The sequence below is a fragment of the Quercus lobata genome, chromosome 2 (genome assembly GCF_001633185.2).
Source record: "Quercus lobata isolate SW786 chromosome 2, ValleyOak3.0 Primary Assembly, whole genome shotgun sequence".
NCBI classification, from domain to species: Eukaryota; Viridiplantae; Streptophyta; class Magnoliopsida; order Fagales; family Fagaceae; genus Quercus; species Quercus lobata.
In genome coordinates this window covers 45,826,373-45,898,461 of record NC_044905.1, presented here as the reverse complement: position 1 = coordinate 45,898,461, position 72,089 = coordinate 45,826,373, and the positions used below count along the sequence as shown (strand labels likewise).

Sequence of the window (72,089 nt, the reverse complement as noted above, 5' to 3'; positions counted from 1 at the left end):
AGGTTGTCTAGTTGGCATTCCCGTAACCTCAGTATCTCTCTTTCTTCCCAAATTCAAGTTGCATCTTATCTTGCATCTCTTTATCTTCATTGTTTCAACTTTTGTGAAAATATTTGCATGTTGCTATAAGAGACCGCATTAATTTAGGGGTTCTCTCAAAAAAGAGATTTAGGTGCTTTTAAGGGCACCTCTCCTTTGGGTAGTGGTGTGGAGTCGCCACTTATTTTTTTATACAAAAAAAGAAAAAATAAATATAGATTATATGATCAAAATATTTCAATTGTCATTAATTGAATAAAGACAAGTACAATTTTGGTAAATTAAACCTTACAAGGCTTTGGGTCCTAGTTACAATCTATGCAAAAGAATACAAAGCTTTTGGTCCTAGTTACAATATTCCAAAATTAAAAAGACAAAACACTAATCTACCTATCCAAAAATCCTAAGCTTGGGGGCTAGGTTATGGAATGGGAAAATGTTAGGCATCCATTCCGCCCAGACAGAGTCTAGTCTTCTAGACTCTAAAGACCAATATACCCTTTTTAGCATGATGTTGAATGATATGTTCAACATACATGACAAAAAATAATTTAAATAAATTTGCCTTATGAATGATGTCCTCTCTTTAAGAAAATTCCAATCTCTTTTGTGAATAAAAAAATTAAGACTTGGTTTGTAAAAAAGTCAGATCTGTTTTTATGTAAAAGAAAGAATGAGATTTTTGTTAAAAAGAATTAGATTTGTCTTGTGTAAAGTTAAAAAAAAAAATGATTTTATCAAAAAAATCAGATTTGCTTTTATGTAAAAGAAAGAATGAGATATTTTTAAAAAGATTCAGATCTGTCTTATGTAAAGTTAAAAAAAAATGATTTTATCAAAAAATTAGATCTATTTTTACGTAAAAGAAATAATAAGATTTTGTTAAAAAGAATCAGATCTATTTTTATGTAAAGTTTAAAAAAAAAAATTTACCAATAAAATAATTTTTATTTTTTTTTTTTTATGTATAAAAAGTTTTTTAAAAAAAAAAATTGAAGGAGGATTCACATTCATGAGATAAATTCATTCTAAATGCATCACATATTTAAAAACTACAACCTAACTTTCTGTCCTTTCATTAAATTTCAAAATTTGCAATTTTGTAACAAAGAAAACTTTTTTGAAAAAAAATCAGATCTGTATTTAATGAAAATATAGATCAGTTTTGGAGTTGAAAAAAGTCAGATTTGTATTGAATGAAAATACAGATCAGTTTTGAATTTAAAAAAATCAGATTTGAAAAATACAAATTAGTTTTGAATTAAAAAATCATATCTGAAAATACAGATCAGTTTTTGGTTTAGAAAAATCAGATCTAAAATGATCAGATCAATTTTTGGTTTAGAAAAATCAAATATTAAAGATTAGATCAGTTTTTTTTTTTTTTTTTTTAAGAAATCTTTGATAGACATTAGCAGACTTTAAAATTTAAGAAAGAAAACCACAATAAACAATCATCTAAGAACATGTTAAGCAAAAGTTCAAGCAAAACATGGTAATTATACATTAGGAGCAAGAAATAATAAAACATGTTAAACATATTCATGCATCATTAACAAAACTAATGGAGAAGAAAAGAAAAAAAATAGAATACCTCTTGCATGAGCACGCTCTTCTAGTTGAAAGAATATTTTAGGATTCAAAGAAATTTATTCAACTCTTTGAAGCCTAAAATACTTTACTTACAAAAAAGAAATTCCTAAGGTAAAATCTCCAGAAAGCTTTTAACACAAGGGGATTTGAAAAATCATAAGAGAAGAGCCAGAAAGAAGGGGGGGGGGGGGTTAGAAAGTGTGCTGAATTTTGAGAGGCATCCTCTATTTATAGAGGTTGGAATGCTTCGAAAAATTAGCTGAATAATCAGATACAAATGGGGACGCATCCTTATCTCTAAAAAATCGAAAAGGGTAAGGTTCATCTCAATCCAGGAGTCCTTGGGCTGAGCCACAACCAAGAGTGCCGAATGGCCCTCTTGGGTGCCGAACCCACGCTTGAATTTTGGTCTAATTTGGACTCCTTTTTTGAGGATTTTTGAGCCAAGAATTGCACTTAGACGCATTTTTAATTCGTATTCTAAAAATTAATCCCCTTTTTTGGATATTCAGGTCTTTAAAGTGATAATTATCTTGTAGATAAACACTCCAAAAAAGTCTTGATTATCCACAATTTCTTTGTTATCTGATTATCCACTTTGTTCCCATGCAAGCAAGTCTATTTTTGACACTAACTAACAACCAATCACAAAATTATTTAATTAATTTTAACTGTCTAACCAATCAGAATTAATTTAAGTTAATCATGCGTGGTTGCTTTCACCCAAACAAAATGCATGGAGATCATGCAAACTTGATCATGTGATATCTTTCAATTCGACGGTTCGATTTGGAAACCGGACACACTGTCATGACTGTTAGAACCTCAAGATCATTTTTATAATATGCAATGAATGAATTAATGCATGTAATGTAGCTTTAAATTTTGGGTATATGAATGGTCACTCTAGTCATCTTCCTTGATAAAATTATTGGTGCGAAATCAAGTGTCTACAGTTGCACTTTTAGGCTTCATCTTCTGAAGAGGAGGAAGAGGAAGAAGAGAATCCTCCTCCTAGCCATGCTAGCAGCTCTTCTAGTTCCTTCATGGAGACATATCCTCATTTTCCTGCATTGCAATATGAAGTGATGAATCCTGATGGGTCGTACAGTTCTATTACTTTAGATAGGCCAAAGCACACCCCAAATGTCCCTTGGGGTGACCAAGTGTGTTCTTGAATCCTTTAGTTTCTTGTCCTCATTTTTTGCTCTTTAAGCTGTTCATGAACCAGTGGATTTGTATTTCAGGTCGGGACTAATCTTGTAGAGGAAAGCATGCGGATGATTGGAGGTTTGCAACTAGTAGCGTGCACTCAATCTTCTCAATATGTGCTCAATGAAGTGAACTGGGTATAAGATGATGCTTTTTGAGTGTTTTTGCTTGAACTTCCATGATAATGGATCTAACACTTGTCTTTATTAATTCTTTAGAATGCTTGAATGTCATTGGTTGATGCTAACACAAGATCTTTGGAGGAGAGGATCAGAAATCTTGAACTTCAGAACTGGTAGCAAGAATCTCGGTTTTATGCAAGTCAAGAAGGAGACACTGAGGGTGGCTCCTCTAGAGGTGGGTCGAGGAGATCTTCGCATAGGCAAACCCAGAGTCCCAATGATGCCTAACTTGTATTTTAATTTTCCTACAAGAACAAGAGAAAGTGTTTCTTAGACAAATTTATATTAATCTCAGCTTTTAGCTCTTTGCCCTTTGAATTGTTTCTAATCTTGTTAAAACTTTAGATGACAAGTTTAGAATTCACCTGATGAAGTATTGTAGTAACAATTTAAACTCATCTTCCTAATTCTGATGGGATTTGCACTTACTTGAATGAAGCATGGCTGAATGTCCCTAGTTTGAAAACTTTATGCTTAATAACCCTTCATTTTTTAAAATAATTTTTCTCTTTTTTTTTTTTTTGAAAAGGAATGAGTGATTTTTACTTGTTCCAGAAAGAGGGGATAAGGCATGGCCGAATGCCCCTAGTTTAAGAGATGAATGCATGACTTTGAAAAATCTTGATTTGATCAATTTTCTTGCCTTCTCCTTTTTGAAAATAGTGATGCAGGTGATTGATTTTTTAAAAAAATAAATGGACAAGGCATGTTTAAATGCCCTAGTTTGACAATTCATGCAAATTTTTGAGAACTTTATTGCACAATCAATTTTTTTAAGTGAAAAACAGAGTCATAACAGATCTGAAAAGTGCTCAAAAACACAAAATAGGGTAAACATGCCTTATCCGGGCTGGGTGCCAGTCGGCACTCTAAGGCTGGGTGCCAATCGGCACTCTTAGAGTGCTGACTGGCACACCCAATTTTGGGCCTTTTCCTTGTGCTTTTCCAACACATTTCTTGTGATTTTGGGTTTTTTGAAAAATATTTTCACCATTTGTGACCATAAATCACTATCCTAGTCAGCTACAAACTCTTGAAACTTATTTAAACTTGATTAAGGACTGAGGTAGCTTATTTTAGCATATATCCTGCAAACAAATCTTTGCATCAAAGTTATCAAGAAACAATAATCACAAGCAAGAGTTATCCATGGCTAACAATCAAAATTTTTCTCATTCAACCATTCATGATATCAATAGATAGGTTCATAGCTTTGATTTTAGCACCAAGACCAATTTCACAGCTTATAAGCTAGAGGGAATCAAGACCTTGAGGAATGTCAAGATCAAGTGGGATTTCCTACGTGCTACTGTGAAGTTATGGGATACTGAAGATCATGTATTCCAATTTAAAACTGCTAAACTTTGTCCCACAATTGAAGAATTTTTAGCTATTTTGGGTTATGATCCTAGCAAGAAATCCGTAGCAGTTTCTTGTGATCCCAGACATAGGGAGATTTATCTGATGCCCTAAGACTTCCTACTTCAATTACCAGTAGCATGATTGAAGGACATATGGTGAATCTTCGTGCAATTCTTTCAAAATTGATTAACAAATGCACTCATGGAGTGATTAACAACATGCAAGAGAATTTTGGCTTAACTCTTTGCTTCGTAGGAAAACTTTTGCTTTACTCTAGAAGGCCCAATTTTGCAGATGCTCAAGCTATAGGCATTGTGAGTCAAATTAAAGATGGTCATAACCTTGCTTCTTTGATCTTGGCAGAAACTCTTTTAGGGCTGAACCCTGTATTTCATGGTGGAGAGTCACAAAAATTTCTTGGGAGTCCCTTGACTTTGCAGATATGGTTGATGGAAAGACTGGACATGATTGCCGCACCTACTGTTGCTGATTATCGTCTTGGTAATTTCCTCAGTAAGACTGTCCTTAAAATTGAGTGTCAAACTGAAAGCGATTGGGTGAAATTTTTGAACAAGAAATCTAGTGTCTCAATTCAATGGAATTGTTATTGGTGGAAGTGCCCATCTCCTTTGTTGCGATCCCTGGGATCAAATCACATCTTCATAGTTGAATTAAGGAGGGCAACTTTCTATAAGGTAGATAAACTCTTGAGGCAATTCCAATATGAGCAAGGAATGCCTGGTGGAAAAGGAAGAAAACCTTTCACTCCTGTGGACACAAATCCAACTTCTATAAGGAACATGTTGTTGGGCTTAGAGATGGCTGACTGAGTGGATCAATCTTTTGTAAAGGTTCACTTTCAAAGGATGACCACAAACTATTCTAACTGGCTGGTGAACAAGATTATGGATAAGGAGGCTGACATGGTTGCTATGAGAAAACAATTTTTTAGAGACAATCGAGAAAGTCATGACGCTAACAACTATGAGTTTAAAAGAAGGGACAATGATGACAAAGTACCTAACACAGATGGGATCAACGAACAACCAAAGGAGAAAAGACTAAGGACAAAATGATCTTCTTATTTTTGGCTTTGAACATGTTTATTTTAAAAGTTGATGTGAAACTCTTAGGTTTAGGAATAATTTAGGACTTTAAGGTTAAGGGTTCTATTTAGGGTTTAGGTTTTTAGGGTTTGGTTTTTTTTAAGGCTTGGTTTAGGGTTTGGGTTTTGATTTTTGTGTAATGGCATGACTTAATGGAATGGTTGAATTTTGAAAACAATTTTTTTATATTTTTTTTGCTTAATGGGTAAATGGTGGGTTTAGGGAAGTTGTGACCAGACCAATATATGGTTGCCTACATACCTCCTTGTCAGAAAGATCAGGTCATCACGTAGTTCATTTTTGTTTGCCTTAATTTTTGTCTAGGCCGCTCTTTCGGGTTTTCAACTTAGCAGGCTCTCTCCTCTCTCCTTTTTCACTCTCCTTTTGCATAGATCGCCCTTTCGGGTTTTCAATCTACCCTTTTCTTTGTTCTTTGTTCTTCTTTTTTTTTTCGAACCTAGGTAGGGAAATAACATAATTTACAACCACTTTAGATGTGATGTTTTTAGACTACCACCTTAGACGTGGTATTTCTTCAATTGATCCATGTTGGTTGGCTCAGTAAAAGGGTTTGCATCTAAGTCCATCAACCTTACTGCTCCCCCAAAGTATATATGCTTGATAATATAGGGACTTGCCCAATTTTGCTAGAACTTCCCGTTTGTTTCTTGAATCGGGGCTTGAATTTCTTACAGCACTAGATCTCCTAACTTCAGATCTCTAGTTCTTGCCTTCTTGTCAAAAGCTTTCCTCAACCTCCTTTGGTAACCTTGAATGTGGAGTCTCTTCTCATCCATCATGCATAATTGGTTAAAACTATTTTGTAGCCAATCTACTTCAGGGATTTCACTCTCTAGTACTGTTCTCAATAAATGGACACCCATTTCAATGGGAAGGACTGCTTCCATCCCATACACCAAGGAATAAGGTGTGGCTCCTATGAAAGATTGAATTGATGTCTTATACCCCCAAAGTGCGTAGGGTAATTATAGATGCCAATCCTTGTAGTTCTTTGTACTCTTCTATAGAATTCGCTCTATGTTTTTGTTACCAGCCTCAACTGCTCCATTAGTTTGAGGATGGTAGGGTGAGGATCTATAGTGCTGAATATTGAACTGTCAAAGTAGCTTCTTTGTTTCCCCCTTGAAATGTTGCCTATCGTCTGAGATAATTTCATGCGATACCCCATATTTACAAATGATATTAGTCTAAATAAACTGAGCAACTTTGTTCAAGTTCAAAACCTTATGTGAGGCAGCTTCCACCTATTTAGTGAAATAATCAATAGCAACAAGTATGAATTCATAGCCATTGGATGTTGTTGGGTGAATCTTCCCAATAATATCTATTCCCTATGTAGAGAATGGCCAGGGTGAAGTCATGGTATGCAACGGCATAGGTGGCATGTGCTTCAAATCTCCATGGACTTGGCATTGATGGCACTTCCGAACATGAGCCACACAGTCAGCTTCCATAGTAGTCCAATAATAACCTTGTCTCATTATCTTCTATAACAGCATGTGTGCATTCATCTGTGGCCCATAACTTGACTCATGAACCTCTTCAATTATTTACTGTGCTTCCTTGGTGGTCACACAAAGGAGATGAATTCCGTCATATGATCTTTTGTAAAGCCTCTCCCCACAAATAATATAATTAATGGACAACCTTCTGATGGTCAATTGGTTATTCTTGTCTACAGACTTTGGGTATGTCCCATCCTTAAGGTACTGTAAAATGTCTGAATACCATTCACCTTCTCTATTCATTCCCTCATCTTCTTCTATTGACATGCAATAAGATGGCTCCTCTTTTTGTTCCACCACTATTGGTCTAGCTTTGTTAGGTTCGAAAGATTTAGATTTGAATATTTAGAATCACATTTGTATTGTGTTGGCAAACCTAGAGCAAAACATGTCTAGTCTAAGTTTTAGGCAATGCTTAAAAGTGGGTGTTTTAAGTTTCAAGTCCAGCTAAGTTCAGAAAAAGAAGAGTGTAATTTTGCCTTGCTCGACCAATTGAGAATTAGGCTCAATCGATCAAGAATCGTAGGCATAGTTTTCTTTTGCAGATTTTTAAACTGGCCCAAGCCCATGAAAATGTTTAAGTTTTCATCTAAACTTCTCCACATATGAAAGGGAAACCATAGCCACGTATTGAAGCTACTGAAGAAGACTTGTGTGTTACTCTTTGTGAGATCTGAGAGGTTTTGTACCTTCTAACTATACAAGAATCTACTGGAGCAAAAACTACAATCAAGCATTTGGTAGAACATAGTTGCTGCATCAAGATCATTACTAATGGTGATCTAAAACCTTTGAGTGGGATCTCAAAGTCATAAGCAAGGTGTCTTGTGTTGTTGTAAATCCAAGAAGAGAAAGAGTCCGTGGATTCGGAGCTTGCACGTGGTCATGTTAGTAAGTTACTACTGGAGGTAGCAATAGATTTAGGGTTAAATCTGATTGTAAAAAATTCAATTCTCTTATAGTGGATTTGTTTTACCTTGAGGATAGCTAGATTAAATCCTTTCCAGGTTTTTACCTTGAAACAGTTTGTTTTATTGGTTTTCCTGGGTCATCATATCATGTGTTATTTATTTTTCCGCATCTTTGCATGATATGATTTATTTGTGTTTAACCTAGATCTGAATAATTAATCTAAGTAATCACTTGGTTGATATATTAGGTTAAAAAATCTGGTTTAAGGGGTCTAAACGAACAAACAAGCTTCATCTTCCTTAGGTCCATCCATCATGGATGCCATTGTTGCTAAAGCATCTGCAATTTGATTCTGCATTCTTGGCACATATTGGTACTGGATCTTACTGAATTTCAAGGTCCACTTTTGGAGACATTCATGATAAGGCATTAGCCTTTCTTCCTTGATCTTCCATCTATTCTGAATCTGAGAAATTATCAAGGCTGAATCACCATAAACTTCCAACTCTTTTACTCCAAGACCTAGGGCTGCTTGCAACCCCATAATGCAAGCTTCATATTCAGTGGCTTTATTAGTGGCAAGGAAGTTAAGCCTACCAGAGAATGGGATGTGTTCTGCGATTTAAATAATGCTCGTAAGTGCAGGATTGTCGCAAAGTAATAACTCAAAAAGTTTGAGGTCGAATCCACAGGAAAAAGGAAATTGATTAGCAAACCACAAGAGAATAAAACTAAAATAATAAATTTTAACTGAAGAGATTTTTGATAGTTTAGTAAAGGTAATTTATATTGAGAGAAAATATCAATATATTAAGGTGCTAAGGTTTAGGGATCCACACACAACACATCTATTGGTAGTCTTAACAATATTTATTTTACAACTCAACTAAAATTCATAGGAAGGATGATCTTAGTCGGATGATTTAATAATAAAAACTCAAGAATTAATTGTCTAAGGTAGTTTCATGCAATTGAATGATTTTAGGCAAAACAAAACTAGTGAATTAGTTCACAGGGAATACTAAGCATTTAACGTGCCCAGAGTCTACGATAGATCAAAGGACTGTACAAAACTAAACACTTTTCTAGATGAGTAAAACAATCAAAAACATAAAAACATAAGCGTTAAAACCAATAAATAATTGTTAAGAACATGCCAATAAACAGTTGGGTTTCACCCCTTGCCTTAGCAAGGTTTCTAGCAAGCCATAACACAAATAGAACTCTAAAAACTGTAAAGAAACTTTAAGAAAACCTAAATTATGTTCTACAGCAGCCCCCTTCTGAATTTTTCCCTAAAGAGCCTTTAAATAGGTCAAGGAACCCTATTACAAGTTGAATTCCCATTTAGAGAAAATCCCAGGCTTTTATGCTTCGCTTAACCGATGTTTTTGGCCCATTTAACTTCCGAATTCGGACTTTTTGTAAACTATAAAGTTGTATCCCTTTAAGTTATCTTGCCATCCCAACTTGAATCATCTCAACTGGATATCTAAGCATAAGTTATGCTCCAAATACTAACTGGTGTACAAGCTGCAATCCTAATCCGAATTGGACTTGGATTAGGTGCAAATTTCCTTTGATTCCTTGCTCCAATTGGACTAGAATTTAATTGGGTTGGCCTTATTTGACTTCATCATGGCCCTTGTAAAATTAAAGTCCGTTAGGTTTCTTCTTTGCACAAATCCACTTATTTAATTTCATTATCCTACAAAAGACAAATTCATGCATTAAAATTCAATTAAGCACAAAATTGATTATTTAGCATTATTCCAAAATCAACTATAAAATGCATGAATTAACTAAAAATAAGTATAATAATGCTTTTCTAATAACGATATAAATATACAAAATTAAGCTATTATTAATGTGTGTCCCTTTCAGAGAAATTAAGAGAACTCCAATGCCACTTCCATTTTAATTAGTTGCTCCATTAAAATACATCTTCCATGATTCTACCTCAATCCCCATGATGTACTCATCCGAAAAGTCTCCTTGGTTTTCTTCAGCTTCTTCAGATGAATAGTGGGCTAAGTGATTAGCAATTGCTTTCCCCTTCACAGACTTCTGAGTTTTCTCAAACAAAAAGAGATCTACATCTTTATGAGATGCCGATCTAAATTTTTCTCAAATCTAAATTTTCCTCACATCAAAACTGATTTGTATCTTTCTTAAGATACAAATCTGATTTTTCTTAAAACATATGCAGATTTTTGAAATAAAGAAAAGATCATGAATTGTTATTTTGTTGCTTGTTTTGTTTGAGTCATGTAACATGAAATTATGTTGTGAATGAGATCCTCTTCATAAAAAATGTTTTTTTCAAATATAGAAATAGATCTGATTTTTCTGTTACATAAAAAATCTTTTTTTTTTTTTTATCATCATCAAAATAGATCTGATCTTTTACAAAACTCAAAACCATTTTTTTTTTATCTCTTAAAAAACATATCTGAATTTTTTAACAAACCAAAAGACTTTGTGATTTATTAATAAAAACAGATCTGAATTTTTATCTCTAAAAACCATTTTTTTTTTCCTTTTATCTCATAAAGCAGATTTGATATTTTGACAAATCAAAATCATTTTTTTTTAACAATAAAAGCAATCTGATTTTTTTTTTTTTTTAACAAAAAGAAGAGATTCATCCATACATAAATTTGTGTGAATTAATTTTTCATTCACATGTTCAACATATCATGCATGACATGCATAGCATAGTACAGTGGTCACAAAAGTCTAGAAGACCAGACTTTGTTTGGGCGGAATGGGTGCCTAACACCTTCCCATTCCGTAACCTAACCTCCGGATTTAGGTTTTTGGTTTAGTAGATCTAGCCTTATCTTCATTTGTTTTGTGTTGAATGTAACTAGGACAAAAAGGCATGTAAATATTTGGTAGATTGTAACTAGGACCCAAAGCTATGTAACTTTTTAATTTTCTTTCAGATATGTAATTTTATTCAATCAATGAATGGAACTATTCAGTCATGTATTTTATAATTAGTATTTTTTCTTATTTTTTTGTATTAAAAAAAAAAAAAGTGACGACTCCATACCACTTACCCAAAAAGAAAGGTGCCCCCAAAGGTACCCGAATCTCTTTTTTTAAGGGACACGTCTCTCACAGGTAGTCTGACTCATTCCCTCCCATTCTCACATCCTCATCTTCAAGATTCTTTAGTGTTATGTTTCTGAAACTATGGATCATCAATTTTCTATCTAGAGTGGCCAATCTAGCATCTATGTTGTCTTCTTCCTCAGTGTATGGAGAAAGTGAGATAAAGTTTTGAATTATGGAACGACCCCAACTTAGGAATTTCTCTACCATGGTTGTCATAACGATGACCTGACCTTGAGCTACCATTAGTAATGCAGCTCCAATCTAATGGTCGTCTGTAGGGGTAATCATCATAGTCTATATTATCGACTTCTTCAACCTTTTCTCCTATAGCTTCCAACTCAATTCTAGCTCATCTTCACTTTCAGTGCCGTTCTCCATGTCTAAAGGTTTAGCTTCAGCATCATCCTCTATATCCCCATCATAGTAGTCTACGTCATTATTAGAGTGATCTTCATAAAAAGACCCTTCATTTTCATCTTCTCTATCAGTAGGGGGTTCACCCAAATCATTGTCACTATATTGGCTATCATAGCTTTCACTACAGTTGCTTTCGCTATCACTATTTGTATCATCCTCATCATTTCCACTGCTACTATTGCTACTGTCACTACTACTATCACTCTTTCTATTGCTACCTTCATCATCATCACTAAAGGCTTCTCCCCCTTCTTTGTCACTTGTCGTTGCTTCATACGGGCTCTTCAATGCATGTTGGCAAGCTTCCCAGTACTCTTCTTCTTCTATATTGCATATGGCATCTCCCAAAAGTGAAGTTATTGCATTAGGGTCCATGTAATCAGCCCAATCAGTAAGGACCCAATTTGGGTCTTCCTTCTTCAACTCTGGAAGCTTGTTGTTGCAATCAAATAATAGCTCAAATCAAGGCACCATTGTTCTTTACTCAAGATCGAATCTCAATTCAGGGAATCCCTAATAGCATTGACTATCTCCATCTTTGACAAACTTTCCATTCAATGTGGGAGTATAGGGCTTTAAGGGTTCCGAGGGACAAAGAAGTCCCTTTGCTTTGGCCTTGACACGAGCCATTATTCTCACCTCCATCTCTAGCAAGTCATCATGAGTAGGCTTATAACCTAGCCCAAAAGGTGGTGTGGCAGTGGGAATTATTTGGACGTAAGGAGTTGCCTTCTTCATAGTCTTCCCCAAGTTCATCCCTGGAAGGTAATTCATTCTCCTCATCATTGCCACCATGTTATTGCTGTTGTATGGAGCAAAATCCTTGGGGATCTTCTCCATTTCTTCTTCTCTTCTTTCAAAACTAGGATTCTCAATTTCAAAGCCATCCAAGGTCAATGGCTCCTTCTCATAATCAATACCAAAAATAGGCTTCGGTATGGTCAAAGTATCATTGTATAAGGTAACTATAGCTCCTTCATGTGCAAACCGAACCTTTTGGTATAGGAATGAAGGTATGGCCTCTGTGTCATGAATCCATGGTTGCCCAAGGAGCATGTTAAAGCATGATGCTATGTTCAGGACTTGAAATTACACCTTCTTGATCATTGGCCCAATAGTGAGCTCTAGTGTCATGGTTCCCAAGACCTCCCTTCTACTATTATTGTAGGCCCTTACATGCAGATTAGTCAGCACAAAATCTTCAACATTTAAGGCACTTCCATCATCAATTAGAACCATTGGAATCCTCTTACCTTTGGCATCTACAGTATGTGCAATGGGTCATTGTGGTGTTTCCCTTTCTTCGTCAAATCTTTGTCAGAGTAGGAAATAGTGAGTTCCCTATTTATAGACCCAATCAGAGCATTCAGACCTTGAGAGGTAGTGGTTGTAGGGACTTGGATTTGATCGAGAAGGTCTACCAAATTCTAGCAGTGCTTGTATGAGGCCATAAGTAAACCCCATAAAGATATACTGGTTTGTGTCTTCTATTGTTGCTTGAGGACCTCATCCTTTTTGGTGGGTGTTTGTTAGGTGGCATTGTTCAAGGCTTCTATTAGGTTGTCTGTCTCCAAATGTGGGGGTTTAAAGTGTCTCCCCCCTTGTGATGTGGGAAATTTTTGTTGGGTCATTTAGATCGGTGTCTTGGGGTTTGAAGTGTCTCCCCCCATATGTGGATGTTGGGTCATTTGATTGGGGTTCGAAGTGTCTCCCCCTGTATGTAGTTGCTTGGTTACTTGATTGGGATTTAAAGTGTCTCCCCCCATTTATGGATGTTGGGTAATTTGTGGTTTCTGTTACATCTTCACTCCATATATCATTCCCTGTAGTGGACATCATTCCCATCAACTCTTCCCATGTCATCATAAAGCACTCGGATAAGTCACAAATCAATTCAGACAAGTCCTCTTCACCTTCCTCTTCAGTTATCAAGCAATTAATTCTTGGTCCTCTCCCAAAATTGTGATTGGGCAAGGGATTATTAGTGACGCTTGGCCTTGTAAGCGATGCAATCACCTTAGTGTCTATCAGATCTTGAATTCCATGATGAAGGCCAAAACACTTGTTAGTATCATGGCCAGGGCTTTGGTGGTAGGCATATCTCTTAGTCACATCAAATCTTGCAGGCAATAGGTTTGGGATCGGTCTTGGATCTAAGAGCTTTATTAGCCCTTTTGCTTTTAGTTTTTCAAAAACTTGGCTCACAGGCATATACAACTCATGAAACTCCCTCCTAGGCCTTAGGGGTGGACCTTGTGATATTTGCACGAGGGAAATAGGAGCAATAAGTTGGTGAGGATCATTTTTATATGTATTAGAAACTTCTATAGTTTTAGAACTAGATCCTAAATTCTTTTTAAACCTTGGTGGGTCCTTATTATTTATAGTGCCATTATTTATTGCATCCTCAATTTGGGTTCCAACAGCAATTAATGCTTTAAAATTAGGAAAATACTAAGCAAACAAATATTTATGGTATACAGGTAATAAGTTTTTTACAACCATGGTTAACTGTTCTTCTTTACTTGGCCTATTCATTATCTGTGCTGCCTTGGATCTCCACTTGGTAATAAAGGTAGAGAAGGATTCTTTTGGCTCTTGCTTCGTGGTCTCCAAATCTCTCCTTGTCACATCCACCTCTATGTTGTACTTGTATTGATTGTGAAACTGGTGGCAAATGTCCTCCTAACTCCTTGCTCTAACATCATCTAGGTTGAGGAACCAACTAAGAGCGGCTCCAGTTAGGGTGTTTTGAAACATTTGGGCAAGTAATTCTTCAGATGCTCCTAGGGGTTGCATGGCCCTCATTTACATCTTCAGATGGGACTTTAGGCAGCCAGTCCCATCAAACTTGTCCAAGGTTGGCATCTTGAACTTGGTAGGCAATCTCACATCAGGGAAGAGTGAGAGTGATTGGTAGTCCATGAGGTCTTCCATCTTATGAGCTCTCTTGATCATCTCTTCCATCTTGTTTATCCTCTCGTTAATCTTCTTCTCGCTCCCCATGGTTGGAGGATTATGGTCAGTCTTGTTCTCCTTTTAACCACTCTTCAAGTTCTGAAATTGTTGCACCATAAGGTTCATGTCCTCCCTCAATTGGATTTGACTAGCTACCATGGTGTTTAGTAGCTTTTGAATGTTCATGGATTCTTCGGTATTTGGTTGTTCTCTCCCTTCCTCCATAAAAATAGAGTCTTCAGATTTCTTGTGGCTTGGACTGTCTTGTAGGTTGAATACGGGATTGTGATGTTGCAGCAGTGGAGTGTCTTCTATGCTCACAGGCTTTAGTACCGTGATGGGAGTGATGGACTTGGAACTACTAGCTTGAGTGTCGGTCTTGGGTTCTCTCTAAAGTCTTCCCTCTTATCTTGACCAAATTCTCCCCTAAGAAAAGGCTTGGTTGGGTCAATCAAAGTTAGGTCCCCATCTTCATCAATCAACCAACCAAACAAACACACGCAACATGCAATGCAATTTTAACATGGACTGGCCTAAGGGTAGGTTCTAAGTCATTACATTGTAGGGTGGGTTTGTTGTTTCATTGTTTCCCATAGCTTGGACGTTACACCTTCCAACTTGTAATGTAATGAACATTACGTTGGTCTCTATCCTTTATAGTCAACAAGAAGTGATCCAGTGACTTTGGACTATGAGTTAGTGAGTTCGCCACTGGGTGAGTTAGTGAGTTCGCCACTGGGTACCTGAATCTAATGAAGACCAGTGATCCATGGTTACTACCACCATATTGTTGAGATGGGTGCATACATATTTGTTGTTTTGATGACACACACTATGACAGTCCAGGAAAGCTTTTAACAATCAACATGGCAACACAAAAAAAAAAAATCATAGAAACATCTCAAGGCATAAATAAACAAACAAACAACAATATCATGCAAAATCATGCAAAAGACAAGGGTATATAGTTGGTCACTTAAAGTCTAACATGAAACTTAGCCCTCGACATCCCCAATGGAGTTGCCACTGTGTGAGACCGAGAAATTGGGTGCTCTCAAAAAGAGATTTGGATGCTTTTAAGCACCTTTCTTTTTGGGTAAGTGGTGTGGAGTCACCACTTATTTTTTATACAAAAAAATAAGAAAAAAAATTACAAATTACATGATCAAAATACTTCATTGTCATTGATTAAATAAAGAAAAGTACAATTTTGGTAAATTAACCTTACAAGCCTTTGGGTTCTAGTTACAATCTATGCAAAAGAATACAAAACTTTGGTCCTAATTACAATCTACCAAAATTAAAAGACAAAACACTAATCTACCTATCCAAAAATCCTAAGCTTAGGAGCTAGGTTACGGAATGGGAAGGTGTTAGGCACCCATTCTGCCCAGACAAAGTCTGGTCTTCTAGACTCTAATGACCAATATAATCTTTTTACATGATGTTGAATGATATGTTGAACACACATGACACACACTTGACAAAATTAATTTAAATAAATTTGCCTTATGGATGTGTCCTCTTTTAAAAAAAAATTTTCAAATCTGTTTTGTGAATTAAAAAATTGGATTTGTAAAAAAAATAAAATTTGTTTTTTATGTAAAAGAAATAATAAGATTTTTATTAAAAAGTATCAGATTTGTTTTGTAAAGAAAAAAATTGGATTTGTAAAGAAAATCGGATTTGTTTTATGTAAAAAAAAAAAAATAAAAAAAATAAGGAGAGAGAGGATCCACTTTCATGATATAAATTTATTATACATGCATCATATATTAAAAATAAATAAATAAAAAGACTCTTAATTCAACCTAACTTTCAATTCCTTCTTTTGAACTTCAAACTCTTCAATTATGTAACAAAGAAAACTTTTTCTAAAAAAATCAGATATGTATTTAATGAAAATACAAATCAGTTTTTGTGTTAAAAAAATTAGATTTGAAAAATACAGATCAGTTCTGCACTAAAAAAAATCAAATCTAAGAGATACAAATTAGTTTTTGAGTCTTTAAAAAAAAAATCAAATCTGAAAAGTACAAATCAGTTTTTGTGTTTAGAGAAAATCATATCAAAAAAATACAGATTAGTTTTTGTGTTTAGAGAAAATCATATCTGAAAAATACAGATCAGTTTTTGTGTTTAGAGAAAATCAGATCTAAAAATACAAATCAGGTTTTTTAGTTTTCATAAAAGAATTTTGTTAGCCATTGCAGATTTTGAAACTTAAGAAAAATAGTTACAATAAACAATCACCTAATCCTATGTTAAAGAAAAATCTAGCAATGTATTTAAGCATGGTAACCATATCAAGAATAGAACATAATAAAAATATGCTAAACATATTCATGCATCATACTAATTAATGGAAAAAAGAAAAGAAAGAAAATAGAATACCTCTTGCATGAGCGTGCTCTTCAAATGAATGAATATTTTAGAAATCAAAGAAGCTTGTTCACCTTTTTGAGGTCTAAAATACCTTACTTACAAAAAAGAAGTTCCTAAAGCAAAAGTCTCCAGAATGTATTTAACGTAAGGGGAATTGAAAAGTTAGAAGAGAAGAGCCTCTAATTTTGATTTGTTTCCTCTATTTGTACAGGTTATGATGCTTAAAAAATGAGATTAGATATGAATTGGAATGCATCCTTATCTCTAAAAAATCGTAAAAGATAGGCCTTATCTTAATTAGGGAGTCCCTGGGCCGTGCCAACAATTTAGGCCAATCGGCACTTTTCATGTGCCGATTGGCACTCCAAGAGTGTCGAATGGCCCTCTTGGGTGCCAAGTCCGCGTTTGAGTTTTGATCCAATTTGGACTCCTTTTTTTTAGGATTTTTTAGCCAAGAATTGTACTTAGATGCATTTTTAATCCGTATTCTAATAATTAATCTCTTTTTCTAGATATTTAGGTCTTTAAAGTGATAATTATCTTGTAGATAAATATTCCAAAAAGTCTTGATTATCCACAACTTCTTTGTTATATGATTATCCACTTTTTTCCCATGCAAGCAAGTCTATTTTTTACATTGACCAAAAACCAATCACAAAGTTATTTAATTAAAATGCATGCAGACCGTGCAAACTTGATCATGTGATATCTTTCAATCCAACGATTTGATTTGGAAATCGGACACACCGTTACGACCATTAAAATCTCAAGATCATTTTTATGATATGCAATGAATGAATTAATGCATGTAATGCAACTCTAAATGTCAAGTATATGAATGGTCACTCTAAATGCAACTCTAAAATCGAGTGTCTATAGGTAGCAACTAAAACAAACCTTTTGTTACCTGTGGCCCGTGGGAATGGCCCTACAATGTCTAACCCACAGTACAAAGGGCCAAGGGCTAGTGATTGGGTTCAAGTTCCCACCTGGCTGGTGTATATTTGAGGCATGTTTTTGACACTGATCGTACTTCTTGACATACTTGACTGCATTGCTTTGCATGTTAGGCCACCAAAATCCCTAAGTCATTGCTCAATGGGATAATGATCTTCCCCCAGAGTGACCACCATAAACCCCTTCATGCAACTTAGCAAGGAGATCAGTGACATCATTAGGGTGAAGACATCGCAAATATGGACCCCCAATCGATCGTCAGTCCAAAACCGAAAGGACGATCTCTGCACCTTCTCGGCCTCTTTAACTTTGGTCGGTAAAGATCGATTAGCTAGAAAAGAGATAACGGCGTCCATCCAACTCGGATTGAACGCCAAAACTACTACTACAATTGGGCGATGCTCTATGCTTGGACGCTCCAATAACTCCATAGAAATCATTTGTGGAAGACATTCATCTAACGATGAGGCCAAAGTGTCCAAAGAATTGGCGTGACTATTCTGACCCTTTGGGACTCTAGCCACACTCACTTTTCAGAAACATGCTTGTAAAGTCCTAACCAACTTCAAACACTGTGACATACGGGGTCCCTCGCTTCAAAACTTCCCTCTACTTGGCTTACTACTAGCCTTGAATTTGAGAATATCTCTACCTCCTTGGCACCCAACTTTTAGGCTGCTCAAGTTCAGCAATAAGCGCTTCATATTTGGCTTCATTGTTTGAAGCATGGAAGCCCAACCTTAGTGATTCCTCTAGACTTAACCCCTCAGGGGGTATCATAACAATCCCAACTCTCGTTCCTCTAACGTTTGACACCCCATCCACAAACACTCGACATGGTTGAATAGAGGCTTGGCATACCCCTACTATGATCCCAGTGTTGGTGTGAATTTTACCACAAAATCTACTAACACCTGACCATTAATGGAGTTCTTAGGTTTATACTGTATATCAAATATCTCGAGTCTTGTTCCCCACATAGCTATCCTCCCGGGATTGTAGGGAGTATTCAATCAACACCCAAACCGTGTGGGCTTGCAAAATAGTAGGTCAATTTTCTAGTCATGTGAAACAACGCCAATGCCATCTTCTCCAATGGTAGATACCGAGTCTCTAAATCCACTAACATCTTGCTAATGTAGTATACCGACCTCTGAATTCTGTATTGATGTCATAATAACACAACAATTACAGCATGATCGGAGACCGCCAAGTACATATACAAATCTTCCTCGGGCTCAGGCCTGGATAAAATGGGAGGGCTGGCCAAATAGCACTTCAAAACTTGGAATGCCTCATCACATTCCTCAGTCCACTAAAAGCCCTTCCATTTTTTCAATAGCTGAAAGAAAAGCTTGTACCTATCTGTCGATCTCGAAATGAACCAATTTAGGGCTGCAACCATCCTCGTGAGCCTCTGCACTTCCTTGGGGTTACTCGGAGGATTAAGCTACTGAATTGCCTTGATCTAGTCAGGGTTAACCTTGATACCCCACCTTTACAAGTTGCTCTAGATGATCTTTCAACACCTGGCATTGCTCGGTAGTATGGACCTTCTCCTTGTGATATGTGAAGTGCAAACTCTAATTTCTTTTAGCTAGGTCCTCGCCCATCTTCTCCAGCCACCAAAAATATTGCTCGTTCTTAATGCATTCAAGGATCTTGTGGATGGGTTCTTTGAAGGCTACATTGACCCCTTCGGGTCGTGGTACTGTATTTGACACCCTTGATTCCCTTCTGGTCCTCTACTGGAATCCCTCAGGCCAAAGATCTCTATTGTATTAGGAAAAGGCTGGAGCTTTGCCCTTACTCTGCTATCTATTGTCCTCTAGCCTTTTATGTTCCTCAATCCTCCTCATTAACTAGTGCATGTTCTCGGGGGAACGCATGGTCAGAGAATCCCTTAATTTCAACTCCTAAGGTAGTCCAGGCCTAAACGTACTCACTGCCACTTGCTCATTTCCTCCTCCTATTTCATTGTACAACTCCCAATACCTATTCGTATACGACCGAGGAGTCTCTCCACTTCCCATCTTCATGGATAACAACGCGTCGATCGATTAAGGGACCCTACTACAAATGATAAATTAGGCCCTGAATGCTTGAATCAACTCCTCAAAATTGTGTATGGAACCTTTCCTTAAACCGTTGAACCATCTAATTGTCATGGGCTCGAGACTAAACGAAAACACCTTGCACATCAACCCGTCATTCCGGGAATACAAAGACATCATCTGAATATAATGGCTGATGTGTTCCACCGGGTCGGTTTTGCCATCATAACAAATGAATGGCGGGCGATTGAAACACCTCGACATCTCCATACACTTTATCTCGTAAGAAAAGGTGATCAGGTAGCTCTCCGAAGTGCTCGGCTCATGGCGTCCAATGCTGCATTGGGGTGCCACACCTATCCCTATTCTATGTGTCAGGACGACATCCCATAGTTTCGTTGGACCTATCTCTCAACTATCGTGAACCGCTCCAATAAGACAATCCAGCAATGCTGCTTCCAGTATAGTTAGGATCATCAAACGACCCCTTACAATCCCTCCTATGACATAGGCCCCTGATCTCTATTTTCAATTCCTTAATCTACTTCCGTAGGTTTTAGAGCTCCTGGTCCCATTCATTACAATATGACCACTCAAGAACGTAAGATACTAATCTTTCCCTTTGTGAAGATCCTTCATCCGAATCAAGTCTTATCTCATGCCCATCTTAAATGTGATCCTGTTCTCTTTTCCGTTCCTTTTCCAACCTCTTCTAGCCCCAAGACAAGGCCCTTAAATGATTGCCTCCAGGGCTAACCGATCCTTTTCCTGCGTGTGGACCTTCCATTATGGACGATATCAGGCTAGCTCGAAGTCTTATGCTAAGTGGGATCCCCATAGACGGCGCCAATTATGGTACCCAAACTCGATGGTTCTTACTAGGTAGGGATTGGGCTCCCAATTTATTTTTTTTATGGGTATGACTGACGTCCTACTATGGAAAACCTCAAATGCTGCCTTGACAACCCAACAGTATAACACCAGAACCTTTCGTTTGTGTCACTCTCTCTTCCCTGGTATTTTCCCCCTCTCACCTTTACTTTTGTTTCTCACACCCTAATTTTTGCTAACCAACCCTTTCTCTTCTATCCTACCTTCGCTTTTATAGTCTTTCCTTAGCAAGGACTCAAATGATTACCTTTCCATCGTTTTCTACGTGGTCCCCACCTTTGTCTAGAATCCCTAGTAAATTGGTCCATTCTGCAGATTCCCTCATAGCACTAGTAACATTTAGGGGTCGGTTCAAGTATTGACTATTGCCCTTTCAATTAACCCTGACCCATTCAGTGTTACTGGGCAAGGCCCAGCCTGATAACAATGGACCACTACCGAGTACCGACCCGATGTCCACACACCATGCATTGATGCATAGGTGCTGTGGTAGAGTGAGATAAGTCATGCATTCACATAAACATGCATTTGGTTTTGGATATGATGGATATGATGTATATTAGATGTGTAATATAGATTTGCTGTATGTGAACATGTTGTTTTGATCTTACCATGTCTATGTTTCTGCCTTAGTTTGATATATACATGTTTCTGCCTTGGATTTAATGGATGCTCTGTGTGATAAATATATATGTTAGGGTTTGGGATGAAATGTCATGTTGATTGCTAGATGTATGTTAGCATGTGTGTGAGTCTAGAATGACAATGTTGAATAAGCCTTTAACAAGATTAAGACGTAAGACACAATGAATGGAACCGACCCATGGGTCGGGCGGTCTTGGGTGCCTAACACCTTTCCAAGCCGTACCTAAACTTCGAACTCATACTTTGGTAGTAAGATCAATTCTTCCACGAAGGCCGCTATATATATGGTTCCTAAACCTAATCTAGGTGGCAACTCCATTTGTTTTCTCCACCTTAATTCACTCGACCAAGGCGTACTCCCTCCCCCTCTTGGGTTACGCCTATAACGTGGCATTTAAAAAATGCCAAATAATTTTTTTATAATATTTTAATGTCCATGTCAGCGTAATGTCAACAAGCAGGATACACTGTCTACCACGTAGGATGTTTCTATTAATGGGTTGATGGCAAGGACCAAAACAAAAACAATTTTCTAATTTTAGGGACTAAGGTAGGCGCGAAATCAATTTAGGGACCAAAATGAGAATCGGCCCAAAATGTGAGGATAAAAAGTGTATTTTCGCCATATATATATGCATCTATTGTTGTATATTTAGTTATTTACTCTTTCATCAACTAAAAAGATTTTCAATTCATTTTTCCTAAATGGGTCTTAAACCTTGATCAAACGCAATATGAGTATGTTGTCTCAAAGAATGGTTGATGGTTTTGAACTCCCATTTCATTTTTGACAAAGGACCCATAAGACTTGAACAAGATTAGGGCTTATTTAGGAGAAATCACTAAAAGCCCTAATTTTGCCAATGAACCTTTACTTTTCTTGTTATTTAAATTCCTAGCACTTTATTTTCCTTGTCATTTAAATTCCAAGCAACTTTATTTACTTTCCTTTACTTTATTGCACTTTATTTCTTGTCTTTTTAATTTATGGCACTTGTTTACTATTGTTGCTCTTTACTTTTTTCTCTCATAAATAGGGGTGTGCAATAAACCCACCAACCCATCAAAACCGACCCGGCCCAACCCAACCCACTGGGTTGGGTCAGTTTATAGGGCTTGGTGGGTTGGGTTGGGTTGGGTTACAAAAAATTTTTTGATGGCGGGTCAGGTTGGGTTCGGGTCATAAAATTCCAAACCTGCCAAACCTAACCCGACCCACCCATATATTTAATATATATTTAAAATATATTATATAATTAATAAATTTTTTAAAATAATCAGCTCTTCCTATCATATATTAAAGTCAATTAGTTCACACAAACTCTGGAACCTTTTCTCTTAATGTGCTACCTCCTACTCCCCTCTCCCACTTCACTCCCTTTTGAACCCTAACCCTCTCTCCCTCTGCTGAGCCACTATCGTCCATCAGCTATCATCACCGCCTCAGTGGTGGTTCTATCTTTCTGGTGGTAGCTCTCTCTTCTAGTGTTAGGTAAAGTTTCTCAATATTTTCTCTCTCTCGCTCTATTTCTCTTTCTCTCACTACTCTCTCTCTCTCTCTCTTTCTCTCTCTATTTATCTCTCTTACCATGTTGGGAAATTTAGACCCCAGTTAATAGAATTAACAAGTTTTAAACCCAAGTTGTTAATTAGATTTATTATGAATAAACTTTGTTAAAATAAACTAACATCAATATCATATCAAATTCATGCAGTGGAAAAGTAAATAAGACAAGATATGATGACCTAGGAAAACCAATTAAACAAACTAATTTCACAGTAAAAAACCTGGGGGGAAACCTTCCCGAAAAGCAATTCACTATAGTAAAGAGAAGTTTTAGATCTAGTACAAAACCTTTGTCCCTAGACTCTACAATCCCCGTAGATGAACTTACAGTGAAAACCTTCTACCACTTCAAAACCTTTGAACTCTTCAATATATGAATGCCACCCTTTTTGCATGGATCCTAGTATGTAACTAACCAATGATGCACGGCTCCTAGTATGTGACTAACACACTAACTTGAAGAAGATGTTGGTTGCAAAATTCTTCACCTCATCAACAATGAAGATCAAGAAGCACTTGGTCACAAAACCCTACAATGTACAAAGGACACAGTAGCTTCTTTCAGAGAGAATAAGGCACTCGGTCACTTTTTGCATGTGTTCTCCTTGTATTCTCATGTGTGACGGCCTTTAAAATAAGCCTTATATATGTCTGAGGTTGTGAGAAAAGAAACCTTACACAAATACATAAGCATGGGTCGAAAATCAGATCTAAAAATCTGAATTTTGTATCTGTTACGAGCTATCGAGCTAGCTATCAAGATTTAATGAATCAGCACTTCTTCACTTGCGAGCTATCAAGAGCTATCATGAGCTAATAAATCAGCACTTCTTCACTTGTTTCTTGGACAAATTTGCATGGCTTCAATACTAGACTTGAACTCTTGTTCCTTGAATTACCCATCCTGGATCTACCCAAATACAGGTAAAGTGCGTTTTGTCAAAGGATTAGCCAATTCTATAATGACATATGTTCCTAACATGATTTACATATGTCCTAACATACTGTGGTGGTTCAATATTTATTTTTTGCTTTGTTGATTTCTTAGTTTTCTTTTTACTAATTTTTGAATGATTTTACGTTGTCTCAGCCACAAGTCTCTTTCTTACTCTGGTGGTTCTCTCTTCCAGTATAAGGTGCAGGTACTTGGGTTTCTTTCTCTTGCTCTAGTTCTTTTCTAGCTTCTCTATCTCCTCCCTCTCGCTCTATCTGCTTATCTCTCTTGCCGTGGTGGATCAATGTTTAGCTTTTGCTTTGTTGATTTCTTAGTTTTCTTTTGGCTGATTTTTAAATGTTTTTGCTTTGTCTAAACTTACAGGTCTATTTCTTACTCTACAATATTTTCTCTTGCCAACTTGTTGTGTCCCTTTCTCTCTATCTTGCTTTGCAAGTTTTTCTCTGTCTAGCCCTCTCCCTATTGTTTTTACTATTGTTGTTCAGTCATTAGTGTTGTTTGCCTTTAAGGAGTTACATTAATACTAATCTTTGGGTTTTTTTAAATATATTTTTATTTATATTTTTTATGCTCAATTAATAATAATAGTAAAAAAAAAATTGTCCAACCCATGGTTCAATCCGACCCATGTGGGTTGGGTTGGGTTAGAGTTATGTGTTGGGTTGGGTAGGGTTGAATTTTTTTTAACCCACCATGATGGGTTGGGTCAAAAAATCTCTTAACCCAACCCATGTACACCCCTACTCATAAGCATTGTTGCCACAAATTAATAGTTTGGGTAAACAAATCTCTAAAGCATGCTTTTCCAAAAGACAATGATTTTTCATAAACTTTACTCCCTTTCAAATTGTTTTAAAAAATGAAGCCTTTCTCTAGAAACCATTTTTTTAGTTTCTTCCTCCTTTTCAAAATGCTTTTCAAAAACCCTTTTCCCTTTCCTTTCTCAAAAAAAAGAAAAAGAAAATCCAAAATTTCTTTTCTTTCCAAAAATTCAAAAATAAAGAATATTTGTTTTAGAAATGTGTCTTCTCTTACTATGTCAAAAACTCTTTTCAAAGAAAATCTTTTTCCTCCCTAAATCCAAAAATAAAGAAGCTTTTTAAAATATATATATCTTTCTTCTTTCAAACAAAAAAATTTTTTCTTCTACCACGTTGGAAATTATTTTCAAAAAATAATAATAAAAAGAAATCTTTTGAATGAGCAAAGTTTCTAAAAGGAGCATTTCTTTTCTAAAAAAATTGTGGGATTTTTGGAACCCAAACCTTTCTTCCAAAAATAAAACCTTTTGTTCAAAAAAGGTTTTCCTTCCTAAAATGTTTTCTAGGTAACTTCCCCATTACTATAAAAAAAAACGTGGGATTTTTCGTTTTCCCTTTTCAATCTTTTCCACTCTTCAAAGAGAAAAAATCCTTGAAATTTTTCATAAACAAATATCCTTTTCTCAACCCTTGTTTTTTGAAATTGCCTTTTTTTTACAAATATATATATATATATATATATATATATTTCAAAATAAAAACTCCTTTCTTTAAAAATATTATCAAAAAAATCATGGGATTCTTTTAAAAACTAAACACTCTCTTTAAAAAAACCCATGAAATTTCTTTTCTGTCAACACCTTTTTAAAATTCCTTTTCCTCAAAGTAACGCTCTATTTGTTTCAGCAATGATGTTTTCTAGAAAATGAGTCATTTTTCAAAAATTATTTTCTATAAAACTATCTCATTTTCCAATGTTTGGTAGCAATTTTAAATAAGTTAAAAAACAATTTCCTAACTTCCCTTATTTAGCTTGTTGTGAGATAAAGTTGTTTTCCAAAAAAATTTAATGGAAAACAATGTTTAAAAATAATTCATACTTTTTATGTTGACCAAAGATAGTTTTCCTTTGACTCATCTTTTTTTATGCTACCAAACACTAAAAAATACGGAAAACTATCTTTACACAAGGTTTTCCATCGAAACAAATGGAGCATAAGTATTGTTTTATAAAATATTTTTCAAAATAAAATTCTAAAAAGCCATAGAAATTTCGATCTCCCACTTTTTCTTTAAAAAAAACAACATTGGCATTTCTTTTCTCTAAACAAACTTCTCTCATAAATCTTTTTAAATAAACAATAAAAACTCTTTAAACTTTGTTCATTCAAAGGAATTTCTTCTCTTTCATAAATGATGAAAATAGTTCTTTTCAAAAAAAAAAAAAAAACCTTCTCTCTTTTGTCAAAAACTTATTTTCAAAAATGTCTTTTTCCAAAATTTTCCTTTCTCAAAAAGTTAATGTTTTCAAAAGTAAAGAAAAACCCCTTTTACAAGATGAGCAAACTTTTTCAAAATAATTCAAGCATCTTCTTTGGCATTGTTGTTTAAAACTTTTTCTTAAGATTTGTATCTTTAGAGATTTGTGCCTATGGTTCAATCTCATTGAACCCACAACCACCAATCAAACTTACATAGTCCCTCTTCTTCTTGGTACTAATGTCCTTCTATTGCGTTCTTTTTTTGCATGATAAAATGAGAAAATAAGGTGGATGACAACAATGTGCTAATCTTCCAACCCCTTCTCTCTTATCTCTTGATTTGTGATATATATATATATATATATATATATATATATATTGTTTGCACAAAATATCTTTCAAAAATCAAAATGACAAGTATCTTATTTCTTCACTAAAAAGATAATGTTAGAATTCAAGTAAAAAGATAACGTTACATTCATAACATTTTTACAATAATTTCACAACAAATTCAATGTAATAAGCTGTTACTAATTCTAATTTGACCCAAATAAAAATATTATTTTTTTACCCACCAATTAGTTTTTTGCATAAGATTTATTGTAAAAATATTGTGGACATAGCATTACTCCAAAATTAATTCTGCCCCCATAAACATAATCCTTAATCTCTTTTATAAATTTTTTTATTAAAAAAAAAAATCTTAAATAACAACAATAAATATTAACCCAAATAACAACAAACATAAACCAAACAAAAATAAGACAAGACCAAACAACAACAAGTGAACAAATTGTTCAACAAAAAGCCTATTATAAAACAAAAAGATAAAAATCACTAATCATTTAAATTTTTAGACTGTTTAACCTATTCAATAAAATAATCTCTAATATCATTTTTCCTTAAAAAATGATACTAAGAAAAATATTGTGGTTGTGGGTTCTCTTTGATGGTTGTCGACGCCTCACGGCTACTCGACCACCCATCACAATGATGCTCGTGCACTTCGGTTGAGGATTGTAGTACCTCAGGTGTGTGACTGGAATACGAGTCGATTTTAAGGAAATTACCAAGGGTAAGTGAATTCACCACCAATCATTGGGTTTTTCTAAGGTGTGATTGGACACCTGATTCTATTTGATTTTATTACTGATCCTAGGCTAAGAAAAATGTCATTTTTCCTAATCTAATGCAGATGGGTAAAAAATCTTGATTTTTGAGTTCGAAGGTCTGGTTATGTTTGGGGAAGGTGTTAGGCACCCCACAACACCTGTCCGTTGACAGTCCTTTGTTTGGTAAAATCATAATTTAAGGACATTGGCAATTAAAAACAACTATTGGCATTAGTTGTCAGGGCTTTAAGCAAATTGGGCTTTGAGGTTTGGGTTCAGAAAGGGTGTGGTCTCGATCCATGCTTCCCAAGTGTTTTTAGAATTGTTGCCAAATTTCCATGGCAAAAATCCAGCAATATTTTACCTTATTTTCGTGGTGAAAATCTAGTAGCGCTTCACTCCAAATGTGTTATAGCACACAAAACGCTATTCTCACCAAGCTTTCAACATGAGAATATGGTAATAAGGCCCATTTTCACGGTGAAAATCCGATAGAGATTCGCGTTTGGTTCCGCTATGGCGCACTAGAAGGGTTTCATGCCTGTGTACATACATGCTCGAGCTAGGACGAGCCGAAGCCCCTCAAAGTATTAAGCACGTTGATACGTGTCACATACATAGGGAAACCGATGTCACTTGGTGACATGGATCGGGACAGTCACACCGCGGTGACTATGCACACAATATGACACGAATATGCACCTACAACAATCACCCTGAGCACATACTCGTGTCACAAGGTCTAGAGCACTCATGGCTAAGGAGGGTCACTCACGTAGCCATGAGAGTCCATCATACAAAGTGCACGATCACCCACACACACGTAGGCATATATATATATATATATATATATATATATATATATACACATAGATCATGCACAATACTATCACATAGAGCAGAAAAGTAAAACAAACATTGCCAACATTCCAAGGGTATATAGCCCAGCAAGGTACAAGAAATATAAAACAGACATTGTCATACATAGGGAATGTGGCCCAAGCAAAGAGCAGGAAAGATGAAAGGTACAATGAGTGGGGGAACCCTAATACATGCTCTAGAGAAGATGCTAAGAGAGAGAGGGAAAGAGAAAATCACTCAGGAAAGGCTAGGCCCCCTAATCTACTGAACATTGCCCTTTATGGGCTTGCGTCTTCTTGCTTGCCTCCTTGCCCTTTTTGCTTGCGTCTAGGAGGTTGCACCCTTGCTCCAAATGTCCATGCTCCATGTGTGTACATGTAATGACAAAAGAAACAAGCCAACAGACAAGCAAGGAAACAAATAAAAGGAAAGCATGCTAAAAGACAAGCTATCAAAAGGTGCCAAACGAGGGCAAACAACATGTTATCAAACAAAAGAGGGAGTCCTAGTTCCATTGGATTGAAGTATGGATGCCACATAGACTCATGCATGAACATGTAGGAAAACGTGCAAAGATGGAATGGTGCAAAGAAAACCAAACGGGTGGCACAAAGCAAGCAAGGCAAGCATAACAACATCACATGGAGTGATGAAAGGTGTGTATCAAGCACACCAACACCACGGAGGTGTATCTCACAAGTGGTGACACCCAAATAATCCACAAGAGGGAAGGATGCAACCACACCAGCAGGTGGCCCTAAGGGCCGACAAGCACAAACCCACGGGAGGCACAAAACATGGCAAGGCCTAGATCTAGATAGGTAAACATGGATACAAAGTATAGAAGCAAGCAAGCAAACATAGTCATGCATAAAGGAAATGATCCAAACCCTTTGATATAGGCCTAGGTGCATGGATGTAGGCCTAGACCACAAGATCTAGATCTACACCCTACCAAAGGGGCCAAAACACAAGAAATAGATAACAAGATATAAAAAGGGCTTTAAGAGCACATGGCATAGCAACCAACATGTAGATCTAGACACATGAACATGGCACGGAGCACACCAAGATATAGATCTAACCATAAGCATTGCAAAGAGCACACAAACAAGTAGATCTAAGCACGAACAAGGCAAGGAGCACATAAACATGTAGATCTAAGCATGAACAAGGCAAGGAGCACATAAACAAGTAGATCTAAACATGAACAAGGCAAGAACACATAAACAAGCAGATCTAAGCATGAGCATGCTAAAAGGCACCTAGGCACATGGATCTAAGCACAAATACAAAATTTACTCCTAGCCCAAGAAGACTAGGCCAACATCATCAAAGCATTAAAACATGGCAAAAAGCAAGAAGACATGCTAGGAAAGCTATAGAACATGCCAAGAAGCAAGATAAAGCAAAGAACATGCTAGGAAAAGATATAAAACATATTATGAACAAAGATAAAGCAAAGGGTGTGGATTATAGCTAAAGAGCTACATCTACACCCTTTAAACCTCAAATCCAACATCCTAAGACCAAGGAGAAGAAAAAGAGTGCAAGAACATTACCTCTTGATTGTTGAGAGAAGAGACAAATCAAAGATTCTTTTTAGTGTTTGAGAAAGAATTTAGAGAGAAAAAGAGAGAGAATCTACCCAGCACCAAGCTTCAAAATGCCCAATTTTTTTTTTTTTTTTTTTTATCTGAGAGGGGTTTGGAGGTATTAATAACCAAAAAGTGTTCTTTAACTTCGGCGGCCACTTAATGGCCATCAACTTGTATAACGGCCTTTCGAGGCTTGGATTGGGTTTATCTTGGTGTCCCTGGAAAGGTCTGGATTTGTAGTTCCTGAAAAGTTAAAGAACTTTGAAATCCAACGATCGGATTGAAAGTTATGGCCTCAGGAAGCCAGCTGATGCGTATTGCACGGTTTTCAAGATATCTCGATTGTTTTGACTCCGATTTTGACCCATGAATAATCATTGGAAAGAGAATTCAATAATCTTTGTAATGACATTGATCTTAACCTATTACAATGATCGGATCAAAATTAGGGTTTTCAAGGCCCTCAAGAGTCAACTCTAGGTCAAAGTTGGTCAAAGTTGACGAAAATCTCTAAATAGCTCAAGTTTGATGTAAAAGCATGAGAAATTTTGTATTGGAGTGGTTCTGACCAATTTTTGACTTTTGGTCAACCTTGGGTTGACCAAGGGCATTTTGGTCAATTTGACCTAAAAAGGCACTTTAAGTGCTCCGATGCCTAAATGGGTTATGCCCTGTCAATCTAGATGTTTCCACGGCCCCTTTGAGAAAAGTTAATATTTTTGAGATTTTTGAGGTACATCACACAAATCGAGGGCAAATAAAATACAGTATCTACAATGTTAATGACAATTATACTTTTTTTGGCTTTGCAATCGCAACAATTTTTCTCTCCTTAGTGACTTTAATCGCAATTATAGCAAATATTTAGGTTATTTCTTTATTATATTTTGTATAATTTAAATTTCTTAGTGACCACCTTAAAAAAAAATATTTCTAGAGCCGCCATTGGTGTGGGGTGCCTAACACCTTCCCCACAAGTAACCGAACTTTCAAATCCAAGATCTTTGATTAGAGACTTCTATTTACCTTAATTAATAAACCCTTAAAATTTGTTTAGTTAATTAGGTAACTTAAAATGAATTAGACATATAGGTGACCAATCACACCTTATACAGTTGTACACATTAAACTTAGGTCTCAATTTGTTTTGCACTTCATCCATGATTTTCATCAACTGTGAGTCCCTACTTTGCAACCATTTAATTTTCTTTACTAGAGTTGGTTGAACTCTCAACTAGCCAAGTAGGCCGGGCTATACAACCTCAACTCCCAACCTTTCTAAATCAATAATGATTTTCCTCTAAGTGGTATGCAAAGTAGCTAAGAAACCCAGAGACTTTCTATTAAGTGCGCCAACCATGACATAGCCTTATGGAGATGATAGTTACTAGAGCAATAATAGCCCTTAATCAATTCAAGCCATCTCCGTTGTCCCATATTTAGCTCATTCAGGTTAAATAAATACTCTAAACTTTTATGATCCATACAAATATCATGTCTCTCATACAAATCATCTCTCCAAATTTTCAAGCAAACAAAACTGTGCTTGCTCACTCCCAAGTGCAAGAGATCTTAGCAATATAATTCTCAGAGTACCAAGGTCGAATCACAAGGAGCAAGGTAAATTCAAAGACAACGTAATCAAACAAAAATTTGGGTGAAGAAGAAAAGTACTTTTGCTTGGTGATTGTTATCAAGAATAATAATAAAAATTGATTTAAGTCAATAATGTAAATACTTGGGCATTGGGGTGTTTCCCTATATCAATATGAAATTCTTTGTGATCTAAGAAGATATATATTTCATAATTGATTGTTCTTGTACAATTAAATACTTATGATTCAGTTGAACTAAGACAGTTCAAGAATGCATGATAACCTAGATTAATAATGCAGTAGAATAGTTTTCAGGAAAAAAAAAAAAAAAAAAAACTCATTCACTTTAAAACCTGATTTCTATTTGAAACTATTAGAAATTCATCTAAATAATAAGAAAAACATGATTGAACTTATTGAAACATGGAAGAACTAATACATCAAAAGAAATCTAATTGAACAATCAAATATGTTGTTATCTTAAATCTTAGAAAGAATCACATTATATATTCATATCTTATAGAAGAAACATAACCCCTAGCCCTAACAAAGAGTTTAGGCTGCCATTAGAGAAAGAAAAATGCAAGGTTTTCTTTGCCAAATTCATTCTGCACAGCCTCCCTTCAAAACCCTAACGTAAAAGTGTCCAAAGAAAATAAAACCTTTACTATTTAATTTTCATCCAGATTTACAGCAGCAACTTGTGAGTTAATATCGGGCCTCAAAAAAATGTGAATTTCGAAAAATACAAAACTGAAAGGTTGTAGATATTTAAGTCACAGTTCCAACCCATCTAGCCTTGAGTCAATTGGATTTTTGAGGAGAGAGATACACCCAAAAAACTGGTCAATGGTCAAATTTGAGTTTACCTTTTCAGATTTTGCCTCTTTTATTTCTTTCCTTTTTTGAAGCTTCCAAACATGGTAAACGACCTAAGAACTCTAGCTACACCTTCTTAGACATTTAAGCATGGTCCTTTAACTCCTCTTTAATTCTAGTTTGGCCTCCATTCTCTCATAAACTCTTGTAAACTCATCTTTTTCACATGAATTCGTGAAAGTAGAAAATTACATGCAATGAATGACATCTTATTCAAGAAATTATGTAAAGGTAAATAATAGGGATTAATGCAAATCATGGCTTAATTATACAAATTAAGCATAGTAATAAGGGGATAACGCCCACATAAATATATAACAAGTATACATTTTAAGGCGTTATCACACCCCCCAACTTAAATCTTGCTAGTTCCTAACAATCCACAAAGCACCCATGTCTGCTGAAAGTGAAAAATTAAAACTAAAATAGAAGCCACTTTCATAGGCTACACAACAACACTTCCCATGTGTAGCAAGTCTTTAAACCCCTTGGTCACCCTAGTAGATGAGTTTACTCTTGTGAGTGTTTACAGTGACTCTACCCACAAAAGTCAAAGGTTTCCTAAAAATTCTTGCAGCAAATGTTAGTTTGCTTTATTATTATATCATATAAATGAACTTTCAATTTTTGAGTTGGGATACTATTCATCATTTTAAAGAGTTTTCACTAGCTTCACTTGTAAAGTGTGTGTGTGCATAGCCCATCCAATCAAACCGGCTTTTCCAAACATGCATAGACCAAGAATAATCTAGAATAGAGCCTCTACTCCAAAACCTCTCTTAAGTCATCAACACTCTCAAAGAACACACATAGAAGTAATGGCTTATTTTCTCTCTCTTCAAATCACATGTGAACAAAAAGGAAAAAAGAATTTTTAAAAATACCACATGTATATACAAAAACAACCGCTAAAACAACGGGGGAAAAAATCTCCTAAAAAGTATGTTGAATTTCTGGAAACATAAGGTTAATACCATTCCCATCCCTAGTTTTTATCCCAAACATATACCATTCATGCACCTTTAGGATCAAGTAGGACTTTAAGCTTAGTGGTAGTATAATATTATAGCTAGGTAAAGGCAAAGCTGCTCTCTTTGAAATATGAGGTATATGAATCAAATGCAGAAAATTCAAGCCAAACCCAACTCATAGCAGTAACAACTAACTTACTCAACCATATAACCCTTCTGAAATACATGAAAGATGTGTAAGATGCCAATGATTTATTGATTGATTATGTATGTCTTCTCTTTCTTTTTCTTTTCTTTATTCTTTTTTTTTCTTCTTCTTTTTGATTTTTTTTTTTTTTTTTTTTGGGAATAAAAGAGAGACAGTGGTAGTATCTAAGTGCATCAATAGCTCAAAACCCCCAAGAGAGCACCCATAAAAAAAATAAAAAATGTTTTGTGGTATTGTGGAAGTATTTCTCATTGCTCAAATGATGGTGACAATGATTAATGTAAAGGTAGGTTGAATATTTGTTTAGCCGGAGACAAAAGATTAATGGCCTTAGGCTTTCATCTTCTAAAATTCCACATAAACCAACATATCTAAGGACAAAAATAAGTAGGATCATGGTATATCTCCTCATAATGTTTCCAGTAGTCAATAAAAAAACTATAGAAATCTTTTGCAAAGACTGAAGCATATGAGAGAAATTTAAGAGTTCAAACAAAAATATACTCTCACAAAGAAAAGCAAGGCTCAAGAACTCTCTATATGGGTTGAGTTTCAACTTATATCTAGTTTGCTCATGATCCATGCATATCCAACATCCTACCGCCTGCTAACCCAGCTGTTGTTCTCAAAAGTTTCCAATTGTGCTCTTCATGAAAGAGTCTTAATATAGCAAATAGTATAACCAACTCAGCATTATTCATTCCATTACATGATATAAAAATAAAGCTTATAACTCTTCTACATTCAAATTCAAGGTTTTTTTTTTTTTTTTTTAATTGAAAATTTGCAACCAAAAAGAAAAAAAAAAAAATCATGCAAGGTGCAGCAAAATGTGTAAACCTCTATTTCCAACTGAAATATTGCATTGTCCTCAATGTATCAAAGCCAAAATAAATTCAAGTATAATGGGAAGAAGATACCTTAAGCATTTAATTTTTTTTTTTTTTTTAAATTTCTTTCACACCTACAAATGTTAGCTCACAAAAAAAAAAAAAAAAAAAAATTAAAACAAATATGGTACAACTTCATAAGGCTCCATGAGAATTTACTTAGCACCCTGATAGGCAAGTGTCTCAAGTGACATAGTCTCCTCCTCTAATACAACTCCCCCTAAGTATGGTTTCAACCTTTGTCCATTTACTTTCAAAATCCTACCATCCCTAGGGTCCTCAACTACCACAGCTCCATGGTTAAACACTTCCCTTACGATCAAAAGGGCATCCCACCTAGGTTTTAGCTTATCTGAACCCAAATATGCGTACTTAAGACCACCAGATGGCGACTTAAGCTCCAGCTATGGTGCCTCTTTACTTGAATGCACGAGCTTTCTTTCATTCTCTAGTAGCTCCTCAAAGAAAGGCTTCCATCCTTTATTAACTGCCATCATCTGTTGTTTTTCCAAAACCTGTAAGGAATCCAACAAAGAAAAATTTTCAAATACATGAATATCATATTCTAAATCATAAGAACCAACAGAATTATTAAGAAGAGTTATAAGAGGATTAGAAAAACAAATCTTATTAAACTCTTCTCGAACCACCACCCCAATGAGGTTCACATAAGCACAGTCATCATCCTCATGTGGTTGTTTAGCCACATGAAATATGTTTATTTCCAAAGTAATGGAACCAAAAGTGAGTTGCAGCCTTCCATTCCTGCAATTAATTAAAGCATTAGTTGTGGCAAGAAAGGTCTACCCAAAATAATAGGGGTATGAACACTAGAATGTAAAACAAGTTGGTAATCTAGAACAATAAAATCAACTAGATAATAAAATTGTTCAATTTTCACCAACACATCCTCAGCAATCCCCCTCGGCTCTCTTGAAGAGTGGTCAGCCAACTGTAAAGTTACTAAAGTATATTTTAACTCACCAAGTCCAAGTTTTTATATACACTAAAAGTGATCAAATTAACACTTGCTCCAAGATCTAGCAATGCATGCTCCATGGTGTAATCTCCAATAGTACAAGAGATCATAGGACAACCTGGATCCTTATACTTTGGTGGGGTCTTATGTTGAATAATTGCACTTACTTGTTCTATTAGGAATGCAGTCTTCTTCACATGATGCTTTCTCTTGATGGTGCATAGGTACTTAATTACCTTGGCATATGCAAGCACTTGCTTGATAACATGTAGTAATGGCAAATTTATCTTTACTTAATGCAAATGCTCTAATATCTTAGATGTGGTATCCAATTTCCTAGGTAATTTTAAGGCTTGTGGAAATGCTGGAGGGATTGGGCATTGTTAAATGTCATCAAGCCTAAGTGACTTAGTTTTATCCTTCTCTTTTTCAACTGGGGTCTCCTTAGATTTCTTAGTTACTAAAGGAGAACTTTTATCAATCTCTTTACTACTCCTCAAAATGGTCACAGCTTTTACTTCCTCATATTTATCCTTAGAGCCAATTTTTAGATTTTGATTGATTGGATTAGGTTAAGTTTGGGAAGGAAGCTTCCCTCTCTCTATCCCACTCAATGAATTTGTAAGCCTAGTTATATAACTCTTGGTCTCTCTTACCTCTTCATCTAGCCTAGTGAGGATGGATTCAAACTTCTAATTGTGCTCACTTTGCCTTTGAATGAAAGCACTAAGTGCATCCTCCAAGGAAGGTCTAGATGATGATGATGCATGTGGTGAATTAAAATTCCTTGGAGCAGGAGGATTCAACACATTGTCACTCTTATAATTGTTAGAATATAATGATCTATTTGGCCAATATGAATTAAATGCATGTCCTTGTTCTACTAACACATTTAAGAATGATGGAAGTGATGCACATTCATTTGTAGCATGGTTTATCTCATGACAAATTTTACACACCTCCATTGTGTCCTTTCTAAAGTTAGCACTAACACTACTTCCTTTCATTTTGAATGCCTCTATTTCTTTAGTTAACATGATGATTTTGGCACTCATGTTATCATCTTATCTTAACTTAAAAACACTTCCACTAGAAGTGGTAGTGTTAGTTCTAGTCCTATCAGTGGAGTCCATAGGGTTAGGTCCAGTCCATGTGTAGTTTTCAACTATCTCATTAAGATAATCTATTGCATCTTTGAGTTCTTTTTGTAAAAAGTCCCCTCCACATGAGAGTTGAACAAACTGTCAGTCCCGAGGTGTAATTCCTTCATAAAAATAGCTAACCAACCTCCAATCTTCATACCCATAAGTTGGGCAGAAATTGAAAAGATCTTTGTACCTTTCCCAAGCTTCGTACAAGGTCTCATTTTCTCCTTGAATAAAACTAGCTATCCTTCTTTTTACTTGCTACACTTTGTGGGGAGGAAAATGTTTCTTAAAAAACTCTTGGGCCATCTCCCCCCAATTACCTATAGACCTAGGTTTCAAGGTGTAAAGCCAACTTCTTGCCTTATCCTTAACAGAAAAAGGAAAGAAACATAACTTAGCAGCCTCAATAACATTTTGTGCATAGAAACTACTAATTACCTCTTCAAAAGCTCTAATATGGACATAAGGACTTTCATTTTCTTGTCCCCTAAAGTCAGGAAGTATTGCTAATAAACCTTGTTTCACTTCTACATATGATGCATTAGGTGGAAGCATGATGCATGAAGGAACAAAATTTTGTGTGGGATGCAACAGTTCATACATAGTTCTTCTATTCTCATCATGATTATTACGTGTTTCATCACCTATGATTGATGAAGAAGGTGAAGGTGAAGGTGTGTCAAAAAGATTACCAAAGTAAGTTTCAAAAATTTATAATCTACCTCTCTTGTTTCTAACCCAAATGCTCATGCAACAATGAATGAACAATCAAATAAAATAAATTTTTAAAAAAAAAGAAAAAAAAAGGGAAAAAATGGAACGAAGTTACCAATAGAAGAATTTCCACTAGTTATGCTCTACTCCAAAAAGATTGCCTTTGAATATGCAGCAGCTCCCTGGCAACGACACCAAAATTGCTCTCTCACTCCCAAGTGTAGGAGATCATAACAATATAATTCTCGAAGTACCGAGGTCAAACCACAAGGAGCAAGGTAAATTCAAAAAAAATGTAATCAAACAACAATTTGGGTGAAGAAGAGAAGTACTTTTGCTAGGTGATTATTAACAAGAATAATAATAAAAACTTATTTAAGTTAATAATGTAAATACTAGGGCATCAAGGTGTTTCCCTATATCGATATGAAATTCTTTGTGATCTAAGAAAATATATATTTCATAATTGATTGTTCTTATACAATTAAATACTTATGATTCGGTTGAATTGAGAAAATTCAAGAACACATAATTACCTAGATTAATAATGCGGTTAGAATAGTTTTTAGAAAAAACCCATTCACTTTAAAACATGAGTTCTACTTGAAACTATTAGAAATTCATCTAAACAATAAGAAAAAAATGATTGAACTTATTGAAAGCATAGAAGAACTAATACATCAAAAGAAATCTAATTGAACAATCAAATATGTTGTTGTCTAAAATCTTAGAAAGAATCACATATTCATACCGTATAGAAGAAACATAACCCCTAGCCCTAGTAAAGAGTTTAGGCTGCCATTAGAGAAAGGAAAATAAGGAAAATACAAGGTTTTCTCTGTAAAATTCGTTCTCCACAGCCTTCCTTCAAAACCCTAATGTAAAAGTGTCAAAAGAAAATAAAACTTTTACTATTTAATTTTCGTCCAGATTTTTAGCAGCAAATTGTGAGTTAATTTCAGCCTTCAAAAATTGTGAATTTCGAAATATACAAAACTGGAAAGTTGTAGATATTTAAGTCAAAATTCCAACCCATCTAGCCTTGAGTCAATTGAATTTTTAAGGAGAGAGACACGCCTAAAATATTGATTAGTGCTCAAATCTGATTTTTCCTTTTCAGATTCTGCCTCTTTTATTTCTTTCCTTATTTGAAGCTTCTAAACATGGTAAACGACCCAAGCACTCCAGTTACACCTCCTTAGACATTTAAGCATGGTCCTTTAGCTCCTCTTTAATTCTAGTTTGGCCTCTATTCTCTCACAAACTCTTGTAAACTCATCTTTTCCACATGATTTCCTGAAAGTTTCTAATTACAAGCAATGAATGACATCTTATTCAAGAAATTATGTAAAGATAAATAATAGTGACTAATGCAAATCATGGCTTAATTATACAAATTAAGTATAGTAATAAGGGGATAACGCCCGCATAAATATATAACAACTATACATTTTAAGGCACTATCAAACTGTAGTCTACTCCAAGTCATGTGGGGAAATCATTCTCATGATTCTTAAATCCTACTTAGACCCAATGTAATTCAATCCTTAGAGATCATATAACCTAACAACCCTACTTGATTCAACCAAAATTCAAACTTTCTCAGTTTAGTAAACAACTTATTTCACTTAGAATAAATCAAAATATCATTAATGAACAAAAGTAATCCAAGTAATCATGAAATGCCACATACATCAAATCCATAAAAGTAGTAGGTGCATCAGTTAATCCAAACTGCATCATTAAGAACTCGTAATGACCATACCAAATTCAAAGGTTGCCTTTGGTATGTAAATTTTCAACTAGCGATAACTAGAACAAGATCAATCTTAGAAAATACTTGTGCTCTTTGTAACTAGTCAAACAAGTCGTCAACGCAAGGCAAAGAATATCTACTCTTAATGGTAACTCAATTTAGATCATGGTAGTTAGTACATAACCTCATAGACCCACCATTCTCCCTAAATATGCATACAAACATGACAAGATGCCAATCAATCCATGCCTAGAATAACATAAAAATCATGCTTATCTAGCAACACCATTTTAGCCAATAACTCTCTACCCCTAATAAAAAAGATACAAGACTTATGCACGAGATTATTCCATATAATATCACCAATTGGGGTAGAAGCTAATAACTTAAAATCAAGTAGTTCTAGGTTCTTATCACAACTTTTAGTAAGGCACTAGAAACAAAATAATGCGTGGAACCAAGATCAAAAGAACTCTAGTATTTGTGGAGAACAAAGGAAGTATACCTATCACCACTGAATCTGTGACCTAAGCATCCTGAGTAGTCAAGGCGTACACTCTACCCTACACCTTTTCCCATCATCATTACCCTTGGTAGTTGCGCATTGCCGAGCAAAGTGTCCAAGTTGCTTACAAGTGTAGCACAACCTAACACCATCCATACAAGTTTGACCCTCAAGGGTCTTACCACAATGAGTGCAAGGCCACTTCTTACTAAACTGAATAGAGCCACCCTTTCTTTGCCCATTATAATGACCCCCATTACTAGACTTCTTAAAGAACACCTTCTTGGAATTTTTCCCCTGACCTTCTACATACTGAAAACTAGAGGGTTCTTCTTCTTTTCATCCTTCTTGGAACTGGGGTTGCACTTAAAGTCCTCTTTAAGACTCATTGCCTGCTTCACAGTCTCAATAAAAGTGCCTACTCTAGAAGCTATAATGTAGGGGCGGATCCTATCATTAAGACCTTTCTAAACTTTACTTACTTTCTTGGGCTCGTTCGGGATCAAATAAGAAGCAAAACAAGAGAGCTCAACAAACTTTGCAGCATATTCTTCCACAGTCATAGTTCCCTGAACCAAATCAGAAAATTCTATTGCCTTTCAGTCCCTCACTACATCAAGGAAATATGTCTCATTAAAAAATTCCTTAAACTTCTCCCAAGTAATAGGAGTATTCTCTCCTAACTCCATCCTTAACAAGTGCTCAATGCCTGTCCACCATCTCTCAGCAGAACCTAGAAGAGGAAAAGTGGCATACACCACCTTCTGAGCATTAGTGCATTCGAGGGCTTTCAATAATTTTTCCATCTTAAGCAACCAATTCTCTACTACCATTGGATCAGGTTCACCATTAAAAGTTGGAGGGTTTTGCTTATGGAACAACCCTCACTCCTATGCTCGCCACCTTGGACCGCTCTAGCAATCCTAGCATAGATCTTGTTTGCCACCTCATCAATCTCACCACCATTAGGAGTGACAGATCTCTCATGCTCTTGGCTTTGCCTAGGGCCATGTTCTAGAGCTGCAACCTCATCTACATGCCTTACTTTACAGGCTTTCTTTTTAGGAGGCATAGTGTATAAAGGTACTTATACCTATACCAAGAAACAAAGCAAGTAAATCACAAGGCAACATAGGAGGTTAGCATAGACAAGCTAGATAAGGATAAAGGAATAGCATGTGGAGGCTTCAACAAATGCACTAAACAAATGATTCATTAAACCCCTAATGCTTTAACTTATATCAAAATCAATTCCTATTTCAAAGTCTACAAAATCATAACCTAAGCTCTAATACCATAATTGTCACGCCCTGAACCCAAAAGCATCCAAAGCATAAGAAATACAACTCAAAGGTACCTGAATATTTTTCCTTTTTGACAAATCAATCCAAATAATCCATACCAAGTACCAACATCAAGAATATTCATAATAATTTCATAAAATATACTCCCAAAGTAAGTTAGAGCTCTATACAATAATTACAAGGATCATTGGTCACGAAAGAATGGAAATCTTAATAAATATAATTTCACATCATCAGCTTGTCCCATCAATGGGAATAAAGTCATCACTACTATTATTAGATACAAAAGAATGAGTCAAGCTTCCTCTAAGATGTACACCATCTAAATATCACTATCACAAAAGTCCAGCCTCCATCAATAGTTAATCTAACTAATACTAGCCACAAAAACCTGTCTCAAAATGATCGTTGCCTACTCTGAAAAAGTTTGTGAAAGAATGGGATGAGACAGAGCCCAGTAAGTAGCATAATTAATGGGGGTAGGGGAAATGCAAGTTTGATGATGATGAATAGTTTACAAAGCATGTTATAATTTAGGAATTTCCAAGTAATTTCTACAAAACCATTTCCAAAAATAATATGACAAGAATGATTATAATGATACGGCACAAAGCTTCTTAAAATGCCCGTATGAAACTACAATATTTTGTGAGCAATAACAATGCAATTCCAAACCCAAGGCCACATGGCAATGCCATCACAAAGACGGAACTAATCTGCCGTTACAAAGACGGAACTCATCGCCGACTCATAGTTGGAACTAAATATGTCGTCACAAAGACGTAATTCATCACCGTCACAAAGATGGAACTAATATTCCACCACAAAGATAGAATTCAACGCCTTCACAAAGATGGAACTCAATAATCATCACAAAGACAAGTGCTAAGATATAAATGTTGTAGACACTCTATTTTGCACCCATTATTTAATCTAGGAAGATGACTAAAATGACCATTCATATACCCAAAAAATCATAGTTGTATTACACGCATTAAATCATTCATCATTTATCATAAAAATGATCTTGAGATTCTAACGGTCGCGATGGTATGCCGATTCCCAAATCGAACCGTTGGATTGAAAGATATCACATATTCAAGTTTTCACGATCTGCATGCATTTTGTTTGGGTGGAACCGATCACATGTGATTAATTTAAATTAATTTTGATTTGTTAAACAATTAAAATTAATTAAATAATTTTGTGAGTGGTTGTTGCTTTTTGTCAAAAATAAGCCTGCTTGCATGGGAATAAAATGGATAATCAGATAATGAGAAAATTGTTGATAATTAAGTCTTTTTAGAATATTTATCTATCAAATAATTATTACTTTAAAGACCTAACTATCAAGATAAAAGGGATTAATTTTAGAATATGAGTTAAAAACACATCTAGGTGCAATTCTCGACTCAAGAAATCCTCAAAAAAGAGTTCAAATCGAACCGAAATTGGAAAAGGGGCTCGGCATCCAAGAGGGCCAAACGGCACTCTTGGAGTTGGCACTTGCCAAGTGCCAATTAGCACAAATTTGAGGCCCAGCCCGGGAACCTTCTGATTAGTATAAAACCTATCCTTTTCAAATTTTTGGGGATAACGATGCATTCCAATTCGTATTTGATCTTTTTCTGCTTATTTTTCAAGCATCTAGCCTTTATAAATAGAGGAAAAACATCATAAATCAGGCCCTTCTTTTTCTGACTTCTTTGCTCCCCTTACGTTAAAGACGTTCTGGAAGCCTTGGCTTTAAGAATTTCTTTTTTATGAGTAAAATATTTTAGATCTCAAAGAAGTGAAAATTTCTTTGATTTCTAAAGTGTTCTTCCATTGAAGGGTACATTCATGCAAGTAGGTATTTAATTTTTTTCTTGTGTTTATTTTTCTTTTCTTTTAATTGATATATTTGTGTTGTTCATTGCATGTTTTTTAATGAATATGTCTCTGATGTTATTGTCAATATGATCTTGTTCACAATTTATATATGCCATGTTTATATGTTTAGTTGGAATTTTCTCTAGATGATTAACATGCTTATGATTTAATTCTTCTTTAATTTTAAAATCTGCAATTAATCACTATAACCTTTTTTTTTTTTAAAACAAACACAAATTTGTATTTTCATTAAATACAGATTTGAAATTTTCTTTAAAACAAACACATGTCTGTATTTTCACTAAATACAGATTTGAAAACATTTCTAAAAATTTTTCTGAATAAAACAAAAACAGGTTTGTATTTTCATTAAATACAAATTTGAAAATTTTTCCAAAACAAAAATAGATCTGTATTTTCATTAAATATAGATCTGAAAATTTTTCCAAATCAAAAATAGATCTGTATTTTTGTATTTTCATTAAATACAGATCTAAAAATTTTTCTAAGTCAAAAACAGATCTGTATTTTCATTAAATTCATATTTGAAAATTTTTTCAAACCAAAAACTGGTTTGTATTTTCATTAAATACAGATCTAAATATTTCAAGCATACAAAATTGATATGTATTTTCATTAAATACAAATATGAACCGTTTTATAATTAAAAAAAAAATGGTTTTCTTCTTAAATAAAAATTGTAGATTTTGAATTTTCAAAAAGTGAATTAATTTTGAATTTAGGGATTTTAATATGTCATTGTAGTGTCATGCATCTTTTGAAAGGGTATATAATGGTCATATAGAGTCTAGAAGACCAAACTCTGTCTAGGCGAAATGGGTGCCTAAACCTTTCCATTCCATAACCTAGCCCCTGAACTTAGGTTTTTGGATAGTAGACTAGTGTTTTATCTTTTATTTTGGTAGATTGTAACTAGGATCAAAGCCCTATAATATTACTCTACCAAGATTATAGATTGTATTTAGGACCAAAGCCCTGTAATGATCAAGATTGTATTTACATAATTAATGAAGTTTGATGTATTCGATGTAAATTTTATATTTGTGTTTTTCTTATTTTTTGTAACAAAAAATAAGTGGCGGCTCCACACAATTACCCAAAAGAGAAGTGTGCTAAGCACCCAAATCTCTTTTTGAGAGCACCCCAGGAAGTTTTTTCCAGTCTCTCATAGTGGCGACTCCACTGGGGATGTCAAGGGCTAAGTTTCATATTAGACTTTAAGTGACCAATTATATACCCCTGTGTTTTGTATGATATTTTTTGTTTATTTGGTTGCTTATGTCTTGATATGTTTGTATGATATTTTGTTTGAATTTGCCCTATTGATTGTTAAAGGCTTTCCCCAAATGTCATAATGTGTGCCATCAAAATAACAAATATGTATGCACCCATCTCAACATATGGTGGTAGTAACCATGGATCACCGGTCTTCATTAGATTCGGGTACCTAGTGGTGAACTCACCAACTCATAGCCCAAAGTCATTGGATCATTTCTTGTTAACTACAAGGGATAAACCATGCCGTTTAGACCAACTTAATGTTCATTACATTACAAGTTGGGAGGTGTAATGTCCTAGCTATGGGAAACAATGAAACAACAAACTCACCCTACAATGTAATGACTTAGAACCTATCCTTAGGCCAGTCCATGTTAATATTACATTGCATTTTGTATGTGTTTGTTTGGTTGATAGATTGATGTAGATGGGGACCTAGTTTTGTTTGGCCTAACCAAGCCTTTTCTTAAGGGAGAATTTGGTCAAGATCAAAAGGAAGACTCCAATGAGAATCCAAGAACAACAACCAAGCTAGTAGTTCCAATTCCAGGCCTATCACAGTATTGAGGCCTGTCAACATAGAAGGCATTTCGCAGTTACAACATCTCAATCTTGTGTTCGACTTGCAAGATAGCCCAAGCCACAAGAAGTCCAAAGACGCTGTCACCATGGCAGAAGGGGAAGAGCACCCAAACACTAAAGAGCCAAGGAATACTTAAGAGCTACTAAACACCATGGTAGCAAGCCAAATTCAATTGAGGGAGGACATGAACCTTATCGTACAGTAGTAGAGCTTGAAAGGTAGCCAAGAGGAAAACAAGAACGATCAGAATCCCCCTATCCTGGAAGGTGAGGAGAAGATTAATGAGAGGATAAATAAGATGGAGGAGATGATCAAAAGGGCCTGTAAGATGGAGGACCTCGTGGATTACTAGTCACTCTCGCTTTTCCCAGATGTAAGATTGCCATTTATGTTCAAGATGCCAGTCTTGGACAAGTTCGGCGGTACAGGTTGCCCCAAATCCCACCTAAAGATGTACATGAGGGCTATGCAGCCTCTGGGGGCTACTAAAGAAATGTTGGCACAAATGTTCCAAAACACATTACCTGGAGCCGCTCTCAGATGGTTCCTCAATGTTGAAGACAATAGAGCAAGAAACTAGGAAGACATTTGTAGGGAGTTTCACAACCAATACAAGTACAATATAGAAGTGGATGTGACAAGGATAGATTTGGAGAGAACTAAACAAGAGCCGAAAGAGTCCTTCTCTGCCTTCATTACCAAGTGGAGGTCCAAAACTGCACAGATGATGAATAGGCCAACTAAAGAAGAGCAATTAACCATGGCTGTTAAAAACTTGTTACCTATATACCATAAATATTTGTTTGCTCAGTACTTTCCAAATTTTAAGGCTTTAATTGCTGCTGGTACCCAAATTGACGATGTAAATAATGGCACCATAAAAAATAAGGATGCACCTAAGTTTAAAAAGAATTTTGGGTCTAGTTCTAAGACTGCAAAGGTCTCTAATATATATAAAAATAATCCCTACCAACTTATTGCCCTAGTGCAAATATCACAAGGGCCGCCTCTAAGGCCTAGGAGGGACTTTCATGAGCTGTATATGCCAATAAGTCAAGTATTTGAAAAACTTAAAGTAAAGGGGTTACTAAAACCCTTAGACCCAAGACCAGTCCCAAACCCATTACTTACAAGGTTTGATGTGAGTAAAAGGTGTGCCTACCTTCAAGGCCTAAGCCACGACACTGACAAGTGTTATAACCTTCATCATGCCATCCAAGATTTAATAGATACTAAGGTGATTGCACCGCCAACAAGGCCTAGCATCACCAATAATCCCTTGCCCAACCATAATTTTGGGAAAGGGGCGAGGATTAATTGTTTGATGACTGAAGAAGAAGGAGAAGAGGACCCGTCTGAGTTGATTTACGACCTACCCAAGTTCTTTATGATGACTTGGGAAGAGCTAATGGGTATGACATCCGCTGCAAGGAATGATATATGGAGTGAAGATGCTACAGAAACTCTAAATTACCCAACATCCACATATAGGGGAGACACTTTCAACCCTAATTAAATGACCCAATATCCACATATGGGGGGGACACTTCAAACCCCAATCAAATTACCCAACATCCACATATAGGGGAGACACTTCAAACCCCAATCAAATGAACCAACACCCACATACAGGGAGAGACACTTCAAACCCCAAGACATTGAAGCAAATGACCCATCAAAAATTACCCACATCACAAGGGGGAGACACTTCAAACCCCCACATTTGGAGACAAACAACCCTATAGAGGACTTGAACAAGTCTACCCAACAAACACACAATGAAGAGGATGAGGTCCTCAGGCAGTTGCAGAAGACACAAGCCAATATATCTTTATGGGGTTTACTTATGGCCTCATACAAGCACTGCCAGAATCTAGCAGACCTTCTCAATCAAATCCAAGTCCCTACAACAACTACTTCTCAAGATTTGAAGGCTATGACTGGGTTTATAAGTAGGGAATTCACTATTTCCTACTCTAACAAAAATTTAATGAAGAAAGGGAAGCACCACAATGACCCATTGCACATTACTATAATTGCCAAAGGCAAGAGGATCCCAATGGTCCTACAACAACTACTTCTCAAGATTTGAATGCTAAGATTGGGTTTATAAGTAGGGAATTCATTATTTCCTACTCTGACAAAGATTTAACGAAGAAAGGGAAGCACCACAATGACCCATTGCACATTACTATAATTGCCAAAGGTAAGAGGATCCCAATGGTCCTAATTGATGACAAAAGTGCCTTAAATGTGTGCCCTTTAAAGACCGCAAGTTTCCTAGGCCTAAGCATTGAGGATTTTGTGCCAACTGATCAGCATGTGAGAGCATATGACAATAGTAGAAGAGAGGTCTTGGGAATCGTGACACTAGAGCTCACCATAGGGCCAAGGATCAAGAAAGTGGAATTTCAAGTGCCAAATATAGATTCGTGCTTCAATATGCTCCTTGGGCGACCACGGATCCATGATACAGATGCCGTACCTTCATCCCTATACCAAAAGGTTCAGTTTCCGCATGAATGAGCCATAGTTATCATATATGGCGATACTTTGACCGTACCAAAGCCCATTTTTGGTATCGATTCTGAGAAGGAGCCATTAACCTTGGATGGCTTTGAAATTGAGAAGCTTGGTTTTTGAAGAAAATAAGAAGAATTCAAAAGGATTCCAATGGACTTTGCTCCCTATAGCAATAATAATGTGGTGGCAATGATGAGAAAAATGAATTATCTTCCTAGGATGAACTTAGGGAAGATTGTGAAAGAGGCAACAGCTCAAGTTCCTATAAGATCTTAGGGACATAAGATCTTTTAGAAACTTGGCATAAGTAGGAACTAGCTTAATTGCATCAAGAAATTGAATGTTTATTGGCACTAGCTTAAAAACCTCTAAAATATCTCCAAATTGTGCACTTTTCTGAAGACTGATTAACCTTTTAAGGAAATGGAACTTTAGGAACAAACTTCTTATCAAGAGGGGAAGAACTAAGATCCTGAATTGGAATTAAGGTTGAGTTGTCCTTCTTTTCTCCATGATCATCATGTGAACTATGAGTTCCTTTTTCCTTTAACACTATATTTTCATCATCCTCCACTTCTGGCATTTTCACTTGATTATCAACTTGCTTACCAGACCTAAGGGTAGTAATAGACTAAACATGTTCTTGTCCATAAGTAGAACTAGAAGAACCATTGATGGCATACTATCCCTTTGGGTTAGGTATAGGTTGACTAGGAAACTTTCCATTTTCCCTCTCTCCAACTTGGGTTGATAACTGGCCAACTTGATTTTCCAACTTTGAAATAGCTTGGGTATTCAAATGGGTGGAACTTTTCATCTCTTGAATGGCTTGGCTAGTTGATTGCATGAAAGTTTTGAGAGACTCCTCCAAAGATGATTGTTGTCTTGGTGATGCCATATACTGAGGAGTTGATTGAGGAATGTGAGGAAATGCTTGAGTAGGTGGACGAAATTGACTTTGTTGATGCACTTGTTGTCCACCTACATTTGTGGGAGGCTGATTTTGCCTCCATGAGAAATTAGGATGGTTCCTCCAATTTGGATTGTATGTCTCTAAAAATGGACTAGCAATGGTTTTCCATAATTATTCAGTGCATTTGCTTACTCAATATAATATTTAGGGTAACCAACTATGGAAGGACACATTTGTGTTGTATGCATAAGACTTGCACAAATAGAGCATGTTTCACTTTGAACTTGATTGACAGAATTCATCCCTCTACCTAAAGTTAAAGCTTCAACCTTACGAGTGAGATTGTCCAACCTAGCTTTTATGTCTAAATCTTCATAGACTTCATACAATCCTCCTTTGTTAATTGCAAGGGCAGATCTCTCTCTACGATTGGAAAAATCCCATTGTTGTGAGCTTTCTGATAAATTCTCAAGAAATTTGCATGCCTCATCATCCATAAGACTCAAAAATCCACCACCATTCATGGACTCAATCATGTTACGATTTGTTTGAGTCAAACCATTATAAAAATATTGTACTAGTCTCCATGTTTCAAAACCATGGTAAGGACACTTTATGATCAAGTCCTTAAATCTCTCCCAACTCTCATAAAATTTCTCTTGTTCATCTTGATAAAAATTTGCAATTTCTCCGCTCAAAGCATTAGTAGATCCAGGTGACAGAGAATTAAGCCATGCTTTTGCCTTATCCTTCAAGGAAAAAAGGAATAAACGCAAGCAAACAGAGTCATCAGTGAAATTCTGGAACTTACAAGTAGCACAAATCTCAAGAAAATCCTTTACATGCATATAAGAGTCTTCTCTATCCAATCCATGAAAAGTAGGAAAAAGGTGGATTATCTACGGCTTCAACTCAAAATGTGCAGCAGTGGTTGTAGGCAATACTATGCAAGATGGAGGGTTGGTGGTTATGGGTGAGAACAACTCCCTAAGAGTTTTTGAATCATCTCCTATTTCTCCCGTTGTGGATGAATAATCAAAACTAACAAGACGATTTTCTTTATCACGTATCCAAGTTCTCATACACCAAGTAGAAAGAAATAAATTTTTTTTTCTATTTAAAAAAATAAATTTTAACTACAACTAGTAGAAGGAAAAATTTAATTAAGACCTAATTTATTTTCCTAACCAAGTCCTCGACAACGATGCCAAAAACTTGTTGTGAAATTTTAAAGTACTCGCAAGTGTACGAACTGCACCATAATTTAATCTGGGAAGATGACTAAAATGACCATTCATATACCCAAAAAATCATAGTTGTATTACATGCATTAAATCATTCATTGCATATCATAAAAATGATCTTAAGATTCTAACGATCTCAACAGTATGCCCAATTCCCAAATCGAACCGTCGGATTGAAAGATATCACACAATCAAGTTTTCATGGTTTGCATGCATTTTGTTTGGGTGGAACTGATCACGTGTGCTTAATTTAAATTAATTTTGATTGGTTAAACAATTAAAATTAATTAAAAAATTTGGTGATTGGTTGTTGGTTTTTGTCAAAAATAAGCCTGCTTGGATAGGAATAAAATGGAAAATCAAATAATGAGAAAATTGTTGATAATTAAGTCTTTTTAGAATATTTATCTATCAAATAATTATTACTTTAAAGACTTGATTATCAAGATAAAAGGGATTAATTTGAGAATATGAGTTAAAAATGCATCTAGGTGCAATTCCCAACTCAAAAAATCCTCAAAAAAGAATCCAAATTGAACCAAAATTGGAATAGTGGCTCGGCATCCAAGAGGGCCAATCGACACTCTTGGAGTGCCGATTGGCACATGGCAAGTGCCGATTGGCACAAATTTGAGGCCTAGCCCAGGAACCTTCTAATTAGGATAAAACTTATCCTTTTCAAATTTTTGGGGATAACGACGCATTCTAATTCGTATCTGATCTTATTCAGCTTATTTTTCAAGTATACAACCTCTATGAATAGAGGAAAAACATCAAAAATCAGGCCCTTCTTTTTCCGACTTCTTTGCTCCCCTTACGTTAAAGATGTTCTGGAAGCCTTGGCTTTAAGAATTTCTTTTCTTTTGAGTAAAATATTTTAGATCTCAAAGAAGTGAAAATTTCTTTGATTTCTAAAGTATTCTTCCATTGAAGGGTACATTCATGCAAGTAGGTATTTAATTTTGTTCTTGTGTTTATTTTTCTTTTCTCTTAATTGATATATTTGTGTTGTTCATTGCATTTTTTTTTTATGAATATGTGTCTGATGTTATTATCAGTATGATCTTGTTCACAATTTATATATGCCATGTTTATATGTTTAGTTGGAATTTTCTCTAGATGATTAACATGCTTATGATTTAATTCTTCTTTAATTTCAAAATCTACAATTAATCACTATCACCTTTTTTTTAAAACAAACACAGATCTGTATTTTCATTAAATACAGATATGAAATTTTTTTTCTAAAATATTCTTTAAAACAAACACAGATCTATATTTAGGGACTAAATACAAATCTGAAAACGTTTCTGAATAAAACAAAACAGATCTGTATTTTCATTATATAGATTTGAAAAATTTTCCAAAACAAAAACAGATTTGTATTTTCATTAAATACAAATCTAAAAAAATTTCCAAATAAAAAACAGATCTATATTTTCATTAAATACATATCTGAAAATTTTTCTAAGTAAAAAACAGATCTGTATTTTCATTAAATACAAATCTGAAAATTTTTCCAAACCAAAAACTAATATGTATTTTTATTAAATACAAATCTGAATTTTTCAAGGATACAAAATTGATATGTATTTTCATTAAATACAGATCTGAACTTTTTTATAATTAAAAAAATGGTTTTCTTCTTAAATAAAAATTGCAGATTTTGAATTTTCAAAGAGTGAATTAATTTTGAATTTAGAGATTTTAATATGTCATTGTAGTGACATGCATCTTTTGAAAGGGTATATAATGATCATTTAGAGTTTGGAAGACCAGACTCCGTGTAACGACCCAAGGAAAAGCGCTAGCCACATCTGTGTTATACGTCAAAATGACTAGTCACAATTAAGACTCCTTGTAGTTGTTAATAAAACTCAGATCTACCCAATAAATACTCGATGTGGGACTCATCACACGCCCACACACATCACATAATCAATCAAATTGGGGCATCACAATCTCCCCCACTTAATTTCCTAACGTCCTTGTTAGGGCCCACTTTGTAGGGTAGTGTCTTTGAGCCCACACGGGGTTACCGGGCTGGCTCTGATACCATATGTAACGACTCAAGGAAAAGCGCTAGCCACATCTACGCTATACCTCAAAAGGACTAGTCACAATTGAGGCTGCTTGTAGTTATTAATAAAACCCAGATCTACCGAGTAAATACCCGATGTAGGACTCACCACACACCCACACACATCACACAATCAATCAAATTGGGGTATCACAATCTCCCTACTTAAATCCCTAACGTCCTAGTTAGGGCCCACTTTGTGGGGTAGTGTCTCTAAACCCACACGGGATTACCGGGCCGACTCTTATACCATATGTAACGACCCAAGAAAAAGTGCTATATCTGCGCTATACCTCAAAAGGACTAGTCACAATTGAGACTCCTTATAGTTGTTAATAAAGCTCAGATCTACCCAGTAAATACCCGATGTGGGACTCATCACACACCCACATACATCACATAATCAATCAAATTGGGGTATCACACTCTGTCTGGGCGGAATGAGTGCCCAACACTTTCCCATTCCATAACCTAGCCCCTGAACTTAGGTTTTTGGATAGTAGACTAATGTGTTATCTTTTGTTATGGTAGATTGTAACTAGGATCAAAGCCCTGTAATATTACTCTACCAAGATTATAGATTGTATTTAGGACTAAAGCCTTGTAATGATTATTTGATCAAGATTGTATTTACATAATTAATGAAGTTTGATGTATTTGATGTAAAATTTATATATATGTTTTTCAAATTTTTTGTAACAAAAATAAGTGGCGACTCCACACAATTACCCAAAAAGAAAGGTGCCCTAAGCACCCAAATCTCTTTTTGAGAGAACCCCTAGGAAGTTGTCTCTCATAAATGTCACACAGACTATAGTATCTAGCTAGGTAATCACTGGATAATCACATGTCACAGCACATGGGCAGAACATAAAGAGCTCACAAATTACCTTTAATTCAAAATACGTAATTCGCTTCCAAGTAGTTTCATAAAATATTTGGATACCCAAGATATTCACATGGTTCTTAAAGTCTTCAACTCATTTCTTGTCAAAATTATTTTATATTAACTTCCCAAATAACATAGGCCAAGATAAAGCATCTTTATCTTTTGCAAGTAATGCAATAAATCCATAAAATCCATTCTCAAAAATTTAATCAAAGATGCTAGTCTTTTCCATGCTAACAAATCATGCATTTCCCCATATACATTACAAAATATGATGCACTATTCATAAATAGTCATATATAATAGGGTCACAATACAATACTTTTTAAGAAAACATAGTTCCACAAATAATTTTCTAAAATGTGTCTAACCCAAAAACAATATTTATGCAGCATAGTTATTTTTCAAAAATCCCATTAAAAAGCTACTTACCTCGCAAACTGCAAAAGCCTAATTTTCCAAACTCCAATTGAAATTAGTTAGAACCTAAACAATACCAAGCAAACCTATCACAATAAGCATAAAGTTTGACATTGCATCTAGCTATGAATTAGAGATTGCTAACTAAGCAATTAATTAGGCAAGTCTAGTATACCTCACAAATAATGTATTCCACTTCCAAAGTTTCTCAACAAAATAATTCACAAGGCATAGGCTCCAATTTATTAAAATTAACCCATTCAGTATCATCTCTGTAATACTAAAATCTCAACAATTTATGAGTAGCTTCCATAAGATTTACACAACATCATCAAGAGACCCATGAAACCAAAATCACAATATCCTCTAACACAAACCATTTAAATCTTTTACTAGCTCCAAATAAACTCAATAAAAATTATATTCACCATCTATTTCACATTAAAAATCCAATACCCCCAAATCTTCACCACTATTGCCACCATTGTAAAAACTATAAACCCACTTATCAAATAATTCCACCAAGACCAAACTCATACATACAAACACATGGATATCACTTCCAAAGCTCATAAATCACATAAATATCATTATCAAAGCTTAGATTAAAAGAACCTCAAGCAAAAGTATAAAACCCACCAAAAATATTATGAATTTTTATTTCAAAAAATAGAGATGAGCGAGCCTTAGCTTTTTCCTATGGAGTTTTCTAGTAAACCTTGCCGGGAAAAGATGGTGTAGGTGGTGGTGAGGAGTGGGGTACCAATGGTAGAGTGTGAGGGAGAAAGAGAGAAGTGTGTGTTTGTGTGAAATGAAAAAGTAAAAAAGGGAAGAAGAGTGACATGGCCAAGGGGGAGAGAGTGAGATATTTTGCAAGATGTGTGGTTGGATCAAATGGGTAGGTGGGGCACATGTGACTCCATACAATCTTATCCCTCCCTTTTATTTATTTATTTATTTATAATGGGCTGAGACATTACAAGGGGGTGTCCACAGGAATGATTCAGGAATATTGATTGACAAATTACGAAATTTATTGACCATAATCTGTAACTCATGCACTTGATCCAAAACTGAGATATTATCAATCATCTTATAATCAAAGTACTTTTGAATAATAAATTTATTCATACCTATCTTCTCAATTTTGTACTTTGTCTCCAAAGCATTCAAAATCTCCTTCAGTGACTTCATTGGTGTGAAGAGATCATAGAGTCAATCGAAAGAGTGTTAAGAATGTGTCCTCTACAAATTAGTTCGTCTTCCTCCCATTTCTTTTTTTATGCCTTGATCTCATTACTATCTTCATCACTTGTAGTTCAAATTCGGGTCACATAGAAAATTTTCAGTGCAATGAGTAGGAATTTCATTTTATCTTTCCATCGAGTGAAATTGGTTCCATCAAAGCAATCCAATTTCACCAATTCATGATTTAACATCTTCAATGTTGTAACATCACTTGCTCCTTCCATTGTAGCAAAATATTGTCTAAGATTTTTGGGAATAATACAAGGAATAATCAAGAAAGAGCAAAATGAACACAACAAGAAAATAAAAAAAATTAGATAACTTGGAGGTACAAAATTGTTATCCTTAGACAATATTTGCCCCCACATGAGTGTTGCTAAATGGTGTCAACAAATTTGTCCCCAAGATATGACCAAGTTTATTAGGTTCTAAAAATAGAAACTTTGAAGAGTACTCATAGGATTTTTTTTTGTTTCTTAGAAACTATTTAAGAGAGAAAATAAAATTAATTATCAAGTGAACATGAACCACTATTTATACCCAAATGGTTATTACCCTTCAATAAACACCAATGGAGAGTTACAACGTTTCATAGTCCACAAGATATAAAAAATTTTCAAAAGTTCGGAACAATTACCAGAAAAATTTACAGAAAAATATTATTCACGTTTTTTGATCGATCTAGTCGAATCAAACAGGAATCGAGAGTTCTTTTGATCGATCGAGCAAAAACTGGAAAGGAATCGAGAGTGGCAGAAATTTTAGAACCAATTCCTTCATCACTTCGATCGATTGAGCAGAATTTCAATCGATCGAAAATCTTAATAAAATTTGTTGGGTTCTACAAATAACAACTTTGAAGAATATCCATAAGATTTTTTGTGTTTCTTAGAAACTATTTAAGAGAGAAAAGAAAATTAGTTATCAAGTGAACATGAACCACTATTTATACCCCAAATGGTTACTACTCTTCAATAGGCACTAACAAAGGGGTAACGTTTCATAAAAATGTCCACAAGATATAAAAAATTTTCAAAAGTTTAGAATAGTTACCAAAAAATTTTGCAAAAAAATTGCTATTCATGTATTTTGGTTGATCGAGAGGAATCGAACATGAATTGAGAGTTCTTTCGATCAATCGAACAAGAACGGGGAAGGAATCGAGAGTGGCAGAAAGTTTAGAACTGATTATTTCATCACTTTGATCGATTGAGCATAATTTCAATCGACCGAAAATCTTGAACTTTAATTTTCACTTTATCATTTTATACAAATGATATACTCTCCAAACTTATATATTATTATTACAACCTATCATTGTATATACCTATATATACAACAGGTCTTTGAGTTGATGCTTTTGAAGGCCATATGTTGTGACTCTAAAAGCTTGAGGTTGATTTTAGGTGAAGGGATTGGTAGTGCAAAATTTGGTGGTGGCTAGGCTTTCTAGTGAGGGAACATCATAGCGGTATTTTTTTTTTTTTTTGGTTATCTGATTCAAAGTGGGTGGAGCAAATCGGATGATGGGTTGACGGTAGGTTGTTCATACATTCTTAATTGAGTTTTAAGTGATTGCACTCCTTTGAACTTAGTGGGAACTTGGTAATAGATGTCTAGGATTGGATTTGTTTTTTAGAATTTGGAGAAGAAAGAGAAACGATGATAAAGATGGAGAGACATGTAGAATGAAGTAATTGCTTGTTATTGGGAGTATAAAGTTATTAGACATGTGAATAGATATGTTCAAGAGAACAAAGGGGAAAAAAACTTGTATGTAAATTTTATTTTTCAAAGGAAAAACAATTTATTGGTAAATTGCTTTTTTTTTTTTTTTTAAATAAATTTAGTCATTTTACATGTCTAATCCTATTATTTAAATTTTCTAAACAAGAGAATCTGAGGGTATTTTGGGTATCAAAAAGTAGGAATTCAAACAAGAGAAGACCCTTAAATAGTGGTATAGATGATACTATTCAAACTAAAATGCTTCACATCATATGATGATTCATATTTGTTCTTTAACATTCATGTTTCTGGAAAACAAAACATAGTCACAACAAATACCAGCAGAAAAAAGGCAAACTAAGGTTATATTTGTTTTGATGAAAAAAAATTTCAACTGAGTGTTTGGAAAATATTTTTAATGTGTTTGTTTAGTGGTGAAAAAAACACAAAAAAAAAAAAAAAAAAAAAAAAAAAACACAACTCCAAAACACCACAACTTCAACACAAAATCCATCAATACATAATACATACATAGGATTAAGAGAGATAACTTTGGGTTGCGCAACAGGGTGGTGGAATTATGATAAGGGTAGGTTGCACACGGTAGTGGTATGTCAATGAGAGAGAGAGAGAGAGAGTGCCTTGTAGCTTATGATAGGTTACGACTGCATCATGCCTATGTCACGTGTGGTGATGGTGGGTCACAGTTGGGTTGTGGTGGATCATAGATGGGCCACGATGGGCCGTTTAGAGTAGTGGTGGGGGGGTGGATGAGGAGTCGTAAGTGTGTAACCAATTTCTGCCCTCAAAAGGGTTATTTTATGGTTGAAAAAAAAAATTTAAGTTGACCAACATTAGTCAGACCAAACACTGAACTTGGGAAAAATATTTGTCTATTAAAACAAATTTTGTGTAAGACTGTTTTAAAGGAGAATTGAAGGATTGATTGAGATTGAGAAGTATATTCAATTGACAAAGGAAATCATGTTGCTAATTTCTCTTAATAAGATGTTGATTCATTTAAAAACAAAAAAAACATTTATAATTCAAGTAGTCTTTTCCATGAACTTATAATCTAAATGCTCAAAATGAATTACTAATTGTGAGGTAGGAAGTGTGAAAGGTTTATATATGTATATCTTTTTTGGGAGTGTTCCATGAAAGGTTCTCTAAAAACCCATCTCTTAAACTCTTTATTCTATTATTGGTGAAATTTGATTGAAGAAGAAAAAAAAAAAAAAAAAAAAAGGAGAGAGAGGTGATAAAGGATTTTAGTATTTTACTAATTAGATAAACTAATTTCATATATACTATAAACAATTCAAAAGAAAACTTGAATATATATATATATATATAGAGAGAGAGAGAGAGAGAGAGAGAGAGAAGTTTAAATTTAGGTAATTAATTTAAGCTAAAATCTAATGTTAAATGGTTTTAATTTAGGCAAAACTACAACGTTGGTCCCTTAAGTTTACCCTGTGTGCGTAATTGGTCCTCAAGTTTCAAGCGAGCACAATTAGTCCCTTAAGTTTTAAAACTAAGTTGTATTAGTTATTTTACTAACTGCCATTAGTGGTGTTACTTACGTGGCTAACGGAACCCATGACTTGGCATTACTTTTAATGACATGGCTTTTTTTATTAATAAAAATTGCAAAATAAAATGCTTGTTTAGCAATCTGAGAAAGCGACAACATTGAAAAAAAAATTATTGATTCACGCAATCGCGTTCAGTAGTAACTGATTTTGCCATTAAATTTTTTTTCCTTTCTCCAATATTTTAATTTATTTGTAGTTTTTCATCTTTCCCAATCTTCCCCTTCTTTCACTTTCTTTCATCTCTGATTCAGTAGTAATTGATTTTAATTTCTCTCTCTCTACAAGGAATCTCTGTCCTTTTCTCTCTAATGGCGGAAACCTCCGCTCTGTGGATCTCGCCCTTAGCTTCGATCCCATCAATTTCTCGCTCCTCTTCTTTCTCTGCATTCACTGCCTCTCACAAATCCTCAATTTCTCATTCTCTTCGTCCCTCTCATTCTCTACATATCTCTATCAAAGCTTCTTCAGATTCCGGCAACTTTTTTGCCGACGATTCATTCGGCTTCTTCTCTGTCATCTCCGTCAGATGCTTCTCTCTCCTCTGCGTCTCTTTGAATTTCGGCACCACCGCCATCACTTTCACCAACAAATCCTTAGCCTCACCCATCCGTACCACTGATACCTTCGGAAAAAACAAAGCCTCCGATCTCAAAGACTACGAGCTTCCTCCTCGTACTGTGTGAGAACAACCATTGACCCCTGTCCCTGCTGCTATACACGCCATCTTGGTCTTTGATCCTGTTTCTTTCTTATTGTTTCTGTGTCATGAAATCATTCTCTCATCCTATCATCTATAAAGAACTGGGGCTTCTTGTTGTTACTGTTTTTTGGGTTTGTGAATTTTGAGGTGATGACCTTTTTAAGGGAAAAAGAAATTATAGAGTTTTTTAATTTTGATTTTAGTCTTGGGCTGTCGCCGATGGCTATCAGTTCCCCTTTACCGGTGTGCAAATTTCTTACGTTAAATTTATTTTGTAATTTTTATTAATAAAAAAAGCCACATCATTAAAAGTAATGTCAAGTCATCGTTCTGTTAGCCACGTAAGTAACATCACTAACAGCAGTTAGTAAAAGGACCAATACAACTCAATTTTAAAACTTAAGATACTAATTGTACTCGCTTGAAACTTGAGGGACTGATTGCATACACAGGGTAAACTTAAGGGACCAACATTGTAGTTTCGCCTTTAATTTATGTGGATTTTGTTAGGGAAAGAAGGGTCTTTCAATATGGATATATATTTTTTAATTTTTATAATATTTTAATTGCTACAATAAATTGTGAAATTAATTTTTGATGTCGACAAAAAACAGTTTCAAATACAAATACTATTGAATAATTACTGCACGTGTATATATATATATATACTTGTGGCCATAATAGTATCAATAATATGTTTCTCAAAAAAAAAAAAAAAATAGTATCAATACTTATGATCTGGTCCGTCCATTTCGTGGCCTCGTAGCAACTAGAAAATCTGCAATGCCACCGCGGAATGCCTTTTTGGTTTTACCACCAAGTCAACAAACCCTCCGAGAGACCCTTTAGCGCCAATTTTTATTTTTATTTTCACTTTTAAGTTTTAAAGGAGCGGAGAATCTTTAAATTAAAAAAAGAAAAAAAAACTCCCTCGTTTTCCACTCTGTCAAATAAAACTCATCAACGTGGCAAAATGTCACTGAAACCCTCAGATTCCTCCGTGATACCAAGCGCACTATATAATTCTGGACTACAGAGAAGAGAATTAAAGACCACTTTAGTGGAAAATTATTATCCGACGGTCAACCACTGAGTATTCTAACTCCTATGAATTTCCACCGTCTGATGATATTTGAGATTAGTAACCGTGTGATCAAATTAGTGAAGCGAATCACACCGTCAAATATTAACAAAATTGAATTTCAAAAGCTTGGGAGAGAGGGAGCAGAGACGAAACAAGAACAAAAGTTCCTTTGCTCTTCTTCTTATTTGATATTTATTTCTCAGTCATCTCCCTTCCTCCATTACTTTCTCTTTCTCTCTACCTCTCTCACTACCAAACTCTCACTCAAAATTTCTTTTTGAATTTCGTTTATCAAAGCCCTCTCTCAATTGCTCAAATCTTGGAGCTACGAAATCGCGTAATTTATGTTTTCTCTATGTTTCAGTGGCTTTCCGATTCGGTTTCGGATCTGAAACTGTGTCAATTTGAGGAATTTCAGTGATTATTTATTTTATATATAAAAATAATAATAATAATAATAATAATATTTTTTGGAATTGAGTTTTGTTGAATTTCATGGGGGAAGGTGAGGGAAGCGATTTCCCTCCGAAGAAAGCTCAATCGGACGGACCGGCGGCCTGCTCGTCTACGACGGAGGCTCCGGCGGCTAAGAAGCTCGCGAGGCAGCTTGATTTCACGGCTTTTGACTCCAGCGCCTCCGCTACTGTGGTTTTGCCGGAACACCCGCAGACTCAGACTGTGACGGTTACAGTGGCGGTTGCGGCTCAGAGCCAGCCTCCGCAGGTTTTGGTGAGGCCAGTGGTGGCTCCGCCGCCTCCTCCTCCTCCACTTCCTTCGACAACGACGACGCAGCCGCTGGCTCAAGCGCCTGTGAGGTTTGTGCAATTCTATTGTGGTTTTTGAAGAACCAAATTTGAATTATTATTATTATTATTATTTTAATAATGCTTTATTAATTTGAAAAAGATTTGGTCTTTTGGAAAACAATGAGTGGAGTTTGCGCAGTTTTTTTTTTTTTTCCTTTCTGATTTCATTGAGAATGATTTAAATTATTTATTTATTTATTTATTTTTAATTCGAAGCTTTGGTTATTGGAGGGTGAGGTTTATGTGAAATTGTGTGATTATGGGGTGAAAGTTTGGTAATTTGTTCTTAAAGATTTGGTTTTGAAGTGTGAAACTGTGAAAGTTTCTGTATCCTACATATTGTTTAGTACTTATTCAAATTTGGTTCATTTACATTGTTGCTTTTGTGAATCTTTGTAGTTATTTAATTGGTATGTTTATAGCATTAAATTGCTTTCCAAATAATGCAAATTTTTAGTCCTTTTACACTCAGAAAAACTTTCATGTACACACTAAAAGTTTAGTTCTTTTGCACTAAAAATTTCCTTGCATGTTTGATTCTTTTAAACTTAGAATGGTGAGATTGCCAGAAACACTGCATTTTGTTTTTAACCTTTTTTCGTATTATAAATTTTACAAAGGTGTAATGGGTTCTTTTGGATTTATTCATTATGTTTGAAGATGTATTGGTCTGGTAATAATTTTTGTTTGAAAGCTAATAAAATACTTTTGCTGTAATTCTGCTTCCCATCCACAAATGTATTTGTCTAAAATTGGGGTTGGAATTGGTTTGCCTTTTGGATCATTGAAGAGTAATCTTGGTGGTGGTGAAATCAGAACGAGAATGTTTTACCAATGTGGCACAAGCAAATATCTTCATCTAGAAGTTCAAGATTTATCTATTATTTTTGGTATAACCCTGCCCTTTCTTTTTGCAGAAAACCAGATTCTCCAAAATCAAGACCAAAACCCAATTCTGAAGTAAAAGATGGCACTCCGAAGAAGCAAAAACAGTGCAATTGTAAACATTCACGATGCTTAAAGTTGTAAGTATATGACCTCTTCATACTCTCCTGGTATGAAAGTGTTTCATCAATAAGTTGATTTTTTGTTCTACTCTTCAATTACTTTGCTGTATAATATATATGGTTATTCATTTATTTATAAAACTTTATAGTCTAACATTTATTATGGATGGTGCTGTGGTCCCACTCACTTCTATAACCATTTAATTATGGGTTCAATAACTTGAGCTGGAAACATTTTTGCCTTAATATTCTTCATGGACCAAAAAGGAACAGAAATAATTCACTTTTTAATTTACTCTTTAGCTAAGGAGTTGCACATTTACATGCAATCTTTGAGGTCTCATCAAGGTGGTAAATCCAAATTGTAGCTTGTAGTTTTGCTAGAAGTCCATCCCAAGCCTACCATGGGTTCAAGGTGAATAACAAACTCTGGGATAGCTTGAGTAGTTTGTTTTGGAAACTGGATGGATGAATGATATTCCTCAACAGATTGGTGCATACTGTCTTCTTTAAAAGCAATGTTATTAGTTAGAAATAATTGTTTTCTTTGGGGAAAAAAGGTTGTAAGTGATATGAAAATGATTTATGACATCATCAAAGGAGAAAGAATACTTTTGAGAATAGGTTGTATAACGACCAAAGGCCAATGAAATTAGCTTAAACTAATTTTCCTATAGGCTTCTGAATTATGTTAAAAGTGGTAACAAGATTATATAGCTAATTAGCAATAATCAAATCAAATATTCTGCTCATACTTACAACACAATATGATTGCATAAGAGCAGATTAACACAATGTTTAAGTAACACTGTGTTTTACCCATTATCACTTACACAAAAATTATGGTAAAATACCATGATTATAGATATTGGCTCAGTTGAAGCTAGGTCTACAAGACCTCAACCCAATATTTTGTTTGGTAAACTTGTTCATCCTGAAACGCTCTTTAAGTATTTCATTTTTTAAAAACGGCTTAACAATTAAAATGCACTTGGTTCAGATATTTTGGAAATGCAAATTGGATTACACCCACTCTGTGCAAGTGTGAGTAACTTAACAGTTAACGCATTGTATCAGGAAACTAGTAAGGCCATAACTTATGCTTGCTGAAGCATCCAAAAATATGAGGCTTGCATTCTATTGAGTCAAAACAAAATTACATTGTTCTTGTAAATAGTTTTTGTTCCTGTTGACACTTCACACCCTTAATTGTCTTGCTATAAACTCCTGATACAAATTTATGCAACTAAAAATTTCTTTTGAGATATTTTTTCTGATGTGAAGCTAATTTTCTTCTTGTCATCATGATCAGGTATTGTGAGTGTTTTGCATCTGGAATATACTGTGATGGTTGCAACTGTGTAAATTGTTATAACAATGTTGAGAATGAAGCTGCTAGACGAGAAGCTGTAGAAGCTACTTTAGAGCGTAATCCAAATGCATTCAGGCCTAAAATTGCAAGCAGCCCACATGGAGTGCGGGATAATCGGGTATGTTAATCTAATAATGCAGCATTTTGAATTTCATTTACCAGATACTGAGGTGACCTTGCAGGTTTTGTGTTAGTATAGATACAACAAGCTAGAAGTTAATTATTTCAGCTATCTTATTATTAAAGAAGCTATTTATGTTTCTAAGAGATTCTGTTTAACACGTGTCTGGCCATCATGGCACAATGATGGATCTATCTCTAAGATACCATTCCAGAAGTTTGTGCATAAATCTGCAAGTGAACAGTTGATTTGTAAGAGACGGTTTAGGTCTGTGCAAGATGGGCTTACTTTTTTTCTTGGGCTATGTATGTTTTTCTTTGTTCATTTTTCCGAATTACATATTATTAGAATATTTCGTATAATGCCATGATGAAAAAAATAGTTACCTAGAAAAAAGAGAATCACTTATTCTCAACTCATAAGTTGAAATTTATAAATAACCTTGTTAATATGCAGATTTGAACCTTTTCCTACTAGTATACAATAAACATTATTCCCCTTTCTGGGATGTCAATGAAAAGTGAATGATAGTTGTTTTGAAATATATGCAGGAGGAGGCTGGGGAAGTTTTAATATTGGGAAAGCACAACAAAGGATGCCATTGCAAAAAATCTGGGTGTCTCAAAAAGTACTGTGAATGCTTCCAAGCCAACATTCTCTGCTCTGAAAATTGTAAATGCATAGACTGCAAGAATTTTGAGGGTAGTGAAGAGAGACAAGCCTTATTCCACGGAGATCAAGGCAACAACATGGCATATATTCAGCAGGCTGCGAATGCTGCCATAACTGGAGCTATTGGATCCTCTGGGTATGCATCCCCTCCAATATCAAAGAAAAGAAAAAGTCAGGAGCTCTTCTTTACTACCGCAGCCAAGGATCCATCTGCACACCGGCTTGGGCAATTTCAACAGGTATATATGATGATTGCAGGTTTGAAGAGAAATATATTTTGAGTGGTTATCGGTTTCAAATAAAATCACCTGACCATATCTGTGTTTTATATGGATTTTGAGAGTTATGTTCTTCTTAAGAAAAGTTCATTGAAGTCATTTAAGATTGGTTCTGCACTGGTGGGCATGGCTGCTGATTGTTTAGCGTGTGGATAAATATTTTGTAATTTTTAACCATCCATTAGCACTGAACATTCTCTCATTTTCACTTTAGGGTAGTACTTTCCAGAATTCATGATAGTATATTACTATATCTAATTTTATGTTTTCTATCTTTATCAGGCAAACCATCTCAAAACTTCTGCACCCTCTTCATTGTCTTCCGTCCCAGGTGCTCGTGTTGGTGGCACTGCAGCATTAGGCCCTTCCAAATTTACATACAGGTAAGAATAGTTGTCTTCTGGGAGATGTCATTCATCTGCTTGGTTCGATTACTAACTTGTATATCATTGTTGAAGGTCTCTCTTAGCAGACATTATTCAACCACAGGACTTAAAGGAGCTTTGCTCAGTTTTGGTAGTACTCTCTGGTGAAGCTGCCCAGACAATTGCAGGTATCTGTTGATTTGTGATAAAAAGTTAGTATTACTGGTGGGATACGATGGTATCTAAATTACCAATACTGGAGAGTTGTAGGTGCATATAGAGGTTTATATGATTTATTTACTGATTCTACTTATCAAAAAAATAAAAATAATTATTCTTTACTGATTCTAGAACATATGAACTTGGTTAATATGTCTAGAGCAAAGAAGTGCAACAGAAAAGCGGGCAGAAGATCATACAGAAACCTCCCTTGCTTCATCAACTCAAGAAAGGTTTCCAAGCCAGAAGGAACCCAATGTTGAGAATGCTGCGGCTGATGATTGTTCAAGTGCAAACCAGAACGATAAAATTGGCGCTGAAGATTCCAGTTCAGATGGTGCTGATGTACCTAAAGGAAGGCCTATGTCACCTGGGACTTTAGCATTGATGTGTGATGAACAAGATGCAGTCTTCATGGCATCCGCTTCACCCAATGGGATGATGGGCAATCATAACACGTCTTCACAGTTGCCTTATGGACAAGGCATGACAGAGGTCTATGCAGAGCAGGAAAAGATTGTTTTGACAAAGCTTCGAGATTGTCTTAATAGGCTCATCACGTTTGGAGAAATAAAAGGCAAGTTAATCTCCATCTAAACTTGATAAACAGTTGAACTTTGAAAAAATAGCTACACCAGGAATTCCAAAAGAATAAACCCTGTTTATGAGAACAAAAAACTTCAACCAGAGAGTCAAGAAATACCCCAAAATATGGCTGCTATTTTGTCTTTATTCTTAATTCATGAAAATTAACATTCAACAGCTAAATTATGGATTTATGGTTGACTGAACAAATAAGTAGGTTGCAATTTTGAAAGTTAGGATCATTTAGTGTTTTGTGTGTGCATGAATGCACTTGGGAAGCTGTAAATTATACGTACCACTTGGTTCTTTGATCTGTCTTGCTATGTAGTCAATTATAATGATTCTGAAATTTTTGAATCCCCCACCCCCTTTAAAAAAATTCACTACACTGACAAAAAAAAGTTCTGATAGTGCATTGTTATAGATGGAGACTAGAGAGATCCTTTTTTCAGCTTTCCATTACCCAACCAAAGTCTTGTCCAAGTTTTGCCTATTTTAGATGTAGAGATCATATTTGATAGATATGATCGTCAAAATTGTTGTGATGATGATAATAATAGCAACAATGGGAACAAATTGCCTGCTTCAATATTGGGAATTAATGTCATCCTTGAAATTTTACAGAGACAAACTGTTCATCATTAGCCAGGAGTGAATTGGGGGTTCAAAAAGACTTCCTGAGCAATGTTGGGGCCAATGCCAGAATTGAAGCGGGGAATCAACAGGGACCGGTTAGCAATGGTATTGCAAAAACAGATGTACCACCTACAGCCAACAAGACTTCTCAGATGGCTACTCCAGTGGTTGTGGCCCCTAGCAATGACCTCCTTCCAAAAGTTCCATTTCTCCCCAAAAATGGTGATACAAAACCGAAGAATGAAAAAGAGATGTAAAAAGATTATAGCACAGAAATTTGGCCCAAGGTATTCCCCTGCATCTCTCTAATATTAGTACTACACCATTGTTCCTTACTTGATTTTATTCAATGCAGCGTTGAGATGGTATTGGGCCTCATTGTTAGAACTGACCAGGATCTAATTTGATCCTTCTTTTTCATTTTCTTTTTTCATCTTCTCTTTTTACGCCATTAGTATATTCTAAATTAGTTTTCCAGCTTCAACAATAGTTTGGCACTGGTGTAAAATGCTGAACCTTGTAATTGCACAAGATATCATTTAGATTATTAAATGCCAATGACCATATAGCCTGTATCGTTAGGTGCTAAGATTTTGTTTTTTACTATTTACATTTCTAGAGAAACAAAGAGCAGTTTTATAATTTATCATGGAGTACGGTATTAGATTTCTCCAAGAGTAATTTGCTCAGTGCTGATTTGGTTTACTGTGGTCCAATGTAAGTACACATGATAGTTTTTTTTTTTTTTTTTTTAGTAAACGAGATGTTATTCTCCCTGGCCTTCCCCCCCAAATGAGTGTCAAATTTCAGTATATTGTTAATGATAATTATTCAATTCATGAATGGAAAATGTTCGTGCGCTTTGTACATATAATGGCTATGCAATTATTGATCCGTACCATACTACTGGATTTGTTCTTTTATTAGACAGCCATACCAATTATTGTTACTTTTTTCCCCCTTTGAAACAATAAAAATTCATTTGTATTGATAAAACTAAAATTCACTTTTTTATTCCGTATGTCACTCCCAGTAGTTTTATCTGATGTGCTCATTACACTAGGGTAGGAAAATCATATGATTAGGATAGTGGACTCAAAGCTATGGAACTTGGTTGTGGGTCTTCTGTTGAAATGTAATGGCTTTAGTTTTTCTTTTTATTTATCGTTAATTTAATGGTATATTAATTAAATATAGTATGTATACCTGAATCAGCATTTTTTGTTTTGTTTTACGTCCCGTAATTCTTCCTTAGTTGAGCTTGGCAAAATAGAAGAGCTGACACACACCCCCCCCCCCCCCCCCCCCCGCGTCCCCCGTGCCACACTTTGATATTAGAGTATGGCCATTAGTGGTGGTCCCAGTGTTTCATTTGTATTTTGGGGAGACTTCAATTGAAGTCTTGATTAATATAGACTTTTTTTTAGAGAGTTTCAACTTATGACGTTTACTCTTGATGATAGTTCTTTATTATCGGATTAGGATATCAATCAGTTTTTTATGTAGGTGGAGATTAAACTCTAGATTTTTTATATAACTATCAAAGACTTTACTAGTTAAGCTAACTGGAATTCATATATATGGACATCATTGCACCAAAAGTTTAAGTCTATGGTTTTGGGCTCATGTCTATATTTTAGTTCTTCAACTTCTTACTTTTTCATCATGTGGGATTTCTACTTGAGACTACATCTAACGATCTTTCTTTGGGCCGCGAGCCTTTTCATCACCATGTATCATCTATTAGCTTCTTGTACGACCATAATATAAACTATTGTCAACCTTGCACGTTCATTCTGAGAATCATATGCATCTATGTCCATCTTTGCTTTAATTGCAAATGAGACTCATCCTCGTTCCAACTGCAAAAGGAATATTGATATCTTGTTGTTTTGTCACACATTGTCATAGACTTTGATGTCACTTGGTTAGTTAACAACCGGGAAAGAATCCAATTGGAGTTTTAATATGATATATTGGGACACTATTTTATCCAAAAACCTAAGCATATAGATTTGGGATTAATTATGTTATACTATTAATTACTCAAATTCTTTATTTTTTTTCATCATGATATTTCCATTCACACAATATATGCTCAAATAGTTTTTTCATTTTTTATTTAAAAAAAAAAAAGATGACTTTTGGAAGATGGCCATCTGTTAAGATGCCTCTTCATAAATTTTTATCAATCTCCCCACAACTTGGAATTTGATTAAATTTGTAGCAATCGACACACTTTTATTTTGGGTACCATGCAATCTTCACAGCTATTGAGTAAAGAAAAAGAAGACAACGTGTGTATTTGGCTCTGGATTAAAAAATCAATTTATTTTTGTTATTATTCATGGGCTCTTACTTCACTTTTTAATACTATTTATGGGTTCTATTGTACTATTTCAGCTAATTTTTACTTTTATTTATAGTATTTTTAGCAAAAAGTTTTTAGTTTTAGCAAAATAAGCGGATCTTAAACAGATCCAGTATATTGACAGGAAAAAAGATAAATAGTATATATATATATATACACTCTTGTTGTATCTAAAGTAGACAATTCCTGTTGAGTGACAGTAACAAGTAACACCCCTAAAAAAAACACATGAAAAACAAAAGAAAATTTGAATGACTCCATTTAATGTGCAACTAATGGAAACCTTTAAATTAGGACACGGCAATTTAAAGTAGTCGGAGACATTAATTATTCTAATGAATGGGTTTGGAAGTTTAGAACCATCTCTGATGGGACTTCTAAGTTCAAACATGGTGGTTGCTATGCTCAAGTAGTTTGTTGTCCAAACGATATAGATTTGTTATCCAAAATAGAAATGAAGCACGAGAACAACAGAAGGGTGCATTTAGAGAATTGGAATCTTGAGAAGAAGGAATATTCAATATTTGTTTTTGTATAACCACCATTGATTGGGAATCCTAGGCTCCTAGCTAATTTCAGCTTCTTTTAGATAACTACGAAGATTGTTTGTGCTATGGAAGAAGTCTCTCTATCTGGTCTTTTAATGAAGGAATTGAACCTTTTTTGGGCACAACTCTATACGGTTCTTATGGAAGCTCAGACTATGACACCAGCCATTCAGGAAGATGGCATTGGGGGAGCCAGTTGCAAGTCTAGTAGACCAACCGATGAGCCTGGTTTGTTCCTTTCTTGCTCAAGCAGTGATAGCCACACCACCATAGAAATGGAGATGGGATGAAAAAAGGTAGTCAAGGTTTCAGTGCGAGCTCTTGACAACTGATGCCTTTTCTTTTCCCTGTAAAACCCAACCCTATGGATCTATGATTTACCATATTTGGTGGCTTTGAAATAAGAATTCAGAATGGAAGAGCGAGAACTGATTAGCAGATCTTGAAAACTGTCATGTTTGATGTAAGGGGAAGATTAACAAGCAATGCCAAGTTAGATGAGAAGCTCATTCCAAAATAAGGCTTTATGCTTTATTTGGAAGCTGCCCTATCCTATTTTTGTAAACTGAAAACTAAGTATCCTTGCAAAGCCAACTGATTGATTTAGCAGCAATGGTGTTAGGCATAATCAGTTGCTGTCCAATCTCCTCATCACTCTTTCTTGTTCAATTTCAAAGCATTCTTTCTACTGTCAATGGAAACAAGAACTGAGTAAATGAAAGATAAACAAATCAGTTAAGTTACATTGTTAAATGACCAATTCAGCAAAAAAGCAAGTTAAATGATCAAGAAAACAATTGCCTCTGCATGAGTTTTGTGTATAATACAAAGAGAACCAAGTGGCCAGTATCTACTAAATTGCGGAATCTCTACACATTGAGTTTTGCGTTTTTGAAAGGTTTAAAGGACTCAATCCAACAACTTCTGCTTCATCAGTTCTTAGCACCTTCTAGGGCTAAGATTGGTCATAAAAGTATGATTTACTGGAAGTGAGTCCAAATCTAATGTCTCCGTTGGGCTATCTACACATTTAGGAATATGCATCCCAAAAATGGCCATTTTCTCTAACAAGTTCTGTAGCACCTCATGCTTGTTTGTAAGTTCCATGAGCACCTTGATCCTTCTAAAAGAAACTTGGCTTGGCTTATGCCCCTTCTCTACCATCTATAAGAAACACTTTTCTGTTTCCACCAACTTTCCCATATCACACAGCAAATCGAACAACACATCAGATACCAAGGTATAAGACCCAAAAACCCTTCTCCACCATGTCATCCCAAAACTATACAGCCATCTCCGCCTTTTCCTGCTTCTTAAACAACCTAATTAGGAACATACAAGACTTTGTATTTGGCAAGCATCCAGTCTCCATCATATCCTCGGGTACAAATTCCATGAACTTGGCAAATCATTCCACCAGAAGAAAACCCTAAAGAACAAATTATAAGTATTTGCATTTGGATTTAAACCCTTATGGACCATCTCATCCATCAAACTATAAGCTTCAACAAGCCTCTTCGCGATACAATAATTCCTTATAGCAGCATCATATGAAGCAACATCTGGGTAACACCCATACTCCTTCATTTCCTTCAAAACATCTCTAGCTTTATCCGGCTGACCAACCAACCCCAACCCTCCAATAAGACTATTATATGTAATCACATCCGGCATTATATCCTTGTTCCGCATCTTCTCAACCACCTTATGCGCCTTGTCCAATTCTCTTCCCTTACAATTACAATACACATCAACCAAACAATTGTACGAAACAACATCCCATTTCCCTCATCTCCTTAAAGAACCCCTCGGCCTCCTCCGTGGACTTCCACCCCGACAAAAATATATTATAAGTCTGCAAATTTGGCCTAAACTCATGCTTCAAACTATGATAAACATTCCTTGCATCTCCCATACTCTTCTCTTGACACAAAGTCCTCAACAAAGCATTAAAACAACCCATATCAAACCCCGGTACTAGCTTTTTGAACCTTCTAAAAGACTCCACAGTCTGTCTAACTGAACAAACCTTGGCAACTCTAGCTAAAACTGATAAATATTAGCATAGAGATGCGTTATACCATGTTATGTATGCTAGAGTAGATGCGGAAGGAGAAGCATAGCAGAGGAACACTGAGAATACAAGGGTTACGTGGTTTAGCCTTGACGGCCTACATCCACGGAGGAATCCCTTAAGGGCTACATCTTTATTGTATGAGAGTGTAGTACAATAACTTCCTGTGTTACAATGAGCCATAACATGAGTATATATAGGCAACTAAACCCTAGACTACTAGTGCAAGCAGGATTGGGCTTGGGCCTATTACATTGGGCTAATATATATGTCTAATATATATCTCTAACACCCTCCCTCAAACTCAAGGCGGAAGCTCGATGAAGACTTGAAGTTGGATAAGCATGAGAAGATCACTTGGAGATGCCTTGTAGAATGCCTTTGAAGAAACCATAATGAAGAATGTACCAATTGACCAATTTCGGAGTCTCAAATGCATAAACGGAGCCCAAAATTGGAATCTACGCGAAAAACTGAGCAAGATAGGCCCTTTTGGAAATTTTGACTTTTGGTCAAAAGTCAACGCAAAAAAGTCAAAGTCAACTGGTCCAGAGTCAAAGTCAACAGTCAAAGTGCTCTCGGGTCAGATCCGGGTGGTCCGGGCTGGGTCGGTCCGGTCAACGGTCAGCTAGGTGACGTGGTGCTGACGAGACGACACTGCTGACGTGGCTGATGACGTGTCGCTGACGTGGACTAGGGCTGATGTGGAGGAGCTGACATGGATGTTGACGTGGAGTGATGACGTCATCCGGTGACGTCAGATGACAACAGCGGAAGTCTTCGGCGCGTGGGTGTTCACCGGCGCGTGGAGGAGAAGCCAGAAACTATAGAGGCGCGTGTGAGCTCGGTTGAGGCCCAGAATTTCAGGTTCTCTAGATCGGTGGACGAGGAGGCCTTAATGGCGGCGCGTGTACCAAGAACACGATCAGGAAGTCAGAATCTGAGGCGGCGCGTGGATGATTTTTCGAAGACAACTGAGGCGCGTGGAGGCGAGTGGCCGGGCTTCGGGTGACCGGATTTATAGGTTTTCCTCACGGGAGGCCGAGGAGCACGTCTGTGGGGTCGGTTTCGACAGGCGAAGGCTTGATGTGCACAGATCTGAAAAGTTAAGTCACGGCTTTGCTTGAGTTTGTGGATCTTGGACATAGCACTGCGCCACGGTGGCTGCGAGATGCCATGGATTCTAGATCCAGCAGAGAAACACGTGTGACTTCAGATGGTGGTATGCACGTGAGAATCTTCTTTGCTGTGTAGAGATGTTTATTTGATGCCAAAAACGAAGTTTGGCTCTGATACCATGTTAAAGATTAACAACAATGCGATGTATTATATCATGTTGTGTATGCTAGAGTGGATGCGGAAGGGGAAGCATAGAATAGGAACATCAAGAACACGAGGGTTACGTGGTTCAGCCTTGACGGCCTACATCCACGGAGGAATCCCTTAGGGTTACATCTTTATTGTGTAAGAGTGTAATATAATAACTTCCTGTGTTACAATGAGCCATAACATGAGTATATATAGGCAACTAAACCCTAGACTACTAGTGCAAGCAAGATTGGGCTTGGGCCTATTACATTGGGCTAATATATATGTCTAATATATATCTCTAACAAAAACAACCATAACAATAAGCGGTGAAATCAATGACCAATCTTTTCGCCGCGTTTCAATCAAAACCTCCCAAATTTTATCAAACATTCGGCTTCTACCAATGAAAAAGCAGTGTGGTAAAACCCTCTTCTATTCCCACTGTAGTAAAAAAACTCTAATGCATGTAATGGATTTCCATGGCTGAACCTGACCCTTTCAGAACCTTATCAATCAAATCATTTGAGAGGAAACCCCACTAGATTTCAACGATTCCTTCAAGTTTTTTGAAGAAGGAGAGCTATTAATTATACGAAAACCGGTCTCAACATCGTGGTTTATAGATGGGTTTTCAAAGCAAAATAGTCTAGAGGAAATTGGGACTCTGGGAATGTACTTGAATTGTGAATGAAATAAGAGATGCTTAGTAATAAACATTGTCAGGTTGCTTGTCCGCACTAGGAGTAGGAGCTACCATTGGAGACAAGCCAAAAACTTTGAAATGGTAAAATAATAAGCAAATGATTTCTATATCTGTATATGTTGTGATGGTACCAGAAAACGTACTACAAACTCGTCCATAAGGGTCGTCCTAATTGAGATTAGCAAGCGACATGA

General features: G+C 35.5%; 1 protein-coding gene and 1 non-coding gene across 2 annotated transcripts; both read left to right on the top strand.

The window, feature by feature from the left end:
- The first annotated feature begins 48,430 nt into the window (after positions 1-48,430).
- On the top strand, positions 48,431-48,539 carry LOC115978519. Its single transcript, XR_004088788.1, has one exon. It is a non-coding gene; the product is annotated as a small nucleolar RNA R71 (small nucleolar RNA).
- A 10,396-nt stretch (positions 48,540-58,935) lies between these two features.
- LOC115975698 (protein tesmin/TSO1-like CXC 5) lies at positions 58,936-65,720 on the top strand. Its single transcript, XM_031096590.1, has 8 exons — positions 58,936-59,642; positions 60,551-60,658; positions 61,953-62,130; positions 62,685-63,044; positions 63,366-63,466; positions 63,542-63,636; positions 63,828-64,244; positions 64,877-65,720. The coding sequence occupies exons 1-8, from the start codon at positions 59,323-59,325 to the stop codon at positions 65,143-65,145; spliced, it is 1,848 nt and encodes a 615-aa protein (XP_030952450.1). The 5' UTR covers positions 58,936-59,322; the 3' UTR covers positions 65,146-65,720.
- Positions 65,721-72,089: the final 6,369 nt, after the last annotated feature.

Coding starts and splice junctions, on each gene's coding strand:
- LOC115975698 (XM_031096590.1), top strand. CDS start 59,323: ATGGGGGAAGGTGAGGGAAGCGATTTCCCTCCGAAGAAAGCTCAATCG. Junction 60,659..61,952: donor CATTCACGATGCTTAAAGTT/GTAAGTATATGA, acceptor CATCATGATCAG/GTATTGTGAGTGTTTTGCAT. Junction 63,467..63,541: donor CCTTCCAAATTTACATACAG/GTAAGAATAGTT, acceptor TCATTGTTGAAG/GTCTCTCTTAGCAGACATTA.